The sequence below is a fragment of the Aristolochia californica genome, unplaced genomic scaffold (genome assembly GCF_029961685.1).
Source record: "Aristolochia californica isolate CCGP_79_NKW_82.1479 unplaced genomic scaffold, dmAriCali1.0.hap1 SCAF_3, whole genome shotgun sequence".
NCBI lineage: Eukaryota > Viridiplantae > Streptophyta > Magnoliopsida > Piperales > Aristolochiaceae > Aristolochia > Aristolochia californica.
This window is the reverse complement of record NW_027181992.1, coordinates 43,900,327-43,971,376: the sequence shown is the minus strand read 5'-3', so window position 1 is coordinate 43,971,376 and position 71,050 is coordinate 43,900,327. Positions and strand designations below refer to the sequence as shown.

Genomic DNA, 71,050 nt, shown 5'->3' with positions numbered 1-71,050 from the left:
CTTCCTCACATATCCATTCCCACTAGGCAATGGAAGTAGAGAATCGTTGGAAAAAAACTATGGTCAATGGCTTCTTTGTCCTATCGAAGCAAAAACAAGGGGGAGGAGGGCATTGCCACCCCCTCCACCTCTTCCCTCTCTATTGTTCGTTGAAATAGAGAGTGAAGAGAGGGGATGGAGTAAGGGAGGGGCCTCATCACTTGCAATTTCCACATAGTAGTGGGACGCAAAAGGAAGAAAGAGGGGTGGTGGTTGGAGATGAATTCAGATTGTAAAATTAAAAATTAAGAGTTAAAAAAGCACATACCATAAAGAATTTTTTTTTTTTTTAGTGTTTCCCTAGTGGTAATCACTAGCCAAGAGTCCTTGGTTAGGAAAAATTCACCTGCAATGCTCTATTAGCCAAAAGTTTACAAAAGAAAAATCAGCTTTCTTCAAGCTTTAGTGTAAAACCCAACTACACTTCCTAATCTCTCCCAAAGATATTCACATACAACCAGATTTTTGCTCTAGTGAGCAATTCCCTTTGAAACTTAGGTTCTAGAAAACCTCTTTTGAAAGGTGAATTATACAAAATAAAAAAATTACACTTTCTTTGGAGAGATAGCCACTTCTAAAGTGTCTTCGACCTTCCTACACTTTAGGCATGATTGAAAACATATTGGAGCCTTGGAGGAACTAAGAATGCCAAGAAAATGCAAGAAGATTGAAAAGATTTGGCTGAAATCTAAGTTTTCTCTTGTAAACGGGTGATATTAGAAATTAGCAATTGAAAATATTTCTTGAATGCCTATGGTTGCCAATAAATAGTCAATGAATGCTGAGGAACAAGTTTGGGTCTTTATTTGTAAGCTTCTTAGCAAAACTAGTTGTTTTAGAATGTTGTACAAAAAATTGCTCTAAAGGGTTGATATCAACCATTTTCATTGATCAATCAATAACCTTCCAAAAACCTATGGACTTATGATTGATCACAACATCGATTAAATTTTTTTTATTCTTCTACAATAGATTGGTCGATTATACTACAATGGCTTGATCGATCATGTTGTATAGACTGTTTTGCAAGATTCTGGCTGATCAATTTTGCTTATATAGGTTGATCAATCATGCTTTATAATTACTTTCTGCCTACAATATTTAAATGATTGATCATTGCCAAGGGTTTGATCGATCATGTCTTTTAAATATGCCTATTAGCATACCGTATGATCGATCATGACTACATAGGTTGATTGGTTATGCTTTTATAATAATGGGTTGTTGCCTTTTGTATGATCAATCATGTCTATAGAGGTTGATCGATCATGTCTACAGAGGTTGATTGATTATGCTTTTATAATGATGGGTTGTTACCTTTTGTATGATGAATCATGTCTATAGATTTAACCACGAAGCATGATTAATGTTAAAGCTAAATGATTTATGGGTTCCCAAAATTTTGAATGAACTTTGAAAACATGATATTGAAAAGAATTTGCACGTTGTATGTTTCATTACTTATTCATACTGAAAAATTTATAATCTTGATGGCTATCATCTTTATAAAACTAGAGTTCTTGATATTTTCTATTTGAAATTTAGACTCTATAACAAAGAAACAAACATTCCCAAATTTGAAATCTTTGTACATGTGAACACATGTTTGCATGTCTGTGTCCTCTGTCACGATCCCAACCAAATCAGCTTCAGGGACTTTCATCTACTGATCCATCATCACTTGGCCCTGCATGGCTTCACATGCCTGTTTGTACAAATCCAAAAACCATTACTCCTCCGTGGGGTCCTTGGCTTCTATCTCTACATGTTCCCAAGTCAAACCTTGACATTCTGCCGGCTTAGAATCGGTGGGGGCACCCCTCCACCGCCACCCATTTCCTGATTGCCTTTTCTTTTATTTTGTTTTCCGGATGATCTTTTCCCGTTCCTTTCAATCCATCTTCCCCGTTTTTGGAGCTGTTCATATGTTCAATGCATGCAGCCATATCGTTTTCGTTTAAGCCTTTCCCTCTCAGAAATGAAACTGACGACGCATGATCACCCAGGAAACCACCAAAAGTTGCCGGCTTTCGGCGCGGCACCACCGCTTTTTTTTTCATTTTTTTAAGTTTTATCTCTTCTCTCTCTGTGTGCATCCGTGACGAGAATCGAGAGGGGATCAACTGCAGACCAGGTGATTCGGTTGGTTATCCCCACGAGGGTAATGAAGACATGCCAAGACAAACCAAGGAATAAATCCAAAGAAAGAGAGAGAGAAAGAGAGATGATGTTGTTCGGTAGTTGCAGCCACGAGGGAAAGCTTTCTCATCGAGACAAGCAAATCAAACGAATAGATTTCCAACAAGACGAGACGAAAGACACTGCATGTGATTGCTCCGCAGCCAGCGAGCAGTAAACCATGGGCTACGTTGCCGAAACTAGCCGAAATACTTTCGCTGCTGCTTTTTCCCCAGCTTGACTCTGCCCCTGTCACTTTCTCTCTTACTAGTTTTCTGATGTGTTCGAGGCTTCCAGTGCATTGTATTTGGGTTCTTAACCTATTGCTTACCAACTGTTTGTGAGAATGTCTCTTCGACAATAAAGTATCAAAAAGATGGATTGAAGCAATTAATATTTCCATTGACAACCAGCGCAGCTTACACTAAACAGAGTATGACAATACTGGAAGGCTGGACAGTGTCACTGAGCAGCGTCTTCTAAACTAATACTGATCCATTATCATCTCTAATAATTGGGAAACAGGGATAAGAAGTAGAACCCCTTTGTGCTTTTCAGAAAGCAAAGGAGACATGTAAGAGCAAATCTTCCTCCAAAATACATGTTGGATGTTCTTGTTTTCCGAACAAAAACAAAAACCAGGGATTCTAATGCTGCCGCATAAACCCATCTTTCGGATAAAGAAAACCCCAACATTCGGACCCATCTACAGCTAAACAGAAGGAGCGATTAACTGTTAAGCAATATGGAAAGGGCTTCTTTTCGGAAAAAAAAAATATGGAAAAATGATCGAATCGGAGGAAAACAGCCCCTAGCCGAGCCGTACAATCTGATCCATTTTACTTACGAACTGCGATTGCTTCGCCTCCCTGTCATAGACGCGTAAGTTCCTGTCATCACATGCGCGGCAAGGAAGGGGTATATTTGTCATAAAATACAACAAAATGTGGATACCTTTTCCTGGGTCCAAAGCCCAAACTGTGGAAGGGGCCCCACTTTCCACTCTTCGTCCAATATCGAACAGCACAGACTGTAAAGGTCGTCGTTTCTTAAATTTGTACCAAACTCCTATTCCATTTTCCAGACTGGTGTTGACGCCCTAAAAGCCACGCAGTAATCTGGATCAATCATGGACGGTGGAGATCGGTTGGGAACCCAACCAAGAATCTCCAACAACCCAATCATTGGGGATCGGAATTAAATAACTTTCCGGCCGTCCGAAAAAGATTTCAAGTTACTCGTGCGCAAAAGTTTATGGTTGGTTCAGGTTGGTTAAACCTGTAAAATCATCAGATTACTTGGAGTCATCTTGGCCCTTCGACGAGACATGAGACGTGGCGAGATCCCATTAATTAGTTCATTCGGATTGATGGTCGAACATAGAACCGTCTGTTCCAGTAATGACTGCTTCCACTGTTGAAGTCTGAAAACTGGTTCGTTTTTTGTTAGAAAATTACCCTTTTTCTCGTTTCCGAAATCCTGTTCTGAAATGGGCTCTGATCCCTTTTCTTGTCTGGGTACAAAATGGATAGGGGAGAACTGTTGTTGAAAGGAACAAATGTAGAGCTAAAATCGAAATCTTTGTAGGGAGACAATCCATTCATCCTGTCCAGGTTTGGTGTTTTCTGCTCTGAACTGAATGTTTTTTAGCTTCTCGGAAAAGAGAGAGAGAGAGAGAGAGAGAGATTGAGAGAGGAGCTTATGAGAAATTCATAGAATGAGGCAATCAGCAGAGAGAAGTGAAACATTAAAATGAAAACTAAGTACAATATTCATATTCCCCTTGTTTTTCTAAGATTAGCCGCGTAACAGATTGGATTAAGCCTGGGACGAGACGAATTTCTCTTTTCGCTTCCTACTTGGTAAATTATTTTCCTTTTCCACTACCTCTCAAAAATTTACATCTCAACAATACAATGTACTAGAGTAACATAAATACATTCAATTTTCACGAACAAACGTCGTCCGCCACCCACAAACGCGGCCGGGATCCTTCAACACGCGTAGAACTCAACGAGCTCGTCAAGGGATTCAGCCTGAGGGTCGGTATTCTCGAGCATCCAGAGCAAGTGTTCAAACAGCACCACCTCGCAGCCGACCGTCATCGCCTCGTTGTCACCGGAGGATCTGTCCACAAGGACCTGAAAGAGAGGATGGTCGACGAGCTCGGAGCTGATAAGGTACCTCCGGCGAGACTTTCCGACGTAGACGGCCTGGAGTCCGCCAGTGATCTTTCTGAGGGAGTCTGACTCCGGGTGCCAAGAGTCCTCGCAAGGATTGGCGGCGATTGTGCTGGAATTCGTCCGGCCGAGCTTGCTGGATGAGTGCCATTTCTTTATGAGCTTGCCGAGCTTGCCGCCTTTACCCATGGCCTGGAAGGGATGCGATGGAGAGGGAGCTCCGAGCCGCAAAGATTTTTTGTCTTTTTTTTTTTTTTTTTGTAGATATTGAAAGAGCAAACCAGAGGCTGAAGCAGACACCGCAGCGCTGAGAACCTGAGAACGACGAGGAAACGAGGAGCGAAGCTTCGTTTATAAATCAGCAGCCGATGGTGAAAAGATGGTTACACGTTCAGACCTCTCTCGGGCCCACAGAAATTAACGGCAGTAACTTCCCCTAACCTAAAAGAAAACGACAAAATAGACGCCGCTTGAGGCCTTTGTGCAAACTCCACCCCTGAATGCTTTATTATTAACGAAACTACCCCTCTAAGTCTCTCACACGGTTATCCCTGGCATTCCAAGCTTACCCATTTGAGTTGTTATTTGTAATCACTTCCAACTCCTAAGTCCTAATGATGCTTTTAATTTTTCAATTAAGAGGTAGGATTTGGTTAATTCGTTTCCGAAAATCAAGGGTTACCTACCTTCAAAAAACATGTTTCAAATGATAAAAAATTGAAAACCAAGGGTGTAAATTAAAATTTCAAAAAGTAGTTAGTGGAGATTCCCTCCGCCTCTTAATCTTTTATTGATAAAAGAAGGTTGAGAACCCGTTTGCCAAAATCATCCACTGGTGTTCGTTTTGTCATCTTCTCCAATTTGATTCTTTTACCAGACCATGAACACCAATCACAGCAAACACATCATTTATCACCAACTTACAGGAATCTCCACCTCCCTCTCTCCCTCTCTCTCCTCTCTCTTTTGCTCCACCTCAGTCGTCCTCCTCTGCTCCAATATGATCTTGGTATCCGTCAAATGAGGAAATCTGAATCTAAGATTTTCAGGGTCAGGAGCATGTGCTCGTGATACCTGCTACAGTCTCATGTCAGGTGATTGATGTGATGATTAGCGCCCAATCTCCATCTTTCAAAAGGATAAGTAAATTCAATCTTCTTCTCAATCAGCTGACAGAGGACTCGAGTCGCTGAACCATATTTCCTTCAGCACATGCGCCTGCCCGGAAACTCTTATGCCCCCGGATCTTCTTCCATATTTTCTGATATTCCCCTTTTGAAAACAGGAGATGATTGTGTCGTTAATCACATGTTCTCTCTATCCATAATCGAGGGCACGTTTCATCATTAAAAGCCTGTAATTTTGTAGACTGCGGAGCAGGGTTGCTTCCCTCGTCCGTTTAATGGTAACGTGTGCATACCATGATGGGTTTTTCATCATCTTCCTGGTGGAAGCTTCTGCAAGGGATCCTTTCTCAGGCCCACGTGAGGTACTAAAAGCTCGAAGGATAAATAGATTTATGGGAGTGCGTGTCTCGACTCATTTGCAGGAGACATTGTATAATATCTCTTTCTGCTTAAGGTGATCCAGCCATAGATATAGATTGTTTTGACTGTCTGCTTGTCAAATCTGCTTGAATTCACGCCCAAAGATGGAGATGCTTGAGCCTCCAGTGCTTGTTCAACCTATCAGTTATGGTATTTTGTTGTTTACGAGAAGATCTAAAGTGTAATATCCCTGAGAAAAGGTTAGATTCACGTGAATCACTCCAGCTTCCTCGGGTTTGGGCAGACAACAATGACTGAAACGATGAGTGACTTTCACAAGTACAGATTTCTGCACATCAGTTGTTTGTCAAAATGATCTCCAGTGCAGTAGTAACAGTAATGAACCTCAATCTGGTGGCAAGAAGTTTGATATCCAGGAATAGCTCCAAGGGTGGCATTGCTATGTCAAGGTTGAGCTTGAAGCCTTCAAAAAACTCAGCTCCTGTAAAAACTACTTTGGGGTTCTTAAAGCAAAGAAGACCTGTAATGATCATATTTTGCAATTGAAGTCTTCAGAGGACGAACCTTCTGAAAAGTAGTCACAAGACAGACCAACTACTGGAATGTGGAGATTCTACAGCAAGGAAGAATTAAGTGATGCTAGGCTGTCTAAGTGGGTGACAACTTTTCTTAGGCCTCCCATAATATTTGTCTTGATGCATCATCTTCTGCAACTAATCTTGTCTCTCTGCTTTCTGGTATACCATCCTTTCCTTCTGCTCTTGAGCTGACCTTTTCCAATCCACTTAACAGCTGCACCCTCACCATTACGGGAAAAAAAAAAAAAAAAAAAGGAGAAAAAAAAGATGAAGATAAAGCCAGAATGATTTTGGAGTCTGAGAGTACTGAACCTGATTACATTAACAGACGTGCCTTTCTCTCTAGAGTGGGCGAGGCGGGCACCTCTCGACAGTTTTGGCTTTATTAAGAGATAAAATGGATTCTGAAGCGACCGAGTGGAATGATGAAACGCCTCCACGTTCCATGGTGAAGTGAGACCGAAGGAATTGGCAAATGACTCGCTTTATCTTCTTAATTTGATATTGATCCAACGCAAATGAGGAGTTGTGCCAGAGTTGGGAAGACCAACAGCTCTGAGTCAAGGCCAAACTGAGGGCTAGACCGGCCAATGGGAAACAACTCAGAGGGAAGCCTTCTTCTTTAGGATAGACAAGTGCGAGGCTGAGGAGAGCCCCTCTGGCCATGAGCAAAGGGGAAGCCGAAAGATGCTTGCTTACCTGTTTTTGCAAAGGAAAGCGAGGAAAGTAGAGTAAAATACTACCATTAAAGTCAAATGACTTGCAGACTGGAGACATTTGATATTGATATCTCTCTTTTGTTAAACTGGTACAAATAGTAAAATTAAATGTCTTAGCCTTTATAAGTAGAAGAAAGAAAGTGAAAATTAATTGTCCATACCACAAGGTTTTCAAATTAAGATTTTGTTACGATTTATTATTTATTTTTATATTTAATTACGTTATAGGAATTATTTATAACTTAGAAGATGTCACGACTCATTTATAATTTTTCTATACTTCACCAATAAAGGGATGGATGAAGTATTGGGCTTGCTGTGGCTATAGACTTTGGGTACCATTTGATGGAATTTCTTAGAATCATTCTTTGAATTTGATAAGAAAGGTCAAAATTAAATGGGAGATTGAAGAGCCTTCCATTGAAATTTGAATTAGTTATGCATGTCTCCCATGATAGAGGTAAAGATAAAGACAAAGCAACACATTTATGATAAGGGATTATCTTCTCTTTGTATTTATCCTCATGTAATGTTAATCTTTGTCTTCGTAACCTATAAATTGAGCTCTTCTCCATCAATATAAACACAAAATATTGTATTTTATATATGGTATCAGAGTTATCGATCTTTGAACCATCCTTCTTCTTCGTCGTAGACTTGTGATCGTCACTACAATAGCGCATCTCGCCAATAATGCAACCTCTTCTGGTGCTCTTCTAAATCGCCAAAATTACCGCCATCAAGTGACCCAACTTCAATGGAGACTCCGAAAGCCACCATCGACACAGCCTTTCGATGTCCCGTACCAACACTCCCAGTGAAGATCCGATTTCTACTCTGCCAAAGGTCAAAACTAGATGACATACACAAGGTTGAAGACGACGTACGTGTGAGTCCGATGTGTAAGAAAAAAAAGTCACATTGTCCCCCCTCTATTTCAATGACTCAACAAGTTCCAACTCGATTTTACAAGGTCTAACATATTTCTCTAGTCAGGCTTTCAATTTGTCAACAAAAACTCATTCTTTCCTTGTCATCCTAGTTTGTGCACATGGTTGATGGTCAACCCCAGCCCCGGACCTACCTCGGATGCTACTAGTGGTGTCGTGCACAAGGACACGTTGTTCCATAGTGTCCTGTCTTTCGTCAAATATATCCACAATTATCGCCATCACCAGCTCCTCGCCCAACTCGTCAATGGCGATCGCGCCCTTCAGCACAATGGTAATCGTGATCACATCTTGCAGCTACCACCTCTTCTGCTGATTCTTCTTGGCTCCTGTATAGTGGCATATCGCACCATGTTACATTTAACTTGAGTAATCTCTCTATTCACAGTCCTTATGATAGCACTCATGACATTGTGATTGGTGATGGCACAAGTCTACCTATTACTCATATCAGTTCCAAATCTCTCTCTACACTATCCTGCATTTTTTTTTAAATAATATTCTTTGTGTTCCAATCATGCAAAAGAATCTTATTTCTGTCACTTTGTTCTACCAATCTAATCAAACTTCCATTGAATTTTTACCAACTTCTTTTCTTGTGAAAGATCTTTGTACAGAGGCAACTCCTTTGCAGGGTCGAACTAAGAATGGTGTACGAGTGACTATCAGCCTCAACCCAGCCTTCACCGTTAGTAGCCTTTTCTAGTGTCAAAACCACTTCGTTTGCATGACATCATTACTTAGGTCATTCGTCCTCTCCAATTCTAAGGCACATTGTTTCTACTTTTCAGTTAAAATTATCGCATCCTCTGAATTTTACTTTCAATTGCAATTTTTATCACGTCCCCTCCACATACACCTAAACACAATGGGTATTCTGAATAATGTTATTGTCACATTATCGAAACAACTCTATCTCTTCTTTCCCATGTATCCATACATCTATCTTACTGGTTATATGCTTTCTCCATTGTTGTTTGTTTCTTAACCGTCTACCTACTCTCATGCTTAATCTTTTTTCACCATATGCCAGACTTTTTGGTACTCCTCCTAACTACTCTAAACTTTGAGGTATTGGTTGTCTCTGTTATCCATGGCTCAAGTTATACTCCTCCCACAAACTCATTCCATGTTCCTCTCTTTATGTCTTTCTTGGGTACTCTACAACTCAAAGTGCCTATTTATGTGTTGAAGCCACTACCTCTCATCTTTATGCATCACGTCATGTTAAATTCGTTGAGTCTTCCCCTTCACTACACTTCAGTCTCACCTCGACCGTCCTTCGTCTAACACACTCTCCCACCGGTACTCCTATGCGTCCTTACTTCCGATTACCAGCACATCAACCACAACTTCGATCCATGTGCCCTCTGCAAGCTCCATTGAAGACCTAACACCTAACCCCACTCAAACACCTCCCTCATCCAAAAATTAAACTTCACAGCCAAGCTTCCTACATCTACCGACAGTGAACCAACAACCATGACTCATGCTCTCACTGATCCCAAATGGCACCATGTTATGTATGATAAATATGATGGTCATGTTCGGAATGGAACATGTAAACTTGTTCTCTTGGATCCCTCATAGAATCTGGTTAGTTGCAAATGGATTTTTCATACTAAATATCTATTTGCTGTCTCTATTGACAGGTACAAGGCTGGCTTAGTTGCGAAAGGATTTCACCTACACCTTGGGGTTGATTATCAAGAAAATTTTAGTCCCGTTGTCAAGCCTACCACTGTTCACCTTGTTCTTAGCCTTGCAGTAAGTCATGGTTGGTCACTTCGGCAACTTGATGTCAATAATACATTTCTCCAAGAAACCCTATCTGAGGAAGTTTTTATGGCACAACTACTAGACTTCATTGATCATGATCACCCCCACCATGTTTGCTAACTTCACAAGGCTATCTGCGGTCTCAAGCATGCTCTACATGCTTGGTATCATGAGTTGCGCCAGTTTCTTATCACCTCTGGTTTTACTAACTCTCATGCGGACCCTTCTCTATTTATCTCTCACACAGGTACTATTGTGCTTTATATTCTGGTCTATGTGGATGACATCACTATTACAGGAGACAATGATCTAAGTTATTGCAACATTCATCCACCTTCTAGCTCAACACTTTTCACTCAAGGATCTTGGTTCCTTGACTTACTTTCTCGACATTGAATTTGTTCCTCATTCTCAATGATTACTTCTATCTCAACACTAGCATATTTCTGATCTACTTGCTCGCACACGCATGACAAATGCAAAGCCTATAACTAAGCCTCTAGTTACAAAATCTACACTCGCACTTCATTCTGGCACAACACTCTTTGATCCATTTGAATATCGAACTATTGTTGGTAGTCTCCAATACTTGTCTCTTACGCACCTTGACATTGCGTATGCGGTAAATAAGTTGTCTCAATATATGCATTGCCCTACTACTAACCACTGGGATGCTATTAAGCGATTGTTGCACTATCTTTGTGGGACTCTGGATCATTGCATTGTCCTACATCAAAAATATTTTCTATTTCTCCATGCATTCTCTAATGTTGACTAGGTAGGAAACATGGATGATTTCACCTCCACAGGTTCCTATCTTGTTAACCTAGGTTGCAATCCTATCTCTTGGAGCTCTAAGAAGCAATGGACTGTAGCTCGCTCCTCCACTGAGGCAGAATATCACTCTATTGCAACCACTACAGCTGAGATTCATTGGATCTGCTCTCTTTTCACTAAACTTGGTGTTTTTCTTCCACAACAACAAGTGTTATATTATGACAATGTCGGTGTTATAAATTTGTGCTCCAATCCAATAATTTACTCTCGCATGAAACATGTTGTTTTGGATTTCCACTTCATTTGCGAACAAGTTTAGAGTGGCGTTCTTTGGGTTACTCATGTCTCCTTTAATGATCAATTGGTTGATGCTCTCACCAAACCGCTTCAGCGAACACGATTCCTCTTCTTAAATACCAAGATTGGACTCTCCTCTCGGAGCTCCATCTTGCGGGGACAAGACAAATACAAAGATAGAGATAAAAGAACATGTATCTAATAAGGGATTATCTCCCCTTTGTATTTATCCTCCTGTAATATTTATCTTATCATCTCTGTAACCTATAAATTGAGCTCGTCTCCATCAATGTAAACATGAAATATTGTATTCTCTATATCCCAGAGTCGCACTTGTTTTACAATATTTTCTTGAAGTTTTTTAAGAGCTAGAAGGGTTGCCAATTGAAAGGGAGCAATCCATTGGATACCCATAGTGCTTGTCACCCTCACCAACCAATATGCGTCCTTATCATTATCCCCATATTCTTGAGGTGGAAATTGAGAGGCTAGATTAAGGACAAGGACATCAATAATTTGGTCAAGCACGAGTCCCTATTCCTCAACAATGCTTTTGGTAAAAAAAAAAGGATGAGTTTTAGCATTTTGTATAGATTATCAAGTCCTTACTACTATTACTCTAAAGACAAATTCCCCATACCGATGATTGAGGAACTAGTTGCCAATGCACCATCTACGTTCTAAAGTTTGATGAATTTCATGTTTTGCCCTTATTTACGAAGGTTTGTGCTTGTATTATTTAATGATATTATGGTTTACAATAAGTCTATCAAATTACGTTTTACACACTTGTATTCTACTATGGCAGCACAAATTTATTAAAAGGTCCTAGAGTAGTTTAGGCACAAACTCTGTAGTGTGCTTGGGACATATAATTAATTCTAGGGGTTTGGCGGCTAACCCAAAGAAATTATCGGCCATGGATAATTGGCCTATACCAACCACAATTAAAAAGTTGTGTGGGTTTCTGGTATTGACTAGGTACTATTAACATTTCATGGCAATTATACGGTTTTGGTTCAACCATTGACTGCATATTAAAGAAAGATGTTTTTCTATGTGATGAAGCAGCTACTAACACTTTTCATTTGTTGAAACAGACTCTGTTACATGCCCTAGTGTTGGTTTTATTTGACTTTTCCAAACTATTCGTGTGCTCCAACATCCCATCAATTACCCAACTTCTTCTTTATAACATGATAATTTATTTTAATGGGAGTGCATATATGTGCCACATGATGATGTTTTACAACGTGATATTGTGGCTGTTTTTCATGCTTTGGTTTCTTGGGGTCATGAAGGGGCATTTAAGATGTATAAATGGATACGTGAGGTTGGTTAAATTGGATAAATCTTATGTAGCAGCATGTGACATTTTCCATTGAGTCAAGTATGAGACTCATTGTCTTACATGATTACTTCAGCTTTACCAATTCTAGAGAGGATTTGGATAGATTTTTTTTATTGTTTGCCTCTATCTAGAGGCTATTCAATGATTTTGGGGGTAGTCTATCAACTCTCCAAATATTCACATTTGCTCCCAATTGAAACATTCATATATGGCAAAGTCAAGAGAAGTGGTTCAGTTGGATGGTGTGCCCCACACTATTATTTATGACAACGACCTTGTTTTCCTTCATAATTTATGGTCTAAGATCTTTAAGTTGCAAGGGACATCCCTATTGCGTAGCACACATATCATCCCAAAACAAATGGATCGATTGAGATAGAAAATCACTACCTTGAAAATTATTTGTGGTGCTTTGCTTGTGTCAAGCCGAAGTTGTGGGTGCATTTTATACATTGGGTGGAATGGGCATACAACACTTCTTTTCATTCTATCACAGGTACTACACCCTTCCAAGAAGTTTATGGTTGGCTCCTCTACTAGTGGCGAGTTATATGCCAGGTAAAACTCATCTTCCCGATCTTGAGTCTTAGCTTTTAGACCAAGACAAGGCTCTTCACATTTTGAAGCACAATTTAACCATCGACCAAAATAGAATGAAGCGATAGAGTGACAAACGTAACACTAAGCAGACGTTCTAGGTGGGAGACTTAATATACTTGAAGTTGCAACCATACTACCAATCTTGAGTGCTTTCTCAGTGTAATAAGTGTGGAGTTGGGTCCAAGGCCCATCCCAAAATGACTAGCCAACTTAAGAAACCTCTTTCTCAACTAATAAATTCAAAATCTTTATATTCACTAATCCATATGGGACTATTCTTTAACACTCCCTCGCACATGTAGGCCCTCTTACGTGGCTCTACAAGTGGATAATTTGGGTGGAGGCCCACATATGAGTACATGCTCTGATACCAAGTGAAGTTGGGATGGGTCTTGGACCCAACTTCACATAATATCAGAGTAGTTACTCATATGAGGGCCACCGCCCAAATTATCCACATGTAGAGCCACCGCCACAAAAGAGGGCATAAGAGGCTTCCAAAGTTGGCTAATCATTTTGGGATGAATCTTGGACCCATCTTCACAATAAGAAGTTAGCATTTTATTTTTTTAGACCTATCAAAATTTTGGAATGGGCGGGGCATGTTGCATACATATTGGATTTGCCTCAAGCATCTATCATACACCTGGTGTGCCATGTGTCCCAAATAAAGCTAAAAGAGGGTGATGAGAGTTCAGTCCCCCCTCCACTTTGCCCTAGATAGATTCCACTAGATAGTGGCTGAAGGAACCAACTCGCTTTTTGCATTCCAAATGTGACTTGGGAAGATGTAGATTCATTTTGACTCTAGTTTACATTTTTGAGAACCTTAGAGGACTAGGTTCTTTGAAGCGGGGTAGAATGATATCGTTTATTATTTATTATTTATTTTACTTATATTACAAGAGTAATATATAATTTTGAAAGATGTAAAGACTTATTTATAATTTTTAAAATTAAGGTGGGTAATTCTATCAATTACACGATAAAATAAGCTCTTGCCTAATTTCTCTGCTTCTAGAGCTAAGAGAGAAATCCAGTAGCTCACTAATTACATCCTTCCATCAAAGAATATGTTTGATTCCTTGAAGAGTTCTTTGAAGTATTAATCTAGATCAATTATCTATTATCTACATAAAACTTCAAAATTTAATAGTAACGATACAAACTATTTCAACTTACTACCATCTGAGTTCAAAGAGACAATGGTTTTTTGATGACCATTGCTTCTTTTGGCTCTATGGTTTAATAGTAGAGTTGAGTGTCTTAATCGTTTGTAAAGCTCTTTCAGGCACAAAGTGAATGAATGAAGATTGATGGCCAAGCCTACTTTAACTAGAATTTTGTTGATGGCCAAGCCTAATTTAGGAGAGAATTCGTAGGAGAGAAGAAAAGTCAACCTTAAAGATTATTGTCTCATTCGTATAAAGACGTGTATTATTTAAGAAATTTTCTAACTTTGGAATGGTCCTAGGCATGCATAATATAACTCTACCCATATAAGTTGGATTTGACAAAATTTTGAAACATGAATTAGCTTTTGTCTAATAACACAAATTGATGAATATAATAAGAGTGAAGAATATCTCCATGTTTCATGAAATCCAAATCCATTAATTTTACATCTAATTTAATTTTTTAGCATAGAAAAAGACATTTAGATAACTATCATTTATTGCTTTGAACTATTCAAGTTTCAACCTGATGAAGCATGTTCTTTGTGAGGCATGTTTCAACCTCTTTATTGAAGAACAGATATGGAAGAGTCTTACATAACTCTCACAGTAAGAGGTCTCACATAACCATGATTATTATGTGTTGAATTTATGGAAAAGAGAAAAACATCATTGACTTAATGCAATTAGACTACATGAACCGCTATTTATAATAAAGGAAAATAGTAGAGTCCAATTAAAATTAAACTACCATTGTCCAAATTACACCCAAACTCTATCACTTAAAGATAAGTCCTAGGATAATTAAATAACTCAACATAAATAGAAGACAAACATAATTAAAACACTTTTAAATTGAAACTCTTCTGTGAGTCCTCCTTCCATAATAATTGTGGTTCTGTAAAACTTCTTATTGTTAGAGTCATGTAAGACTCTTCCATATTTGCCCTTCAACATTATGGTTGAGTCTTAATGGAATCTCACAAGAGGAGGTATCACAGAAGAGTCTCAGTTAAAGGTGTTTTAGTTATGTTAGTCTTCTATTTATATTCAATTATTCAATTGCTTTAGGACTTACTTTTATTATTTAACTTTTGAGTGTAATAGGAAAAAAGGTAATTTAATTGTAATTGGATTCTAATTGTTCCCTCTATTATAAATACAGGCTCATTATACTTAAATTATATCAAGTCAATGAAGTTTTTTCTCTTTTCTAGAACATCAAAACTGTTCAACAATCAATAGAAAATTCATTGAAATTTCACATGTTCTTTGTTAGAATATGGGATTTCTAGTTTCTAGATAGAGTTTTAGTAAGAATTAATCGCTCCAAGATGTTGTTTTTGTTACTTGGTTGTGTATCTTACGCATCATCAACTGCAAAAATTGTGGTCACCCCCAAAAAAGTTATACTTGGTTAAATTTAGTAAATTTTACCATTGTAGTCTCCCATAGATTATTTAAAAAAAATCACATTCTAGAATAAGTTTGGAAGTATGAGTGTTGCATAATCGCCTCCTTCGAGTTAAAGTTGTTTTCCTCTAGTATTTCTCCAGTTTATCTTCTTAAGTTTTCGTCACTTCAGAGCAATGCCTAGACCCACTACCTAAAAAGTATAAGAGTATGCCCAACATCTTGCTTGAGTCAAGTCTTTTATTCTTCATCCAAGAGGTGATTTGTGTTTGAACTACCTATAAATAGAAAGGTTGATCTTCAAAGAATGTGACGGCTATTAAAATAAAGGTTTTCTTCATAGATGGGGATAAGACTCATATCCTTTTTTTTTTTTTGGATTAACAAAGAAAAATACACTTTATAGCCTTGGAGCTGAATTTATTTTGAATGTTGGAAAGATGATGCACAAAAAAAATATACCCAAACACACGAGGGGTAACAAAAATGAAGATGAGTCGATGAATAATTTGGAGAATGGTGTTTGGTCTTATAAAACACTTGAAGGCATTCGATTAATAAGAAAGTAAGCAATGAGAACAACATATGGCTAGGACAACATAAGAGTGATTACAATTTTGCACGATGCCTATTCTTCTTTCTAGAGACACCAATCTGTTGGGGTGTGTAAGTATAAAAAGATTGATGAACAATGTCCTTCTTTTGACATAAAGATTGAAATTAAGAAGAGAAATACTCCTTAGCATTATTAGATAAAAAAAATTTGAATTTTCTTTTAAAATTGAGTTTCAACCATAGCATACAAGGAATCAAAGATGGAAAAAAAACTTCCAATATTAAATAAAGTCAAGTTACTCTAGTATGATCATCCCTAAATATCACAAAATACTTAAATTTAGAAATATCTGGTACATTAACTAGTCCCAAACATCATAGTAAACTAAAGAAAAAGAACTTGAGGACACTTTATCTTACCTGGGGTAGAAAAGTAGACATTGTATCCTTCCCATGCTCACAAAACTCACAAGATAACTTAGTAAGAAATTTAAAAAATGAAACCAATGTTTTTAACCTAAATATTGAGAGATGACCAAGTCTATTATGCCACTATATTGCATCTTGGTCTGTTGTTGCTACAACTACCAAAATTGAAGAATCTAGGAAGTAGAGGCCTCCTCTCTCATGGCTGTCGCTAATCACCCGTTTCATTTTGATGTCCTAAAAACACAATGGAAAGGAAAAATAGTTACAAAATTGTTGAGTTTCTTGGTAAATTGGCTAATGGACATGAGACTCAATGGAAATTGTGAAATAAATAAAACATAAGAAAGTGATAGGGAACAAGATATAGTAGAAGCATCGGCACCCTGAACTTTTATTTGGGACCCATTTGTAATAGATACAAATTGGTCCATAACACAAGGAGACAAAGAAGATAAGTTTCAAATTTTACTAATAAGATGTTCAGAGGCTTCGAAATCAATGATTCGAGGTGAAAAACTACAACATGAAAGAAAAGAGATGGAACCAGTAGCAGCATTAGTTGTTGTAGGGGCACTTTGAGGAGCAGCCATTAGGGCTTTGAGTTTTTACACAAGATCATAGTCCTCCTCCATGAGAACTATCTTCCCTTTAGAAGGGTATGAAGTTACCTCTTTGCTGGTTTCTATGGTAGTAGTTGAGGCTTGATTAGCCTTGAAAAAAAATTGGTTTTCCATGTAAATTTCTGCATTTTTCTACGACATGATTGTTGAATCCATAATAGGTACACTTTCTATTGCGTCTACCACCATATCTACCTTCTCTTCCTCTTCCTCTACCATAGCTGATACTCTCTCTTCCTTGAGAAAGAATGTTTGAATTTTTCAACTAATCCAGCTGAGAAGTGGGCCCTTTGTCTGAAATCCTAAGCATAGCAGCAAAACTATCATTAAAAGGTCTAACTAAAAAGCTTAGTACCTGAGATTTGGCAACATCAAGATAGGGCTGCAAGTTGGCAACTCATATGATAGTAACAAGGGTTTCTCCTTGTCGCTCTTGAGTTGCAATATCAATTGAATATAGTTGAGCAGCTCTCCATTCCTGTATAAGACCTATGAATCTTGCAAAGTACTCATAAAGATTGTCACATTGCTTTGCCTTATACATCTCTAAAAAAAATATCATAAATCTTTTAAAAATTATCAGGAGTGGAATATAATTTAAAACAAGTTTCACAAACATCTTTGGTTGTTTCCAAGTGAATAAAGTTCTTAGCAACTGGTTCTTCCGTAATATTTATCAGCCAACGTATAACTAAAGTATCTTCCTTCAACCACGTCAACCACTTTTTATAGGAAGAATCATGTTCATTAACAAGTGGTTTTGTTAAGTATCCAACAAGGTCTCTTGTAATTAGAAATTGTTTGACGGATTGTCACCATGAGGAATAATTACTTAAGCCATGAAGTAGAATAGTAGTGATTTTTGTTGCTCAACATATGAAGAGGAAGAGGAAGAGGAAGAGGAAGACTTGATCTAGTAATATTCAAGAAAATAGTTAGCAATTTCAACAACTTGACTACCCAAAAAAAACTTTTCTAGTGCTGAAGAGAATAAAGACTAACACAACTTGATATTATAGTTGTAAGGGAACCAACAACTTAATGTAGACAAACAACAAAGTACTAAAATCGAACTTTTGAATGAGAAACCAACACTCTTTCATATATGGCAATATGCATGGCATGCATGAACTAAAGAGAAATTATAAAGTGGCTGTAATAGAACTGAAACCAATGGATTAAAAAAAAATCCCATAAAAAAAACTAAAACAATTAGTAAGAGTTCAACCTCTAAGAGAAAGAAATTTGTGCGCAACCATTAACTTCAAACTCTAACTTAGGGTGTCATGATTTAGAACAATAAATTAAACTTCAAACATAAACACTCTTGAACCAGAAGACTGGCGGATTTTTTTAAACTTATGGAAGGAATTTTTGACAAAAAAAAAAAAAAAACTTTTAGAAAGCATGTGAGCTATCCAACAAAAACTAACTTCCAGCCTTCATATATACATCAAAAACGATTTTTTATGAGGTAAATCAATATCTGATTTGAACATTCAACAAGGGAGTTTGGAGTTGAGATAAATGACTAAAAATACAAGGAGAAGGTGACTTAGAAACCTTAGTTGATCAAGAGCCTTGATGGATTTTTTTTCAACAACTTGCTTCCTTCAGTGGTTGATGGTGGATGCCCAATTCCAATACTATTTGCTCAATTACATGCTTAAAAGAGTTGAGGGTTGAAGGGAAGAAAGAGGAAAGAGAATAAGAGTATAAGAGAAGGTGTCAAGAGAAGAGGTAAAACTTAGAGAAGAATGAAGAGAGATTTAGGGTTCAATAGGAACTCGAGTTATGTCAGGAGCCCTCTCCATTCCACTTTATTTATGTTGATAAGTATGGTATATTAAGTGACTAAAATACCCTTATTTGTGATCAAGAATAAAGAACTATGTAACACAGTTTTTAGTAATTACAAGCTATGTCGCATTACCTATGGTGATAGAGGCGATAAACAATAAATCATTTTTATTACAAACAATCTAGTATTTTATGAGAGAATGGAGTTTATAAAAATAGATTGCCACTTGATTCAAGATGAGATCTTAAGGGAGAGAATAACTACTCATGTGTAAAGTGAAACAAGGCACATTCTCTCTAGGTTGAAAGGGGGATTTTTAGAAGTTAGTAGGAAATATTCTATGTTATCCTCCTCATATGATGCAACTTGTGCATTATTTCTTCCTTTATATCTCCTTGAGGGTAATTATGTTATTTTATATCAAATAACTATAAATAATATAAAGGAGAACCACAATAGCTGAGACGTAAACAGTCGGCAAAGGACTTCCCAGAAAGATCTGGCCGCGACTCTTCTGGATCGTTCGGCTTCATCTCTCGAACGTTCTTGTACTGCTCTTAATAGGCGTCGTTGCACTTCCTGTGCGTGATTGACAGCAGCTGCCGCTTCTCATCCCGTGTGGTGGTGCTCTTTCAGAAATTTCTCCAGAAGGTAAGGTAAGGTCGGGAGCTTAGGAGCAGTAGGGTATTTTCTCCCTTTCTTTTCTTTGCTTTGTTGTTTATTTCTTCTGTGCGGTGTGATCGGTGGGTTCATCGTGGATTGCCAGGAGGAAAGACTAACCTCTTTTGGTGTATTGATTTCTGAAATTTTACACTCAAAAACTACCTGCCTGAGTTTCTTATTTTCCTGTGGATTGGTACAATGCTTCCCTTTTGTTTTTTTTTTTTTGCAGGTTTCTTTTGCCCCTGGATTTCCAATTTATCGGGATCGATTCGAGTTCAAAAATGGCTTCTGCAGTGAACCACTTGTTTCATTTGCCAGAGAGCGTAGAGAAAATGTTCTTCTCCACTCGTCACTCTCAAGACAATCGTGAATCCATAGGCTTGTGCTCTATTCCGGTAGACATACTCGACGCCCCCAAGGAGTACATCTTTTACTTCGATGTGCCGGGATTTTCCAAGTCCGACATTCAGGTACGAAGCGCGGGTCCTGGTCCTTCAAAGATATGACGCACTATCTGTTGTTTACATGTGTTGTACCAACGATTTGATCAGGTAACCGTGGAAGATGAGAACACCCTGGTGATCCGGAGTAACGGCAAGAGAAAGCGCGAGGATGGAGAAGACGAAGGTTGCAAGTACAGGCGGTTGGAGAGGAAAGCCTCGCCCAAATTCTTGAGAAAATTCCGGCTTCCGGACAACTCTAATACTTGTGCAATCAACGCGAAATGTGAGGACGGTGTCTTGACGATCACTGTTGAGAAGCTGCCTCCACCTCCAAAGGCTAAGACTGTGGAAGTAACTGTATCTTGAGATGAAAGGGGGGAATTGGGGATTTGGCTCGGCCGGAGCCGTAAACATAAACCAAATGTATCTGCTGTTGGGCTGTGAATCAATTTGCAAATTCCTACAAAGTGGAGTTCGTGAAGAACTTGAGAACCTTCCTCTTCTTAGTGGATAAAACTGTTCACTGGACAAAAATTCCGTTTTGTCGTTTATTTGCATATTATCTGCTTCCCACCATGACAGGAAAGAATATCCGGGTTTTGATGATATATTAGCCTTCATCAAGAATCTGCCCAGTACGTGTGGCATCGAGCCGACCGGGCCCTAACATGCATTTTAAATATTTCAAACTCTTGAGTCTACCCTCGATCTGAAAATTGTTATCAAATTCAAGTTCTAAGCCTAATAATTTTAATCCGAGTTTTAACATTTATTTAAATTTTGTTTTTTTTTTAAATACATGTCTCGACCGAGCTCCAATATATATTTCAAAAAATTTTAAAAATATATATTAAATAAATTATATATATTTTACATAAAATTGGTTATATATTTGTATGTCTTCTATTTAAAATTGGGTATAAGGGTTTTATCGAATTAAATTGAGCCTAAATCTTTTGAGTTCATTTTGATTTAAATATTTTGAATTTGAACTCTGAGCTTACATTAGCCTTGAACTTAAAATTGTAATCTGAATTTGAGTCTAATAATTTTAATCGAGTTCAAGTTTAATAATTTTATTCGAATTCAAGTTCGAACTTAATAATTTTAATCGAGTTCAAACTCGTCGAGTTTGAGCTTTAACTTATATTTAATAATTTATATAAAATATATGTCAAATAAATTATATATAAAATTATGCATACATTTTATAAAAGAATGATAGAGGAGGTTCAGGATTAAATCTCGATAATGGATTAGAATATACTAATATTAATCTTTTTTATCCCAAATATTATCTAGTTTATTTATTTTTTGAATCTGGCAATAAATTTATTATAGTCTCCTTAGTGTCCTTGGTTGAAAATTTATATTCTAGAAAAAATTAGAAATATTTTTCCTAGGATACATATTCCCAAAAAAACCTTTAAATAAAATCATATTACTATTAATGACATACTTGAAAAATTATAAGAAATATTTTAAAATTTTATTAGAAAAGTTAAATGGACCTTTTATTGTTTCTTATGGGAAAATAAATAAAAATTAATAATCAATCTAATATATTACTATACTTATCAATAAATTTTTAATCAAATAAAATGTCAAACAAAAAATTACTATGAAAATTGCCTCATGCTAAAAGTATTACAGCATCAACTGTCAAATACTTATTTAAAAATTTTCTATACGATTTTCTAGCCCAAGAAAGTCTTACTAAGGAAATTAAATGATTTTTAATAAGAATTTTCAATTAGAAAAATATTTCAAAAAAATTATGAGGAACTAATAGTCCCTATAAACATATTTTTACTAAAAAAAATTTTTCTCAATATTTATTTAAAAAACCACTAATAATCCCTAAATTTTTTTTTACTTGTTTATGATCTCGCACGTGTGAAATAGTCTTCTCGGGGGAAAAACAAACAAATCAACAGTACAAGATTATGAATATAGCTACCTTAAAGTTTGTAGGACTAGGTAAAAAAAATGTCAAAGTTACAACACAATCAATGACCTTTCACCCAATTGAACCAACTCACAAGCTTGCAACCGAACCACGACCCACTTGAGTTCAGCTCCGTTACTAAAACATGCACGAACTGTTGTTTGAAATTAGGGATGGCATCGAGCCAAGCTGAGCCTGAACTTGCCTATGTTCGAGCAGAACTTGATTTAAATATTTCGAACTCGAGCTCGAGCCGAACCCAGTCTTGAGCCTAAAATTGTTATCGAGCTTGAGCCCAAAAATTTTAACTGAGTTCGAGCCGAGCTCGAGCTTCAACATACATTTAAAATTTTTTTAAAATATATATAAAATTATGCATATATTTTACATAAATTTGGACATGACCTCTACATAAAATTGGGCTTAACCTATATATATATAATACATTTATAAAATTGGGCATGACCTCTAGTTAAAATTAGTCATAATCTATGTTTATAACACCTATATAAAATTCAGCATGACCTCTACTTAAAATTAGGCATAATCTATATACATAATACCTCCATAAAATTGTTTATACATTCCATAAAAACTCCATGAAATTGTTTATACACGCCATAAAATAGTCTAAATACTCCATAACATTATTAATAAACTTCATACAATAATCAAACACAACAAAATTAAATGAAATATCACTATCAATTTATAATCACCCAAATAAAATCTATAAATCCATTATAAATTTACAAACTATAGTTGTTTCTCTTCATGCTAGAAAATAATGTGTCCCTACATGAGCAAAATCTCCACTTATGACAAAAACAAAAAAAATAAAATTAGTTATTGTCAGATAAAAAAATACTCTTCCACTACTAGTTACTTAATGTTGTTAAAAATATTAAAATTACTTCATCGTCAGGTGACAGAGCAGCGGCATGGGAGACAGCTAGTGTCGACGGAATTTTATCGTCCGGTGGAAGAGCAATTGCATTGGAGGAGGCTAGTGCGGACAGAATTTCATCGGTGCAAGAGCAGCGGCACTGAAAAATGGTTAGTGCGGATGGAATTGCCTCGTCCAGTGGAAGAGCAGCGACACTAGAGGCAACTGAGGCGGACGGAATTGCATCATCCGAAGGAAGAGCAACAGTTGGGGGCGGATGGAATCACATCATCCGGATAGGATGAAGAGTTTTTTTTTTTTTAATAATGTACATGTGAAACTTAGACATGTGAAAGTCCACGTGTGAGTTTGCACGTTGCGCACATACATGCGCGAGACAACGCGTCCAAGGCGAAAAAATAATTTTCCCCCTTGAACTTAGGTTGTCTCGGTGCTGCCGAGATGGGTGGTGCCGGCTGACGGGTGCGGTCAGCACTGTGGGCGGAGGGGCAAACGGTGGCAGGCAACAATGGGGTTGACTGATTTCGGCAATAAATCGGTGACGAGAGAAGAGAGAAAGAATATCGGAGGGTTCTGTGCGGCACCGGTCTGGCTAGGGGCGGTCGGCGCTGTGGGCGGAGGGGTGAACGGGGCGCTCCCCCCCACTCTCTTCCGGTCCCAAGAGGTCCTTGAAAATTTTCCAAATTCCCTCGATTCCCGAATCGCCGCTCGTTAAATTAACGAGCCAAACCTGGCTCTGATCAAGCTCGACTCATTAATTTAAACGATTTCTAATCTCGAACCGAGCCGAACTCGAGCCAGCTCGATTCGAAGCTACCCCTATTTGAAGTCGATTCAAAATGCTTTCAAATCGAGTCGGATCCGACCTGAGATTGAGCTATTCGCGAATCGGTTTAATTCGATGCAACCCGATTTGGAGGCAAAACAAAGAAGTGTGTCTCGCACACGTGCAAGAACATTGGAACTAGGAAGGGGTCTGGATCCGTATTTTGAACCTCATATCTGATCCGTTAATCAAATCCAGGGTCCAGACATTGGATCCTCTTGCTCGTCAAACACCTAGTAGAGGCTAGCTACAAATTGAAGTTAATTAACCAAAGCAGTTACAACACATTGTCACATTAAACAAGGCTTGAATTAAATTTGGACATGGAGACTGAATAAAGGAATAAGATCTGAGCTCACATCACCTAACTAAGAGAATGATAAATATAATTTTGCAAACGAGAATCATTCTAAGCAAGAATCATGGAGCCCTCGTTTCCTGGTCACCTCGCTTAATCGTCTCCCCTATCCTTACAGCTGTGTTCTTCAAGGCAAATGGCAGCTCACTCCAGCAAGCAGCCTCTCCTTTCTTTATCTTTGGCGACTCCACTGTGGATCCCAGAAACAACAACTACATCCATACCGATAATCTGAGATGGAAAATCATCATCAGACATTGTAATGCCAAAGAAGGGAGGCAGTTCGGCTTCTTAAGCTTGTCGCCACTGGATTGCCTGCCTGCGTTGAGAGCATTAAACCCCAATCCCGAAGCTGGTGGGTGCTTCGAAGATTTTTCAGCTCTCGCACTTGCACATAACGATGGTCTCTCGTCCGTGCTCACCTGCCTCTATCATCTCCTTCCACGCTTCAAATTCTGCAACTCCAACTTCTACAAGTGGCTCGGCGACAGAATCAACCATCCCCACGAAATACGGTAAATTCCAGATTCCGTCTTTCGTAGTAGTCACTAATCTACAATTTTCAGCAGAAGCAGAGATGGAGGGAGTGAGGTAGTGAGGGAATGAGGTCGCCATGTCACTGCAGATACAATTATAGAACGAAAGCTTGCTGTGGGTCCGGGACCTATGGAAGCATCTTCACCCGTGGAAGGAACAAAACTCCAACTCTGTACAACTGGTGCTTCTGCTACTGTCTTTCTCTTGTTTACTACTTAGATACTGACTCGTCTTGATCCTTCCTCATATATAGATTATAAGAGACACTTGGAACTCGTAAATGCGAACTTTTATTTAGGTTAGGTTACCAGCTACCGGCTTGCGACTTTGGATGTTGTCTTTGCTCTCCTCTCTCGTTTGCTGTATTCCCTCAATAAATAAGATGTCTGCTCCTCCTTTAGGTACCCTCAACTGTCAATTATTAAATTCAGGAGCAGAATAACTTAATGACACGCTGATTTATTTGTTTGAATTATTTACATGGGTAAATATTCAAAAAATTTGGCTTCATTACATGTTTAGTAAGTTTGTTGTCTATTTTGAAGTTTTTCAAGCTTGATCTTGACTTGGCATTTCGAGTAGATGAACCTCCAAATCCCACGGAATCCAGTACCCAAATTGAGAAAACATCATTTGAACTTTGGGAGCGATCCAATCGATTAAGTTTGATGTTTATTAAGTCTCATATTGGGAAGAGTATTCGTGGATTCATTCCTGAATGTGCAAAAACAAGGGAATATCTTCAAGCTATTCGTAAACAGTTTGAGACTTTCGATAAGGCATTAGTGAGCACCTTGATAACCCAAATGTGTTCCATGAAATTTATTGGCACCATGGGTGTGCATTAGTACATCATGTTGATGTGGGATATGGCGATAAGACTGAAATCGAAGGAGATTGAGATGTCTGAATCATTTTTTGTCCACTTCATCCTTAACTCGCTTTTGTCTAAACATGCACCGTTCAAAATCTTTTATAACATACATAAGGAGAAATGGTCAATTAATGAGCTTTTGACCATGTGTGTATAAGAGGAAGGGAAGCTGAATCAGGAGAGGATTAAAAGTGCACATTTGAAGACTTGAGACAAGAAACCTTTTAATAAAGGGAAGGGAAAAGTGCCTCTTAATAAAGAATATAAGGGGGGTGTCAAATATTTCTTCTGCAAGAAAAAAAGACATGAAGAATATATGTCCCAATTTTAGGCATTGGCTTGAAAAGAAAGGTAATCTCATAACTTTAGTGAGTTTTGAATCTAATATAACCCGTACTTCTTATAATACTTGGTTGATTGATTCTGATACTACAATCCATATTGCCAACAGCATGCAGGGTTTCTTGAACCAATGAAAACTAACGCCAAGTGAATGTTCCATTTATTCAGGAAACAAGATGGGTTCACATGTGGAGGTCGTTAGAACTTATAGACAGACTTGTCCTCAATATTGGCTTTGTATTAGACCTTGAAAGAATATTCTATGTTCCATCTTTTTCTAGAAATCTTATCTTAGTTTCTAGACTTTCACCTTTTGGATTCAATTTTAATTTCCTTGTAAATTCCCTTCAATTATATAAAGACCATGTTCTTGTTGGAAATGGAATTTTAGATGAGGGATTGTTCAAACTTCTTTTAAACCCTACATTTGATTGTAGTCTTACTACTATCCATGATATTAATATTGGCATTAAGCGTAGTGATATAAATGAGAAATCTTTCATTTTTGTGGCATAGGAAATTAGGTTATATCTCCATTGATAAAATTAAAAGATTAATTAATGATGGAGTCCTTGAGGCTCTTGATTTTACTGATTTTAGTACATGTGTGGATTGCATTAAAGGAAAGCAAACCAAGAAAGGTGCAAGAAAGGTGCCAAGAGGACTTCTAATGTCTTAGAAATAATACACAGTGATATTTAAGGTCTTTATGATGCATGTTTCAACTGTCAGAAATATTTCATTACCTTTATTGATAACCATACATGATATATGTATCTCTATCTTCTTTATGATAGAAGTGAAACAATAAATGTTTTTAAGGTCTATAAAGCAGAAATAGAAAATCTATTAGGCAAATAAATCAAAATCATGAGGTCAAATAGAGGTGCTGAATATTATGGAAGGTACACTGAAAGAGATCAATTGCTTGGTCCTTTTTGCAAGGTTTCTTGAGGAACAAGGTATTGTGCCACAATACACAATGTTTGGTTTACAGTCTCACAATGGTGTGGTTGAAAGAAGAAACCGAATATTAATGGACATGGTGAAGAGTATGATTAGTAACTTTGATCTCCCATTGTCTTTGTGGAGTGAAGCTCTCAAAATTTGCAATCTTTGTCCTCAATAGGGTTCGAACCAAGGTGATTCATAAAACGCCATTTGAAATATGAAAAGGTTGGAAACCTTGTTTTAGGCATGTACATATTTGGGGTTGTCCAGTTGAAGTTTGGATTTACAATCCACATGAGACAAAGTTAGACTCTAGAACAGTCAGTGGACATTTGATTGGCTATGCAGAAAATTCTAAGGGATACAGATTTTATTGTCCATCTCATTCGACAAGAATTGTCGAATCTAAGAATACAAGGTTCCTTGAGAATGATGAAATTAGTGGGAGTAGCCAACCTCGAAACTTAGTTTTTGAGGAGCATACAAGTTCTGAACCTGTTCCTCCAACTTCACATAAATTGGTTGTTATTCGTGATAATCATCAGGATTTGATTACTCAAGTACAACCAATAGTTGAAGAACCATCTCATCAGAAGGATACTCCTATAGATTCAATTACTCAACATTCCCAACCTAAAAATATTGAAATACCATTAAGAAGATCTTCAAGAGTTAGGAAACCTGCAATTTCTTTAGAGTATGAAGTGTACCTTCAAGACTCTAACATGGACATTGGTGTTCAAGATGATCCTATTAGTTTTCAAATGCGATGAGTGGACATAAATCCATATTATGGAATGATGCCATGAAGGAAGATTTGGATTCAATGGCTACAAATCAAGTCTGGGATCTTGTTGAATTGCCTAAAGGGGGGAAGGCTATTGGCTGTAAGTGGATTTTTAAAACCCAAAAACACTCTTTAGGCAATATTGAAAGATATAAGGCAAAACTTGTAGCCAAAGAATTTACTCAACAAGAATGAATTGATTATCATGATACCTTCTCTCCTATTTCAAAAAAGAATTCATTTCGGATAATCATGACATTAGTAGCTCATTATGATATGGAGTTACATCAAATGGATATGAAAACGGTTTTCCTCAATGGAAACCTAGAAGAAGAGGTTTACATGAAATAACCTGAAAGTTTCATTTCAGAGGGGAATGATCACTTGGTTTGTAGACTTAAGAAATCTATATATGGACTAAAACAAACCTCTCGTCAATGGTATTTAAAATTCCATGATGTTATTTCTTCATTTTTTTACCAAAAATATCATGGATCAATGTATATACTATAAGGTCAATGGAACCAAAATAATTTTCTTAATCCTATATGTGGATGATATTCTACTTGCTTCAAGTGATTTAGGATTACTTCATGAGGTCCAACGATTTCTCTCGATGAAATCTGATATGAAAGATATAGGCAAAACTTCTTATGTCATATACATAAAGATTGATAGAGACAGATCCCAAGGGACATTAGGATTGTCTCAAAAAACCTATATCAATAAAATTCTAGAGAGATATCGTATGAATAATTATTCATGTGGTGTTGTACCTATTGTCAAAGGTGACAAATTAAGTTTTGAACAAGGTCAACGAAATAATTTAGAGAGGGAACAAATAAAAAATATTCCATATGCTTCCGCAATTGGGAGTTTAATGTATGCTCAGGTTTGCACAATACCTGACATAACATATGCAGTGAGAATGTTGGGTAGATATAAAAGTAATTTCTGTTTGGACCATTAGAAAGCTACGACATTGGGATACATCTTCTTATTAGTTGGAGGGGTCATTTCTTGGAGAATTACAAAGCAATCGTTGATTGCTACTTCAACCACAGAAGCAGAGTTTGTAGCATGTTTTGAAGCGTCATCATAGACTATATGGTTGAAGAGTTTTATTTTTGGGTTTAAAATTGTTGATACAATTTCTAAGCCATTAAGGATTTATTGCGATAATTCCACATCAATGTCTTTGGCCAAGAACAATAAGAGTAGAAGTCGTAGTAAACATATTAACATAAAGTTTTTAGTTATTCGATAACGTATCAAAGCAAACAAAGTGGTTGTGGAACACATCAATATCGGATTAATAATTGTTGATCCGTTGACAAAAGGTCTACCACCCGTTGCTTATAAGGGACGTGTTGAACATATGAGACTCGGTTCTCTTATGTAATTTATGATTGTATCTCAAATTTTCAAGTGAAAAATTCAATTAAGTTCATTTTTGTTTTCTCTTATTATGTTATATACATAAAATTTAGATAATGACAATGTAAGATGATCCTGAATGAGTATTATGGAAATTCATTCATAAATTAATGTGCTACATAAGGTTCGCATTCAAATGATACAGTTGCATTGTAATACGTGGAAGGTAATACTTCTATTTACAGCCATGATTCATATAATTTAATCTTTTTTGTTTGAGTATAAAGATATTATATGTATGAAAAATATTTTTGAAGATATATCAATATTCAATGATATATATTAAGTATGTGAATGAGTCAAATAGGAGAATGTAAGTCAATTTTCATATATTACCGATTCACTAGGTGATTTCCTAGGTGGACAACCTCTCCTCTCTTTGATGGAAATGAAGAGTTTAAGTTTGGATCTGGTCTAGTAGAGGGGTGCGTGGACATTGCCATCGACGAGTTTCTGTTATAGACGAGACATCTCCGATCCCCAGAAATTGATCGCCATGACGGGATGTGCGTTTTCCATTTCAATTTTATGAATTTCATTTCTATTTAAAAGTTCATGATTATGAAGTCTAACATCTTTCTATTGTTTACTACTTGAGATTCTGCCCCGTCTTAATCCTTTCTCCCTTGAGATAGTGCCTCGTCTTAATCCTTTCTCATAGATAGATTATAAGAGACATTGGGAACTCGTAAATGCGAACTTTGATTTGGGTTAGTTTACCGGCTACCAGCTTGCTGACTTTGGATGTTTTCTCTGCTCTCCTCCCTCATTTTTGCTTGCTGTATTCCCGAAACAATAAGATTTCTGCTCCACCTTTCAGTACCTTCACGCCCAGTTTTTCTTTCAAGATCCAACTGTCAATCATTCAGTTCACGAGCAGAGTAATATGAGATGCCATTTCCTGGATCGTCTTGTCGCCCGCTTATATGGATTTGGCTACACTGTACAGATAAGCAGAATCCATCCCGTGACGCCTACTGGGATTCCTTTAATGGGTACGCTGGCGATGTCAGATCCTACAGACATCTTCACACTAGACTTGACTCGACGACGCCAACCCTGGTTCAGGTTTTTATCGATGCCGAGTCACCAGAACCGTTCTCGATGCGATTCCGAATTGACAGCCACGTCCCTTCGTTTCTTTGGCCTTTCCGTGTCAGAATCGTTAAAAACAAGTGATTTCACTCCTCCCGTAATGCAATCGTCTCGTTTTGTCCTTTTCGACGACGACACCGGACACTAAGTAAAATAGATTTTCCGTCAGTTTTAGATACACTCCCAAAAAACGATAAAAGAATAAATTCTATCTCCACAAATTATGCATATTGCCCCGAGGAAAATCCCCGAGTAAATGATAATAAAAAATGACATTTTCTTTTAATTTTTATTATTATTTTATAAATTAAAAATTTAATAAATAAAAGGTAAATAATCAAGAATTACTTTAGTGCTTTTGGTTCATTTTTCTTATAATTCTTTATTGTAATAGGAACTTGTTTTTAGTATCTCTTATAAGGCAGGATAACTTTAATTTTATGTGACATTTTTTGCATACTCTTACTTGTGTCACCACTACATGTCACATATTAAATGACAATTCTTAAAAGTAACTCAACAAGATAGGCATCACATACCCATTATATCATACTTGAATTTAAATGGACAAGCAAGAAACCTAAATAGTGAAATAAATCGCATGGGCATCATAGAGGACAAAATTTGTCATACTTTTAGAGAAGTGAGACCTATTGCTCCATCTGCAAAAAAATAAAGCTATATGATTGGATCATCGGAGATGTTTCAATTGATACACACTTGTCTCTCCCATATAGAGACCATGTACGTCTCTATAGGAAAACAAAATGACAAGAAAAATCATTTTTTTTTTATATTTAATTTTTTTATTAAAAAATTCCCTTTGACGAATTTTTTTGCGTTTGTGTCACCATAGGAAACTAAGGAAGATTTACTATATGAGGTAAAGAGACGTCATCAATAATGGAGTGGACCCCTCAGCTCACTAATTAAATTTCTCTAGTTGAAGACCCATCATAAACACGTGATCTAGCGCTGTGATCCAAGCGTTGAAATTATCGTTGGAGGGTGAAGAGAGTGGTTGGCAATTATGGTTAAAAAAAAAATCCAAACCAAATCCAAAAATCATTTAGAAATATAAGAAAAAACACAGGAAGAAAAATAAATAGAGCGTTTGTTTTTTCCGTCTTTTTACTTTTCATCTCCTCCTAACGAAATCGTCTAATCATTAAAATGATTACGAGTCGCCTTTTACAAACAAAAACGTCGCCAGCACTCAACACTACCGCTCGCATAAAACTAAACGCTAAAGTCGGCTTCGGCATCTCCAAGTAGAATTTGATGCGCCACCTACTCCTTTGCTCGCACGTGCCGAGGAAAGGCCGGACCCCTTTGTGCCATGTAAGCCACGCATGAGAACGGAACCGCATTGCGAGGTGGGCCACGCGGCAGGGAACACCACAAGGTCATACCTACCCAAGTTTAACTGAACCCGGCTCAACTCTCCGGTCTGGTACGAATTTTGTCGAGTTGTGAGACGTGAAAAACACGCGTGGTTTTGATGGTATCTCACACTCGGGGTCAATTTAGGTTCTCAATTATTGTTCCGCCCGTCGGAGCGATGAGCTGGTGGGACGACCCTGTCTCTGTTCTCTTTCTCGTCTCTCAGCCACGGATTATTCCGGAGACACGTGGAGTCGCTGTCGGCGGAAGGGAATGAGATACCGAGCTCGTTTCACGTGCTCCTCACCGAAACCTCCCCATATTCCATTCTCACTCTACCCCGTTTACACACGATCCAAGCGCTACCTTCACACGTGGCATGGTCGGAACTCGAGGATTTATCAAGCCGTCCACCAACTCGACTCAATATTAAAATTTATATTTTAAACCAATAATAAAACCACACACTGGGCCCACATTTCGAAGATCGGGAAGGGCCGGCAGCAGCCGCCGTTGCTGGTATCGTTTTCATACGTAAACGGAGGTGACTTGGCGGGGGTTTGAAGAGGTGTCAACAGCTGGCAAAAATTGACGGAAGATTAATATGAGCCACCGCAGCAGCTATTTAGAATCATTAAAAAAAGGGGGCTCCCAAATGATTATTTTTATTAAGGTAAGGTCTCTATTTTATTTTTTAATTGGACTAAGTTAATATTATTTCTTTTATATATTCAGGAAGGAACCAGCCGGAAGTGTACACGTGGTGAAAGGGGGTATTTAAATATTTAAAATTATTTATTTAAAAAATTAATCCAATACCAAAAATGATTTGGTGTGAAATGGGTAGATCAAAGTCCATGTGTCCTTTATTAAAACTTTTCAGAGTTTTAATTCCCCCCCTTGACTCGTGCATTTAGTATCCACGAACAATTATTGACGAGGATATTTTCGTACTTGTACATTTTAATTAAAATATTAGCGGTTGGAAATGAAAATCCGAATAAGGGATTTTATGTTTACTTTTGTATTCGTGTCGAAAATGCGGAGGCCTTCAATCATATTCGTGAGCTTCTAGAAAATTAGAAGAGAGAAACATCAAAGACGGCGGCAACTCGACTGAGTCACCGAGTATAGCTCGGATGCCAAGTCAGACACGATTTTGTCAGTTTAAAATATTCCCCAGGGAAAATATTTCGTCGGAGCTGATAAGTTCCTTCTGGAGATTATCAGGTTAGTAGTCCAGACTCGGACGATTCTAGTAGTCCGGGACAGGTAGAGTTCGACTCGGTGCCATTTAATATGCATTCTTTGGTTTTTTTTACCAGTCAACCTCTCGAGTCTCCTCCACCTGCCAATAATATCTTATTTAAATATATTATTTTTTGTAAAAAAAAAAAAAAAATTGATTTGCATTTCTCTGCGTTTTTCACGTAGGTTTTTTGGCTGTCGAAATAAAAGAAAAATGATAATCATAAGGAGGGGGGAGGAGTGAGAGAGTTTGGTTTATTTTGGTTTTCGGCTGTGTCAATAAAAAAGCCAGCAATCAAAATCGTTTTACCCCCCTTGGGTTTTTTTTCTGTGGATTTGAGACTCTCCGAAGCTGTGGCTTTCCTTTGTTCGTTCACGATCTGAAAATTTTTGGAAGACGAACTCGGGGAGAGGGAGGAGCAGCAGGGAGGAGGAAGCTCTTCGTCTCATTTTGATTGCAGGCCCCTGATTTTTATCTTCTTTTCCTTTTATCTACCTCGGCTTACTCGCTTTCCGAGATCGTGTTTCGAAGGCCTTTTTGAGGATCGCAGACCCTTATCAGTCCCGAAAAAAAAGCTTCCTTCTGTTTCTTGTCTCTTTTCTTCTCGTGAATGGAAGACAAGGAGTCGCAGGAGGCGTGAGGAGTTGAAACATGTTATATCTGAAGCAACCGAGCGCCGTGTTAGGGTTTTGGAGCACTGAATTGAGATGAGATCTGGTCCTCGGATGCTCATCTGATTGTTCCCGAGCTCAGGCTCGGGATCCTAACCATGGCGACTGAGAACGAGCCACCGGCTCGGATCGAAGAGGAGCCGGACCGGAGCACCGACTACTTGCAGAAATACAGGCTCTACGAGACTCGATCAGTAAGATTTTCTGTTTCCTTAATTCCATCCTTTTATACGTTTCATGTGTTTTCTTCTATAAAAAAATGTTTTTCTTCTGTTTGTGTTGGGTGTATTTTGATCTGACGGTGAGCTGAACTTACCTTTGATCTGAGTTTGTTCTTCAAGACGCCGTCTTTTTACAATTTTCGGGTCTCCGAATATAGGAGCAACGTTTGGCTGCCTGAGCTTTGACATTTAATACCCTTTTAACATTGTGTTGTTTGGTGTTGCGATCATGAATATTTTCTCAATCATGTTGCTTCTCTGAATTAATTTTCTCTTTGTCAAACAGCTCTTTCCCACCTGTTTCCCTTCGCTGATGGACTTCCGTATCTGCTTGATTTGTTTGTTTGATCCAATCCTCCAGTGCTTTCTGCCATGAGTCATTAACCTGTTCATATTCAGTTCTCTTCCTAAAATAATATGTGACCAAACGGATTTTCTTCTTAAATTAGCTGGGGATTTATTTTACTACTATATCTATGTAAAACTTCTTTATTTGGCTTCAATTTCCTAATAGTTTTGGGTTCACACCCAAAGTAAGAAGCACCTTTTCAATTTATGATGATTTTCGGTCATTGTTTACTGCACTGTTCTATAAGGACAATTCTATCCTTAGAGTGCCTTGTAAATGGTATAAAGAGGGCATAATTTCACCGCTGCTGATGATTTTATATTCGTTATTTTCAATTGTAAATCTCCTCTTCTGTGGTTTTCCTGTGTTTTGTCAATCCATTAGTTACAAGTATTTTTTTCAGCATCTCAGTGTCATATTTTCCTCTGCTGTATGTGTAAGAATTCTTTTTAAGAGGGTTTTTTTTTTTTTTTTGGGGGGGGGGGGGGGGGGGGGGCGCACGTGCACTTGGCCTTGCTTTTCCCCTTTTTTTGGCACTTGGCCTTTTGTCCTTCATAAATTGATGTGAATCTTTCCATGTATTATTTTGTCCTTCTTAGGTTTTGCTTTCTACATTTTCCTTGACATAAACATGTGGAGGTGGTAAAGAAAACCACATCTAAGCCATGAGCTTGTTTATTGTGCAACAGAAATTTTATATGATAGGTAGAAACAAGGGTCGAACACTCTGGAGGGTGTTAAAGATCGACAGACTGGAACCTACCGAGTTGAACATTCGTGAAGATTCTACCACTTATTCACAAAGTGAGTGTTATGATCTTTTGAAGCGTATAAACGAGGGAAATCGGTCCACTGGTGGACTGAAATTTGTCACTACTTGTTATGGAATTTTAGGTGCGTGAATTTTAATTGCTTTTTCTCAAATAATTCTTTGAATACAACTCTTCTCTTCCATTGATATATATTGTACATTTGTTACATCTTATATACTTTTTTTTATTCTTCAGGGTTCATAAAGTTTTTGGGGCCTTATTATATGCTGCTTATCACAAAAAGAAGATTGGTAGGAGCTATTTGTGGTCATATGGTTTATGGTGTCACCAAGAGCGAAATGATCCCACTTCCAAATTCTTCTGTGCGGTCAAATATGACTTATTCTAAGAATGAGAACAGGTCTTATGTCCATTCTGTATGTAAATGTATAATGTCCATATTGATACTTCCAGAGGACTCTGTAGGAGTAGTATCAGAACTTTGTATTCATTCACTTGTATCTAGAAAGTATATCCCATGCTTTTTACAGTCCTTCCATTTCAAATTCAAAATTTTTAAATAAATTGTCAGCATTGGAGGACTTCTCTGACTATCCTTGTGTGTATTGTAAGTTTTCTTTGTTTTTTATTTTTTCCATTAAATCAGTGGCATAACTGACTCATCTCAAGATTTCCCCAAGGCACTTTATGTTTCTTAGTAGATTAAATGTTGTTTCTGGTCAGTGGAGACCTATATCTATCTTTTAAGCTCTACAGTTTTCTTTACTCCATTTTGCTTAAAATTTGAAATAATGCTTGTTGAAGTTGCAGGAAATCATAATATTTTGTTTATTCTTTTTAAATTTCTCTCCTTAATTCTTCTCTGACTCTACTTATATTCATGTAATTGTGTTTTGTTTTTCCTTTTTCGGTGACATAGATACAAGAAGCTCCTATGCACTGTGGATCTTACAAAGGACTTCTTTTTCAGCTACTCATATCATGTTATGCGTAGCCTTCAGAAGAATTTATGTAATGATGAGACAGGGCAAGTTCTGTATGAGACAATGTTTGTCTGGAATGAGTTTTTGTCTCGTGGAATTCGGAATCACCTTAAGAATACTCTATGGACTGTTGCTTTGGTATATGGCTTCTTCAAACAGGTGATCTGCTGATGTTCGGTGTACTCAGTACCCAGTTCTGAATCCACAAATATATTTTGTTGTTCTACTATGCATGCTGTATCATACTGATTTATGTTCTTCAGAACTCCACTAGTAACTGTTTTCATATGGGTAATTAGCCATGAAGATACTGTATGCTCTGCTTCTTTTTTTTTTTTTTTCTTTTTTTTCTTAAGTTGCTCGTCGTTCCTCTTCAAATTATGCTTTTATAAGCCTTTGGATTCACTAAGATAGCCCGTCTAGTTAAGGGATGCAGGGGATATTCAAGCTATGTAAGAATGAGAAGAAGTATAATTGCTGACAACAGCTTAATATGGACTCACTCAAAGCTATTAATTTGGTCAGCTAATAGTTTGCTGATAATGATCACTGGTTGCTTCTTTATTTGCACATTGAATCAATTTATTTCATTTTTCATTTTAGCTTTATATTATTCATTTCATCTGTTTAGTTAATGATTCCTTATCATGCTTTTGTTTTTGCTAGTTCAGGCTAAACTTTCAGTAGGAGGAAGGCAATTTAAGTTGACACTCATTGCTAGGCGTTCACGTCATTTTGCTGGGACGAGGTTGATTTAAATCCTGTACTTCTCTCGTGTTTGTCAAAAGTCCTTTAACTTACTAAATAAACAGGTCAAACTGCTTTTTCTTGTTTCTTTTATTTTTTTGGTTTCAGGTATTTGAAGCGTGGTGTAAATGAAAAGGGTAGAGTAGCTAATGATGTTGAAACAGAACAAATTGTGTTTGAAGATGTACCTGAAGGTTGTCCAGCGCAATTGAGTTCTGTTGTGCAGAACAGAGGCTCGATTCCGCTTTTCTGGTCTCAGGAGACTTCACGTCTCAATATAAAGCCTGATATAATCTGTAAGCTCTAGACAAGCTAAATGAACTGTGTTATTGGTTCTCCATGTGCTTGTACCTCTCTTTCCTGAAACAGTTTCCTACTCTCCAGTACAGAAGAAGGACACAGCCTATGAAACTACTCGACTTCATTTTGAAAATCTTGTCAAGAGATATGGAAATCCAATAATAATATTGAACTTGATCAAGGTTGGTTTCTTAGATAATTGTGCAATACTTTTGGAATATTTATGATTATCTTTTTCCCTATCTTTTTGTCTTTGCTTGTTTGCTGAGTGCAGACATGTGAGAAGAAGCCTCGAGAATCTATCCTTCGTGCAGAGTTTGCTAATGCAATTGCTTCTATTAATAAAAATCTTTCAGAGGAGAACCGTCTGAAATTCCTACACTGGGATCTGCACAAACATTCAAGGAGGTTGCTGGCTTGTCGCTCCATCTATGTTTTCAATGGGTTACTCCTATTGTGAAAGTCAAATCTAACTGCAAATTTTGTTATTTTTTCTGCAGTAAAGGCACAAATGTGCTCTTATTACTTGGCAAAGTGGCTGCATATGCTCTGAACCTAACAGGACTTTTTTACTGTCAATTGAATCCACCTTTTAAACTTGATGGAGCCCTTAAATCAAAATATCTTGAGTAAGTACTTTACTGAATTTTCTTAAACTTCTGGTTAATTCATGTCAGCCATTTAATGCTTTCTTTTTTATTAGAATTTACTGCTGTTCGCAAAAATGTGAACTGATTCTTTACCCTTATTATTGTGCAAATTTTAAGTCTGTGTTAGGTCCTTTTCTTTTCTTTCCTGTGACGTTTTGTGGATGATGTTTTAAATTAATCTTTTTTTTATTTGATTTCTAAGTAGTTGTTTGTTTTAAAGAACTGATGTCTTAGTTTTACAGAACTGATGTGTCTGACAACTCTTCTCAAAATACTGGTGGTAATGATACTGAGGATTCAGATATATCAGAAACTGTATTGCAGCAAGATAATGTGGAGAATGATGGAAGCAACTTGGTGAAACAACCCATGTTCCAAAGAGGGGTCCTCCGAACTAACTGCATAGACTGCTTGGATCGTACTAATGTGGCACAGTATGCGTATGGTTTGGCAGCCCTAGGACATCAACTTCATGCTTTGGGACTCATTGATGATCCTAAAATTGATCTTGATGCCCCCTTGGCTGATGATTTGATGAGGTTCTATGAGACAATGGGTGATACACTTGCACTTCAGTATGGTGGCTCTGCTGCACACAACAAGGTACTATATTATTGTCATTTGTTTTCGGAAAAAAAAAAAAGCAACGATACTTTATCCTATGTAAATAATAAAATTCTCTTGCTTGATTCATGAATTGACTTTTCTGATGCTTTGTTATTGGTGCCAGATGAATTTCACTAACTCTTAATTCAAGTGAAAGTTTGCTTTGTTCATTGGTTTGATGGGAGTTAACTTACAAAATAGGACACTTGATTCACATCCTTGTCGTTTGACTTGCATGCCCTTTCCTCTTAGTCATGTGAACCTTGTATGCTTAATCTGCCAGTGGAATAAGCTACAATTACAAGAATGCTGACCTATGGAGAGAATGCTTATTATCTCAAACTCCCTTTAAGCACACTTGTAGTTATGCACTAGTAGGCAGTCCTTTCCATGCACCTGAATAACCGAGGATATTTCAGGAATTTTATCATTTTTTTTTTGCGTTTTAGTAAAGAATTTTAGATCTACTTTTGCAATATGGTCTTCTTAGGACATTGATTCCGTGATGTGGGTCTCTGGTCTCATCATGTATGAAGCTATAAAATGGATGCTGTAATGTGGGCCTCACCGTGGTTCAATGTGCAGTCCTTGGTATTTTTTTTTAAGAGTGGAAAACGTGTATGGGGTTAAATTTCTAATCCTTTGAGAATGATGAACCAGATATTCCAAGATAGTTCGCTCCAAAAGGCTGTAGGTGCACAAACATAGTCTTTATGTTCCTCTTATTGCATATGTGCAGTTGTTCTGTCTTTTCATTATTTTATGCTTCTTTTCCTATTTATGATGTTGGAAAGTTTGGTTAGCTCATTTGTTAATGTTGAAGTGACAAATGCATTCATTTGGTAATCTAATGGCTAGTATTTTTTTGTAATCTTGTTAGATGTCTTTGGACATTTATAAAAGTCTTTTAAATAAATGATAAAAGAAGCTCATGGATGATCAGAACCAGTGTTAGACCGGACTGGACGGGTGGTAGGCCTGACCGTCTAGTTGAACCTAGGTCAATTGGTGTCAGCTCCTTCCTTGGGGTCTGAAATTGCAAGACATAGGGGGTGGAGGAAAACTGGAAACCTGGCTGTTTTACAAGAGAGATCTGCCTTCTCCCGCCCACAGTCAAATGATTTTCCCAAGTGGGTGTAGCCTAAAGCCAGATTTGGTATTTCATAGCCTGTGTTTTTTGGATGATCTTAAAATCTCTGATTTAGATGTGCCATGGATATGTGTACATTTTATTTCTATTTAATAGTTTGGTACCTAAAATTTCACTTATATCCTCTTAGCTACCATAATTTCTTCTCTGATTTTTGGCTCACTTTTATATGATCTTTATAACATAGATATTCTCTGAAAGAAGAGGTCAGTGGAAAGCTGCAACTCAATCCCAGGAGTTCTTTAGGACACTTCAGCGGTATTACAGTAATGCTTACATGGATGCTGAAAAGCAAGACGCAATTAATGTGTAAGCTTCATCTTATCGATTACTAAAGCAGTACTAGCTATAATCACTCCCATGGTTCATGTTTTTGTTGTTTAATATTTGATTTTTTTTCGTTTTGTTTGGCAATGTTTCTTGTTTTATTTGTTATTCTTGAGCATGCAGTTTTCTGGGCCACTTCCAACCCCAACAAGGAAAACCAGCGCTCTGGGATCTGAATTCAGACCAACATTATAATGTTGGGAGGCGTACAAATACCTATGCAGATGAGAATGCAAGGTAGCGTGTCTGCCATTCTTGCTAAATCATGTTCTTTTCTTCTCTTTCCTTCCTCCACTTCCATACTAGGTTAAGCTGACATAATATTTTGGAGTAATGTATGTGAAATGGGAAACTAAGTCATTGTCATCCTTGCTATAGTTTATTCCATTCGTGTTATCTCGTTGTATTCAAATTTCAATTTTTTTTTTATGAAACAGGTCTTTTTTCAAAAGATCCTTATCAGATGGCAACATTTTATGTGAAAGCAACACACCTGTATCTGGTGGAAGTGTTGGCAAAAGTAAATTTTCAAACTCTGCATTGATGGATAAAGGAACTAACAAGACTCTTTCTGAATCCAGTCCAGAAATCTTGACTTGTGAAAGTGATGTATCATATACAAGGTTGGTGGGCTTCTTTTCCCCCTTTTTGGAAACATCGGTGTCAACAATTTCTGTTCTTTTCTTTTTGTTCACTAGATATGCACACCGTGGCCCATTCCCCCGTGGTTCTATCGTGGTCTCAAACATTTTGTATTTGTCCTTGAATGGGAAAAAAAAAAAAAAGTGGCATGATATATTATGCGTACATGACCTGCATTTTGTACTAAATTCTATCTGTTTTTTTGTGCAGGTATACCCCATCAATGACACGCAGGCAACTGTTTTCTGACAGATGCCTTGAAGCTGAAAATATTTATTTTAGTGAGCATGGGCTAGATGAGGATGCTAATTGCTCAAATTTCCTCGACTTGGACTGGCTTTCATCCTCTGGGAATTCATGCGAGGAAGAAGCATATGAGAGGTAAGATATCATGTGGACCTCCTATCTCTCTCTGTTTCTCAATGGAAAGTTTAAGGGACTATTAGATGCATGAAATGGATAAAGAAGGAGAGTTGATGAGAAAAAGGTGATGTTGATGTAGGTCTGGAATCATAAACTCCCCTACTGGTAGTTTGTCATCAGAAAATGTTGTCAATGGTATGAGCATGGAAACAACCCCAACTCCAAGCGAAAATGGATCCAGCATCAAGGTTAGTAATACTAGCAGCAGATGATTAATTATAATTCTATTCTTCAAATGCTGAATTGCAGAAACGGTATTGTTTTGTAGGGAGGAGTTGAGAAGGAGACAGAGCTGTCATACACAAGTCGTGACTCGGACAGGCCTGGCGAGTTTTCTGACAGTTTTGTGCAGTGGGTTAATTACGGTGAGACCCTATGTCATTGATGCGAGTTCAAGATTTTGTTCTATCCCTTTGGACCCTCATCTGAGCCACCTCACTAAGAAATGCTGGGATCACAGACAGCTAAGTGAATCCCAGTAGAGGTAAGAGCAAGGGACGAGGCACCATAAAGCCAAGCATTCTTTTGTATTATATTCCCGCCCGCCGCACCCTTCTTTTCTTGTACGACTGCCTCAGCCACAACCCAAAAAAAAAAAAAAAGTCCAGATACAGGTTATGAGAAAAACAAAATAGCCATAATTCTTTCAGAGCCCTATTCGCTCTCTACGGAACCCCTCAAAATTCTCGTTATGTAAATAGATATCTCAGTTGGAGCTCCACTTCTACAGTACCATTATTTTTCTTATTTACTCAAAATATGTGCCTAGATCATGAATAATCTGTAGGCAAGGATCCAAAAATAACAATCCAAACTGCTGTGCTTTGTACAACCCTGTGCTTCAAGAATCTTTCTTGTCAACAAAACCCATTTGAACGAGACGGGCAAGAAGCGCTAAACAGGAATAGGACATTGGAATTTTGGGTTTTACAAGCATTTGTCACATGAAAATATCTTCTATGAGGATCTCTTCTACTGTATCAGTCAAAATTAGCAGGTATCCAAAAAAGAAAACAATGAAAAAATTGAAACAGCAAAAATATATTCACTTAGTTATCAATGTTCTCTTGGTTTTTGGCATTACTACCCCCAACCAGAAGGTATCTGTCGCGGCACAACTTCAATCCCAGCTGCAACCCACCGGAGGTTCACCAGCAGCAACTGCAAGTCAAATAAATTATAACTGTTACTAATGCTATCGCAACATCAAGGATCGGTACTTGAAATATTTAGCAAGAAAAAGCAACGATAAGCAACTAAATAACAAACTCAGGAGCTGGAGCAACATCCTCCTCTTCTTGTTCCTTAGCTTCCTCAGGATCTCTGTAGAAGAATAGATCGACCTAGAAGTGGGAGCACCATATCAACATTCCCACATGGAAACCACAAGTTGAAAGGTGAATCAGACATGACAACAACCATTACAATTTACAAATAGACCTAAACAGAAATCTTAATTTGTACATACCATCACATCCCATTTCTGACAAGGAAGAATGGTCCCCCGCATCTGCAGAACCATCCTTGCTACCAACCAGAATAAAAAGCCAACGCTGTGTTTCCCTTTATTGTTTGCTGGAGTTCCAATATCAACATAACGCATAGGTGAATCCGTGTCACAGAAAGCAATGGTTGAGATGTTACCAAGGGCGGCTTCTTTAATTGGCTGCATGAAATTTGTTATGAATAAGAGATCGAAGGACTATGTTTAAGTATTACATGACAGATAAGAGCCCCAGAGTTTCCAAATGAAAGGTCTTTACCAAGTGATCAGTTCTAGGATCAGTTAGGATAAGAAGACGAGGCTCAATAAATGATGTCTGGAGCTGGTTAGTGAAGGTACCAGGAGTGTGCCTCCCTGCAATGGGATGGGCACCAGTGTACTGTGCAAAGTTCAGAACCGCCCTCTGATCATAAGGTCTTGCAGATTGAACAATAATGTCCTGAGGGTTTTCAATAGCAACAATAATCCTTGCAGCCAACTGCAGCGTTTCCCAGCTTTTCCCAAGGTTGATAACAAAAAACACAAAATCAATAGCTAGTATAAAAATATTAAAAAAAATGCGGGCACAATGAATAACAGCAACATAGAAAACCAACACTCTGATACTAAACGTATCGCTCCATTTGGAAATCGCAGTTCTTGGTTCAGATATGGACATCAGCTCCGCCTCCTTCTGAGATAGTTCTCTCGTCGCCATGGCGATCACGGTTACAGAACCTTGCAAACCCAGTCACAGTGCTGGAGAAAGGTGACGAGTCTTTTATAGCAAGGCGCTAGGGTTACGTAGTAAATGTACGACACTAATCTTTTGCATGAGATGCGAACAACAAACGAGTAACGAGGGAAAAGCTGCTTCGGCCTGGTCCGTTCCCCAGTAACAGCCACTAGTAACCACCTCTGTCCGGCTCGGTATCGGTTCGGTTCGGTTCGGTTCGGTTCGGTTTAGTCCGATTCGTCATTTAACGAGCTCGAGCCGAGTTCGACCACTGAAATCGGCTCGTTTACCTTAACGAGCCGAGCTCGACCGAAGCTAGGTTCGGTTCGTCGGCTCGCGAGCCGGCTCGAAATGAGTCGGATCGGTATGACTCGGTAACGGATCGCGAGCGAGCGGGGGAGCGGGAGCGAAATCGAGGGGGGGAAATTTTTTCCCCCCTCGTCACCACCGATCCCGCCCATCGGTTGTTGTCGCCGCCTCTACCGCCGTCGTAGCTGTTCGCCGGCGTCTATACCGCCGTCGCAGCTGCTCGTCGGCCACCTTTGTGGCCGTCCGTTCGATTTTTTCCTCTCCTCGCCGTCGCCTCTGTTTCCGTCGCCGCCGCTTCCATCACCGCCGACTCCGTCGTGGCTGTCATCCTCGACGATAGGTCCTCCCCGGCGCCGTAACCCCCTTCCCTCCGCGTCGTCTCGGCGGAAAACCAGAACAGGGGAGAAATAATCTCCCCCTTCCCTCGCGAGAAGATATCTCGCACGTGTGAGATCATAAAATAAAAAAAATAAAAAAAATAAAAAAAACTTTTTCCTATGGATAAAATTAAAAATAAATTTTATAGAAATAATTTTCTATAAACTATTAGTGTCTCATGTTTGTTTTTCTAATTGAATTTTTTTATTAAAAATCATATAATTTTCTAAGTAAGATATTTCGTACCAAGATGGGGTAAAAAACTGTATAGAAAATTTTTGAATAAGTATTTAACAGTTGATGCTGTAATACTTTTAGCATGAAGCAATTTTCATCGCAATTTTGTGTTTGATATTTTATTTAATTAAAAATTTATCGATAAGTATAATAATATATTAGATTGATTATTAATTTTTATTTATTTCCCTAGAAGAGACAATAAAAGGTCCATTTAACTTTCCTAAGAAAATTTTAAAATATTTCTTTTAATTTTCTAATAAGTCACTAATAGTAATAAGATTTTATTTAAAGGTTTTTTTGGGAATATGTATCATAGGAAAAATATTTTTAGTTTTTCCTAGAATATAAATTTTTATCTAAGGGCACTAAGGACGCCATAATAAATTATGGCCAAATTCAAAAATTACAAAACAAGCTAGACAACAATTGGAGTAAAAAATATTAATATTGGTGCATTTTAATCCATTATTGAAATTCAATCCTGAACCGCCCCTATCATTATATTTTTTAAAAATGTATGCATAATTTTATATATAATTTATTCAAAGCCACCCCTACGTGCAAGATCATAAACAAGGAAAAAAAAAACTCTTTGTCCCTTCCTCATGGCTCTTAAATAAATTGAAAAGATATTTTAGTAGAAATACGTTTCTAGAGACTATTAGTGGTTTTTTCAATAAATGTTGAAAAGACATTTTTAATAGAAATATAGGGACCATTAGTGCCTCATATTTTTTCAAAATATTTTTCTAATTATAAATTCTTTTTAAAAAATCATATAATTTTCCAAGTAATATTTTCTTGCCAAGATGGGTTAGAAGACCATATAGAATAATTTTGAATAAGTATTTGATAGTTGATGATATAATACTTTGAGCATGAGGCAATTTTCATAGCAATTTTGTGTTTGACATTTTATGTAATTAAAAATTTATCGATAAGTATAATAATATATTAAATTAATTATTAATTCTTATTTATTTCCTTAGAAAAGGCAATAAGAGGTCCATTTAACTTTCCTAAGAAAAATTTAAAATATTTCTTGTAATTTTCTAGTAAGTCTGTAATAGTAATAAGATTTTATTTAAAGGATTTATAGTTTTTATTTGGGTAATTGTAAATTGATAGTGATATTTTATTTAATTTTGTTGTGTTTGATTAGTGTATAGAGTTTTATTTATAATGTTATGCAGTGTATGGAGTGTTTAGATTATTTTATGGAGTGTATAAACAATTTCATGAAGTATTTATAGAATGTATAGACAATTTTATAAAGTGTTTATGGAGTGTTTATGCAGGTATTATGTATATTGATTATGCCCAATTTTAAGTAAAGGTCATGCCAAATTTTATACAAATATTATATATATATTATGCTCAATTTTAAGTAAAGGTTATGCCCAATTTTATGTAAAGGTCATGCCCAATTTTATGTATGTAAAATGTATGTATAATTTTATATATATTTTATTCGATATATATTTTTTGAAAAGTTTTAAATGTATGTTAAGGCTCAAACTCGACTCGAAATATTTAAATCAAACTCGACTCGAATATAAGCAAGTTCGGGCTCGACTCGGCTCGATGCCACCCCTGGGTAACAAAAACGACAGTTGGTTGGAAATATAAAAAACCGCTTTTTCGTTTATGGATAACAGTTATCTCAACCATTCGATCATCCTGATATCTCAATCATTCGATCATGATCAACAACTATCTTAGTCATCCGATCAAATATCAAATGGCTAAGCTAAAAATAATTTTATAAAAAAATAAGAAACAGTTATCTCAATAATTTGATCATGATCAACGGTTATCTCAACCATCCAATCATGATATCTCAACTGTCCGATCATGATCAATAACTATCTTAACTAAATAATTTTCCCGTTATTTCTCATGGTTGCTGAAAGGCAAAAAACCAATCAAAAATAATTTTTCTAATAAAAGCATTAGTCAAAAGAAAAAAAAATTCCATCATTTTTTTTCCTATCATAGCACAATCGGACCTCAGATGATTAGAATTGGATGAAACTTTTCCTAAACAACAATTTTGCTTGTACTTTAAAAGCAAAATCATGGAAACTTTCACTGGAACCACCTTTTCACAAAGGATCCCAGTTATACCCCTTTTATCTTTCTTTTCCATACAGAGTGGAGTCATCTTCCAGTAGAAATGCTGTCATTCAGCTGGTACCACTGATTTCAGGATCTTCCAGTAGAAACTAGTTTCAATCTCTCAAGAAGAATTAACAAAAACGAAGGGACAGACGACTGTGTTGTGCCATATAGAAAGATGAACTCAGTCAAGGATGATCACAATACCCAACGTCAAAAATCAACCCAGAATGGGGAAAATTTGGGTTATGTGCTCCAACTGGATGCTGTCAACTGCATTTTTCCTGAGATCCAGTTGGTTAAACTTGGTGCGTGGGAGAACAATCAGCTGACCTCTTCCATAACCTTTCTCAGTAACCCAGCCAGAGTTTGCCACTTGATGCTCCAGAAACTTGTCCAAAGAGAGGCCCTCAATGTTAATAGCCTGGTACAGTAAGCAAGTAACAGGTTTGTTAATTTCATGTAAGTCATATAGACATGACGTAATAGCACACAATATTGACATCTAGATCATACATCTTCCAATGAATCATTTCTTTACATGCAGCCACGGCCTAGTAATAGGCGTAATATAACCGAAGTTTCTGGAGTGAGGACATTGGTTCAAGTCCCACCAGAGCAAGTGTTCAACACTTTAAAAAATAGTTATAACGATAATAACAATAACAATAACACCAATACAGCATACCATAACTTACCTCGGCAAGCACAGATCGGGGAACCTTTTGGTAAGTAAGTGAAAGGACATGAATGGCATGGTTTTGAATTGCTTGTTCAAATCCTGTAATGCACAGGATGAGCAACAGTGATCAATAAAGAGATGAACTAGAAACCAAATACACACATATCATTGTCATCATTACACACTTCCTTGCCAGGGGAAGCAGAGACCAGGGAATAATACCAACAAAAGTAGAAGAACACTATCTTGCAAGTAGCAAGTCCTTGAGAAAACTAACTCAATATAACCTATTTATAACCCATAGGTCACTGAACAGCTTGATACTTTCAAAAGAGAACAACCAATAAGGTTATATTTCACATAAAAACAATAAATTTGTCAGCTTATACTCCCTGAAAATCGGAAACACGCTGAATAAATGAGCAAGATAACTTCTAAAGTTTCGAAAGAGCCGTTTCTGTACAACTATTTTTTTCCTGACAAAGGCAACGTGTATCAAATGACTTCTAGTAACAGTGTAGTAACTAAAATTGCCAAACCTAAATGTCATATATCAAGGCCTCTATTGCACCAAATCTTAAATGCATTCCAAGTTTCTCCAATTTACTTAACAATAGGAGCATAAGATTTAATACATCAGAGGAGATTTTTAATTACCTGGCACAACTTCCACTATGCTTCGATTCTTTGCAGCTTCATCCCAGAACTGTCGGAATCTTGCAGTCTACAGTGAGATGTATGAGTAAGAAAAGCTTGAAAAAAACATTTCAATGATACAAATGCATAAATGAATGCCACTTAATCACACCTCCAGATAATGTGAAAGAACAATCAGAGTCTTGAACTGATCTTCCATTTGCTGACAAAAAACCAACAACACTGATCATACAAAAGGTACCGTACATTCTTCACTGTGAGTAATAGGAAAGATGAAACTCTAATACTCTACATCTGGGTAAAGGCAGTTGTTGCAGCTGACCATGCTTGGATATACGAATTTACATGAAGATCAGGTGATTTAAAATGAAGAACATACCACTCTCTCTGGAATTAAAAAGAGACACAAGTTAAAATCTGGAGCTGGCATTGCCATTAGCGCCTGTTGAGAGACAACAAAATGTGATTAAACAACTTTGACACTATGATTACCCTTGAATTTCTGTTTTAAATAGATTCACGAGATCTTCTGAATGGAGAAAAAATTTATCATACCTTAACCAAAATCCTAGCAACAATTTGAGCGCTCATCCTATCTGGCTCAAACTATAAACAGAGACAACTAAGGTAAGTCCCACATTGTTTCTGCTCATTAATGTAGAACATGATCTAATAATACAGGCAAAGAGAAAAAGTTTCCTAGAGGGTGTATCTAGATTTCTTATTTCCTACCTGATACAGCCGAAGAAGGCAAAGATTTGCATCCAAATTGTATGTTTGAGATGTCACCTACATCAGAATATGTAGAAAAATTTGCTGTGTCACAAAAGAGTAAATTGAAAGAGGCAAGATAAGTCTGAATGATGCAGAAAATGAAGACGTCAAACTCTATGCAAATACATGTTAACAAGGTCCCCATACCAGGATCAGTTTTATCAAGTACCTAAGAAATGTTTTTAACAGGATGATACAGCAGATCAAGTATTATATCAGGCTATTGGCTAGTAACAACTGATTAGGCTAATAATAGAAGATTACAAGGGACCATCAAACCCATTAATTCTCTGCTAATATATGATTCATAACACCGATAAAGATACTCTGCATGTGACCACCTTTGCCTCGCACACAAACATAACATATGGACTGAATATTAGTCATAAAGAAGCCTGATTCTGTTTGACAGTGCCTATCGCATACAAAAAGACCCCTACTGTTTTTTCAGGATTGTCCCACAAACACTTATGTTGGAATATGTTGGTGGTCTGTGTTAAGACTTGGCTTTCCGCACCTTAATCGACTAGTATTTTTGGGTTGTATTGGTTAGGTGCTTAGCGAAGGGATTTTGCATTTGGCGGGGTGGGTGAGTGTGGGTCCTTGGTCCCACTTAATCGGTTAACCTGTTGGGTGTGGATGGTTTGGTACTCTGCATTTGGCACGCCATCCCGCGATTGAATCCCCGTGAGTTCGTTTGCATTTGGTTTGGCGCGGGGACTTTGCATTTGGCAGGGTAGGTGTAAGTGTAGGTCCTTGGTCCCACTTAATCGGTTAACCTGTTAGGTGCTTATAACTTAATCCTCTGCTGAGCCTTCTCCAGATTATTTATTTTCCTCAGGGTTTTGACTGAATAGGAACAACTACATACAAGCAGTGTTAAAGGGCGATAACAAGGAATCGATGACACTGCACCCAAATTCGAGGCACCGTCAAATAGTTGAGCTTTTCTCACACAACCAATCAAGGTCAGGTGTTCGTAAAGGAATGCTCCCAGAAAGCCAAACAGTTCTAACAGTATCAATCACATACAGAAGAAGACACAAAAAAAACCCTCAAAGTTATTTGCATAGAAGCTAATACTTTATCTTCGTCTCTTAAAGCAAGAAATAGGCCAAAAAAGGCCAGAGATAATGAATCTCTTTCATTAGCAACACACAAAAAAAAAAAAAAAAAACGTAGATGGCAAACCCTCGAAAACATACTTTCTCAACAAAAAAAAACCCTTGAAAACATGAGACAGAAAGCAATAAGATACCCTGAATTACTAATCAAAATACTTATCAGTTCTGGATGCATTGTGCACTCGATTTCTCCTAATAATAGGTCCATTAGGACATACGAGTCTCGAGTAATGGGAAACACAAAATTCCTCTTACCTGCTCATGCACGTAGTTCTCCAGATCAGGAAGGATATCGGGATTGTAAGGGTTCAGTGAGAGGAGCTGCTCCACAGTGTAGGAGACCTGCGACTTCTGGACCTCCCGTTCCATGCCCATTGCCACCAGCGAAGGAAAAGTGGGAAAACGCAGTACGGAGAGTAGCAATTAGGGTTTTGGTTCTCAGTCGAGCAGAAAGGGACTGCACCCCACAATAGTTAAAAAAAAAAGATAAATCAGGGGGAAGCAGAGGAGAAATTGGACAGATAATCCATTGTCGAGCGACCCGGACTCAGGATCCGAAACGGACACGGCGAAATCCGGGTCGGATAGGCCCGAGTCGGATCCAGTCACCCATTTGAAGAAGTTTGAACAATTGCACTGGACGGGACTCTGAGCAGTTGAGAGGGAATTGGGGAGAACTTGCCAGAAAATGTATATAATTTCCTAAACGATTGATGCCGTCTCAAATCAGGATCAACGCGGCCCTTTTGAAGCTCTAGATAGCACATCAGCCATAGCCGAGAGAATGATATTCCGGAAATTGTCTTTGGTGGATAATCTCCCAAAGTTAAGACTGTTTTATGAAAATTTGGACGATAAAAAAGAAAAAAATGGAGACATTCAAGCGCTCATGAATGAATATCTGAAGTAACAGCCACGCAAACCAATAGCAAAATAGCCAAAGAAATTTCTGGTTCCTACAATGGACTAATCATAGTAATAAAACACATCCATGCCCTGTAGGCTAAGCTTTGGAACCCATCCCCATAGAGTTCCTGTTGAACCCCATCCATATCTATGTATTAGATTGAGTTTAAAATTTTTAAGGTTTGTTGAAGAACAAACATAACATGGAAGTGTTTTACATGATTCTCACGGAAAAAAAACTCATTGTGGAACAATTAATATGGTGGAGTCTTATTGGAATTATATAGGAGGAAAATTTACAAAAGTATTTAATGGGACGTGTAGTTTAATTTTATGAGTTTTTTTTCTATTATAAATAGAGACCCAGTGTACTCTATTTGCACAGAGGTAATGAATTATTGTAACAGAGACAATAGAGCACTTATTCAGGTATAATCCTTCATTGTTTAGTCTTCATTAGTTTAATCTTTATTTATCTCTTTATTCTTGCTATGTTCAAGTTCCAATTTCACTTGCCACTGATAAGTGTACATTTATTTTCCAACATGTAATTCTATTCTTGATTTCTTTAGATTAGATGCCAAAAAAGAAAAGGGAAAACAGGTTCCTTTATTAGTTAAATCTTATCTCTCGAATCTTTCTTTGGCTAGGTCTATGAAAATGTCCTTTCGTAAATGCCTTTGATCTATTGTATTGCCTCGTTGTAATTCTCCCTATCATATTACTTCCTTTGCCCACCAGTAGAGCAATAAAGAAGAAGAAGAAGATCAAAATAAACACAGAGAAAGAGAACAAAAGGAGAAAGAAGAAGAAAAGTGTAGATTCCTACTAGCTTCTAATAAATCTTTTGTTGTTTTCTTACTAAGTTAGGGAGGTCTAGCTATCCTCCATCACTTCATGGAAGACATAAATATGCTATAGTAACAATAGTGTAAGAAGAGTCTCACACTCTTTCAACCTTTCGAACAGAGCGAATCTTTATTTGTCGCTTTAGTTGTAACTGGTTTTTGAATGTTTCTTTATTGACTTTGTATAAGTTGTTTCTATTGTTACCTACAATCTTGGAGTTAGTTTAGTTCATTTACTTTACACATCCAAACACCTTTGTATTCTATTAATACTCAATTACATCAATAAAACATACTATTATTTATCCCAATCTCAACTCCAAATAACAACTATTTCCAATACCATTGATCCACACAACACTCTGATCAACATTAACATTGCTACTCAAACTCACCTCTCATAACTATATTTCCTGGAAATTATAATTTCAGACCCTCTTCGTCGGATATGGATTTGGCAGGATCAGCTCATTCTCAATGTAATACTTGGTTCCCTCTCTCTTACCATTATTCCCTTCATCACTCGAGCCAACACTTCACAGGAAGCCTGGGCTACATTAGCCAACACTTATGCCATGCCTTCTTGAGGACGAATCAAGCAGGTAAAAAGCCAATTCAAAAATCTCACCAAGGGATCATAAACTATTACTGAATTTCTACATATAGTTAAAGCCCGAACTGATGAGCTCGGGATCCTTGGAGCACCATTGGATGATGAAGATCTAACTGAGAAAATACTTGATAACCTTGGTGATGATTACAAAGAACGTGTCCATGCGGTTCAAGCCAGATATAACTTGATTGGATTTGATGAACTACAGGAAAAGCTACTGAATTTCGAATCATCACTACAAGGTACCAAATCAGACCCATCTTATTTTCTTACCTTTGCTAACCCAACAAGTCGAACCAATATTAGTTCACGATCATTAGGGAGCAATGGCTGGAAACCGTCATCAAATAATGGTATAAACAACACGGGTTGGCACCCTTCACCCACCTATGATGCTCGTCCTCTCACTCCAAACACTACTAGAACGAATCCTGGTACTTGGCCTCCTCCACGACCCTACCTTGGCTATTGTCAAATTTGCAGAATCTAGGGACAATGCCAAACGATATCCTTCATTTCACTTAGTCCCAATTGAACAATCCAACAACAAAAATAAAATGGTAGTACCAACTTCGCAATGGCAAGCAAGAGCTCATTTTGCTACCAACAGTTCCAACACTCCAACATGGCTTCTGGACAGTGGTGCTTTTGGACAAGAGTTTATCCCTTCAACCTCCTTATATAGGCTCTGGCAACATAATGATTGGAGATGGCATGGGTCTTCCCATCACTTATATTAGTTTCAACTCTCTCAAAACTCTTACTGCTAAATTTTCCTTAAACAATGTTTGGTATGTACCTGGCATGAAAAAAAACTTGATATCTATCTCACAATTTTGCACTTCCAATAATGTTTCCATTGAATTCTTACCCTTTTGTTTTTTTGTGAAGGAACTTCACAAGGGAACAACACTTTTGAAGGGCCCAACTAAAGATGGTGTGTATGAGTGGCCAATCTCCTCCCCATTATTTGCATTTTTTAGTGTCAAGACCACTTCATCCAAGTGGCAACACAGATTGGGACATCCATCATTTCCTATTTTGAAACAGATAATTTCTAGATATCAATTAGATTTATCATCTTCTATTTCTTCTCACTTTTCATGTAATGCTAGCCACTGCAATAAAAGTCATAATTTTTTTTTCTAATTCAACTCTCGTCTCTACTCAACCTCTTTAAATATTTTTTTCTGATGTTTGGACTTCACCAATTCATTATCATGATGGCTTTAAATATTATGTGATTTTTGTTGATCATTCTACTAAATATATATGGTTTTATCCTCTCAAACAAAAGTCTGAAGTCACAGAAGTATTGATTCGATATAAATCCATTGTGGAAAAACATTTTAATCTCAACCTCAACACACTTTATTCCAATAAAAGTGGTGAATTTATAGCTCTTAATAGTTTCCTTGTTACTTATGATATATCTCATTTAACTACTCCCCCTCACACACTTGAGCACAATGGCCTTTTTGAGAGATGACATCTTCATATAGTTGAGACATGACTTACTTTACTTTCTCATGCTTCATTTCCTTTAACTTATTGGTCTCATGTTTTTGCTACTTCAGTATATCTAATTAATCGCATGCCAACTTCGACATTAAATTTTTTTCTCCTTATGAAAAGATTCTTGGTCCTCTCCAAATTATTTGAAACTCAAAGTATTTGGTTGTCTATGCTATCCTTGGTTTAGACCATATACTTCTCATAAACTTGATTCTCTTTCTAAACCATGCATATTTCTTGGATATTCTCTAACTATTCTCTAACATAAAAAACAAATGTTTCTAGATATTTAGGTTCATTAAGTCTATTTTTCCTTTTACATCTTTATCCACTTTGTCTTCACATCCAGAGTCCAATACCATCTCTACTTGGGTGCCACCAATACTAAAAGTCAACACCACCACCCATGCAACCATGACATGGATATTCAAAGGCATTCCCATTGTGAGGCTCCTACACAAATTGTCCCCATTGAAACCCTAACACTTGACTCTACACCCTCTACAAATAACCCTTCAAACCAACCAAAATCATCAAATCAACCAACACATAATCAGCCACCCATAAGACGAACATCCCATATCACTCAATGATTACTCGGGCAAAAGACAACATCACAAACCTATCAAGAAGCTTAACCTTCATACCCAATTATTCAAATCCACAGACATTGAACCCACAACAATGATCCAAGCTCTCGATGATCCAAAAATGACATTGGGCCATGTCAGAAGAATATAATGCTCTCGTTCGGAATGGGGCATGGAAATTAGTACCTTATGATCCTAGTCATAATATTATCTGTTGTAAATGGATTTTTAGAATCAAACATAACTCTAATGGCTCGCTTGATTGCAAAAGTTTTTCATCAATGCCTGGGAGTAGATTATCATGATACTTTCAGTCATGTGGTTAAACCCACTACTATTCGCCTTGTTCAAGCCTAGATGTGAGTCGAGATTGGTCTTTTTGTCAACTTGATATCAATAATGCATTATTGCAAGGTCACCTCTCTGAGACTATTTACATGGCTCAACCTCAAGGTTTTATTGATCAAGATTATCCATCTCATGTTTGTAAACTCTAAAAAGTCATTTATGGTCTCAAGCAAGCTCCCCGAGCTCGGTATAAAAAACTTCGTACTTTTCTCCTTAACTCTAGTTTTAAGAACTCTCATGTTGATACTTCAATCTTTGTTCTTAACTCGAATGGGCATATACTCTATCTACTTGTTTATATTGGTGACTTGATTATTACGGGGGATAATAATTCTTTGGTGGATGGGTTTGTTACTCTCTTAGCCGATCTTTTCTCTTGAAATGATCTTGGTGTGGAGGTTGTCCCAAACAAACATGGAATTTAACGCTCTCAGTATCGTTATCTAATGGATATCCTTGCAAGAACTCATATGATTGATGCTAAACTAGTGGCAACTCTTCTTCCAATGAGTTCCTCTTCTCTTACATTGCATTATGGTTCTACTCTTTCTAATCCTACAAACTTTCGGATAGTACTAGGGAGTCTTCAATATCTCCTTCTTACTTGCCATGATATTGCTTTTGCAATTAATAAGCTTTCACAATTTATGCATAGGCCTACAACTAAGCATTGGACTCTTGTTAAACGATTACTTTGTAATCTTTGTGGCACTATAAATGATGGTCTTCAGCTGTTTAAGGAACCTTCCTTGTCCTTGCATGCCTTCTCTGATGTTGGCAATCCGAATGACATTTCCTCCACCAGTGCTGATATTGTTTATCTTGGTCGAAATGCTATCTCTTGAAGTTCAAAGAACAATAGACGATAACTTGTTCCTCCACCAAAGTTGAATACCATTCAGTTGTTGCGACAACAATCTAGCTCAAATGGGTTTCTTTTTGTTAGATGATATGGATGTTCCTCCCTCTACAAGTCATGTTGTTTATTGCGATAATGTTGGGGCTACTCAACTTTGCTCTATTCCCATTTTCCATTCACGAATGAAACATGTAGCTATTGATTTTCATTTAATTCATGATCAAGTTCAAGGTGGTTATGTTTCCTCAATTGATCAACTAGCTGATGCGTTAACCAAACCACTTCCCCAAGCCAAATTTCTTCTTCTCAAAGACAAAATTGGACTCTCCTCCCAAGCTCCATCTTGAGGGGGCATAACAAAGAAAATCGTTATTTGTCGATTCGGTTGTAATTGATATTTGAATGTTTCTTTATTGCTTTGTATAAATTGTTTCTGTAGTTACCTACAATATAAGAGTTATTATTTTTTATTTAGTTTACACGTTCAAACACCTTTGTATTCTAAAAATACTCAGTTACATCAGTAAAACATACTATTATTTCTCCCAATCTCCTTTTTGTATTACTTTCAAGGCTCGTTCCCTACTCAAAAATATGTTGTGTCCTTTCTCTCTTCCACGGTGACTTGTGCAGCTTCCTAATCACCCCACGATCCTCGAAGAGTTCAATTGGTTTGTTAGTTATCAATTCCTTTGATATGTGAATTGTTTTCCCAGCAACAATCCTTTAGAAGACGAGCACAATCCTTACAGTAGTCGACTCCTATTTGGAGTTGAATTCTGGTTGGCATCGAGTCTGGTTCCAAGTCGAAGGCTAGGAGATAAAAAAATTGAAGTTTCCTAGTTCTGCAAGGACTTTTGTTCTTCATATGACTTTTCTAATCATCAAAATCAGTCTGAAGTAGATTTTGACTTAGAAAGAGGGCACACTATTTGTCTAAAAAAATAGAAGCCTCTCAACTTTCTCTTCTAGAGACACTATCATGTTGATGCTTCCTCTTACAATTTTTTACGAGACCAATTACATATCCATTGCTATTGTTATGTAACTCTGTGTTTTCTATGGAGGGCCCTTTCTATGTTTTCTGGCTAAAGCCAATTTGGTTTTGTCGAAGCTGGTTTTGTTAATGAGAAAAGAAGAAGCGAAAGTCGTATCATAGATTACAACTTTGGCCCCAATAATAGAGCTTCTTGTGCTTTTTGGAATCATTTTTCCTCTATGACATCAAAATTGATCTGATAACTATCTTTATCTGGGGTGCACGACGTAAGAGAGGTAAAGCGCCTAAGAATCTCGGTGACTTCCTAATACTATAGAATCTCAAAAGAATCCTAATGGCACTCGATGCCCTGTTTTGATACGGAAAGGAGTCTATCGTTAAGGTTAGAAACATTTCACATTGCATATTTGGATGTTGTTGGTGGACCATCTACCTCGAGGACTAGAGATGACCAAAGGTTTTCTCGTGTTGGACTAGATACCTAGGATGAAGTGGGGCATGGTTGCCGGAGTCGGTTGTTCAATACCTTTGTTCAATGATGTTGTTCCAATGAGATCACTTGGAAATCCTTAGTGGCCTCACTTCCTCATTGATCACATAATAAAATTCTATTTCAGCCACCTATATTCTCAATGATGGAGATGCGAGTAAAGCAAGGAGGATAGCTGCAAAGGCGAAGTCTGGGTTCCGATCAAATTCATATAGTCTGGTTAGGTCTAGTTTGATTTAGTCAATGAGTTATCATGTATCACTCATTTTTACTAAAATTATTTTATTTTGAGGGGAGATTGAATAAGTTGATTTGGCTCGGTGACAGAGGTAGTGCTCCGATGGTACGCCAGAGGTGACAATATGCCGGAGGCCCTGCAACTGCCGCTAATCCAACTAGATGCTCTGTGACTGAGCGATCGAGAGGCTCGACTCTGTAACGGAGGCAATTGCGACGGAGGCTCGGCTCTACGATGGAGGCCAAGAGGGAGAAAGGACGGAGGCCGAGACGGAGAAGAGAGAGGGAGGCGAGAGAGGGAGAAGGGAGAGGGAGTGCGAAGACGAGAGGAAGAAGAGAGCGGGAGAAAAAAAAATTTGGGGGAGGAAGGCCGAGAGGGAGAAGAGAGTGCGACGCATCCTGAATGATTCATGTGAATGATTTGCAAAATTGGGCTGAAACATGATTCCCCGATTTTTGCTTGTAAAAATTACCTGGCATGATTCAAATGAAGAGACGCTCATTCACCACTAACACCCTAATCGAATGAACGGAATAATGTGCATGTAATTTATATCTGCTTCATTTTGGACTAACCCCCCCTTAAATGTGATTTTGATTCTATGACCCAATCTACGTAATTTACAACACCCAATGAATTACTAGTTAATATAGGATGATTTTTTTAAGAGAGTAGGTAATCCACTTCATAACGTCAGACTATTATAAAAGTTTGGTTTAACTATTTTAAGATAAGATTAATTTATTATGGGGACTTGTCTAATTAAAAAATTACTGAAAGAGATGTGCAGAATTGATATTTACTAAATTAAATAATCTGTTTATAATAATTATTCACTTTATGGCCCCTAAAATGAACAAAAAGACACATAAAAGATGGATCTCTCCCTTTGGACTTTTCTAGTGGTAGAGAGGAGGGTGGTGAAAGGGTTGGAGAGGAAGAGGCAAGAGTCGAGATAAGAGGAGAGGAGCGACTGACTTGTAGCTTTCCACTTTTCATGTTACAAAGAGCCAACCAAGGATTGGCGTAGGTCACTTAAAAAAGCTCTCTTTATTCTCCAGATTTCTTTGCAAGTTTAAAAAGCAAGAATCGATTGATTCCTAATCTCATTAAAGAAAAGAAGATGTCGTAAACAACACGTCTCAACCCTTCACCCCGGACACAAATAGAAATCTGCCACCCCACGTGTTACTTTTTCCACTTGTGCGGGGGGCATAGCGCACATCAAAAAGTCAGACTCGCTGGGCCCACTGTACTTTACCCTACAGAACCATAAATAACTTCGAGATTAGCGTCACGACACGTGCCCCCCCCAAACCACAAGGTGCCAAGCCGCCGGCTGACGACGAGAGCCGTATTTCCCCGATACACGCGCCAATGGCGTGTCGGATGCTGATCTGATCCGCTCGTGCCCGTCCTATCAGTACACAGAAACGAAAAAGCATTTTTGTGGGCCCCACTATATCTTCTCGGCAGGCGTAGATCGGATCCGAAATTAACGTATAATCCTTTTGGATAAAGCGGAGAATTCCGCGCACATTAAGTCTTCCGGTCAATGATGGCGCTAACTAATGAAAAGGTATTGAAAGATCGCTGCGGTTTTATCCACTCCGGTGTCTTGTCTCGGTGACGAGTCATACCGAGTCGTCCCCTGGGTCAAGATATTAATTAATTAATTAAATATTTTTTATTATAAAAAACCATTATTTATTACGTGAAATTTGACGTAAAAAACAAGAAGAAATCATGGAGGAAGATTGGAAGGTAGCGTAGGGTCGATAATTATGGTTTGATGTGAGATTTGAACTTCTAATAATGACACGTATTCTTCCAATTTAAGTGACCGCTGCAATACTGATGATATTAATTAATTATTTTTTAAATAGGCCCTTAAAATTATAAATGATGGATAAATAAATTAACCAGGTGTCAAGTGTCGCTCTGAAATCGTGCCACGTCGTCATTGGATTACTGATTCGTCTTTCCTTAATCGCATTTTTTAATCTTATCTTAAATCTAAAACCATTGTTTAAGACGGCTGAGTTAATTCGACCGAGTTTCACTCAGGAGGTAAAGCCAACTAATCCTATAATTCTTGTAATAAAAAAATGTAGCAGTCGGTGGGCAACAGTAAATCCGCTTACGGAAAAAATGTAGCAGTCGGTGGGCAACAGTAAATCCGCTTACGGAGACAAGTGGTTTTGGAGAAGAGAAACAGAGAGCGCGGAAAGGTCGCAGACAGAGATGGTTCCTCCTACTCCGATCGAACAACAGTAAAGATCATTACCTATTTAAACCCCTTCCGCTTCCGCTTCTGCCATATCCACTGCGTTCTTGCCTTCTCTGTATCGTTTTGTTTCGTTTTGTTGATTTTGGTCTTGTTTGAAGGTAAATGAAGCTGCTGGCTTCAGGCATTTTAGTTTCTTTTGTATTGGTTAGTGAACTTGTGGCACTTTACTTCACGTTTTCGGTGAAAGTTGTGTTTGTCGATATCTGTTTTCTGTGGAGTGCCTGGTCGTGCAATCGTTATATTTTGTACTCTTACCGGGTTGCGTTCGAGAAGTGTCTTGCATTTGCTTTCGGAATTGATTCTTTCAGATTTTTTGTTTCTGTTGAGCTAACTGGTAGATTGGAAGACAAGAACATCCATAATCGTTGTTCTGCTTCTATTGCAGGAGAAACATTCGCTTGGCGTAAGACTTGTCTTTTTTTTTTTTCTGAGTAATTTGGTTTCGGTTCAGGAAAGGAAATTAAATTGTCTGTTGGAACGTTTCAGAACTACGCGTGCTTTAGCTACTTATCGTCCATAATTCTCTTTAATGAAGTGCTTCTCGTTGCGCAGGAAGAAGTTTCTAAAAGCTTTTTTTCTTTTTTTCTTTTTCAAGATATGTTTTACATCTTCAATTTCCCCTGTTAGTCTTCCATGATTTTTTTTCCCTTCTGTTGAGTTTGAGTTTGAGTTGCCAATCTTGACCTATTCCATTTTGTGGTGAACAAGAAATCAAACTAAAAATCTAGTCTTCGTGTTTTTTTATTTTAATTTATTTTTTGTTTTAAGTTAACAGTCCAAATTTCTGTTCCTCTTAATGATGAGGAGTTTCTTTCGAGCGTCAGTAAAACATTTTCTGTTCTTGACAGAGGAATTCATGTTAACAGGTTTCACTTCGAGGAAGGACTTTCGCAATCAGATATCGGTAAATCGACAATTCCCCATCCGGAAAAGTACTGTGAGTCTTCAACATTTGTCTTTCCGTCCGGCTGGTGTTCGGTTTTTCCACATTTAGTTGCGTGTCTTTCTCGTAATGTTTCTTCTTCTAGATGGTTTTGAACGTCTGAGTTGACTCCCTATTCATTATCCCTGCCGCCTTTAGTTGTGGGTATTTAAAAACTTAGGCATCGCCAAATTCTTCAATCTATTTCTTTACTCATTTCTTTCAGACCGTGGAGGCTTTGTTGAGGCTTGAAGCAGAGAGGAGGCGAATCCATGGCTGAACGCAGGTTGACACGTGTCCATAGCCTTCGAGAGCGTCTCGGTGACACTCTCTCAGCTCATAGGAATGAACTGTTTTGCATCCTATCAAGGTTTTCTTCTTAACGATCTCCATATGTTATTTCTGCATTATCTATGCATTTGTGTCAGAAACCATGGTTAGATTGAAAATTTAAGTTGGAAGATCTGCAGTACTACAATGCTATACGTGTCAAAATCCCTTGTTTCTGCTTAGTGATGGAGTCATTTCTTCTTCACAGGTATGTAAACCAAGGCAAAGGAATCTTACAGCCACACCAGCTGTTGGCAGAGCTCGAAGCTCTATCTGCTGAAGGGGACATGAAAAAACTAAAAGATGGACCATTTGGAGAAGTCCTGAGAGCGACACAGGTGTAATAGATGAAACCTTTTTTTCTTTGTTTTTTTTTCAAATCTTGCTCCTATTTTTTTCTTTTCCTTAAATTTTCATCAATGTCTTCAATTTTCTGATCTGATGCAGGAAGCAATAGTTGTACCACCATGGGTTGCTCTTGCTGTTCGTCCAAGGCCAGGGGTCTGGGAGTATGTTCGAGTGAACTTGAATGAACTACTTGTGGAGGAATTAAGCATCCCTGAATACTTGCAATTCAAAGAAGAACTAGTGGAAGATGGGTATGTAGTCGTACATTTCATGGACGAGTCCTTTTGCTGGCACTTACCATTACTTTTTCCTTTTTTATTTTGTTTTTATTTTGCTGTTTCTTGGTTGCAGTTTCAACGGTAATATGGTACTTGAGTTGGATTTTGAGCCCTTCAATGCTTCTTTTCCTCGTCAAACTTTATCAAAATCCATTGGAAATGGAGTTCAGTTCCTCAATCGACATCTTTCTTCGAAGATGTTTCATGACAAAGAAAGCATGTACCCCTTACTTGATTTCCTTCGAGCTCATAGCTACAAGGGGAAGGTAAGCTCTGTTTCTGCTTTGCATCTTATCCTTCCATTTGTCATATGTAATAGATTAATAGTACGTAATGTCCGCATAGACTAAGAGATATAAAGAAGTCAGTGACCTCTATACGTTATCTCCTTTGCTAATGAAATATCTTGTGCAGACAATGATGCTAAATGACAGAATCCATAGCCTTAATTCTCTTCAATCTGTTATGAGGAAAGCTGAGGAATACCTGTCAAATCTTTCTCCTGATACACCTTATTCAGAGTTTGATCACAGGTAGTTTTTTTGGTGCATGCTTGCCAGCCTGCATATATCTGGACTCTGGAATTCTTTTGATTTTTTGAATCAACTGACTAATCCAGATCCTGGTTCAAGTATAACAAAAAAATAAAAGCTAGTTTGATGATTGTAAGTTTTCTTTTTGCTTTTTGTGGTATCCAGATTTCAAGAGATGGGCCTTGAAAAAGGCTGGGGTGACACTGCTGGAAGGGTACTGGAGATGGTTCATCTACTTTTGGAACTCCTTGAAGCACCTGAACCATGCACCTTGGAGACGTTTCTTGGAAGGATCCCTATGGTGTTTAATGTCGTAATACTTTCTCCCCATGGGTACTTCGCTCAAGCTAACGTTCTAGGGCTACCTGACACAGGGGGACAGGTGTGTTTCGTACATTTCAATGTTGTCTTACACCATCCTTATTGTTCCAAGTTGTTGCTTTCTACAGTTTATCTCATTGTCACTGATTGTCTGATGTAGGTAGTTTATATCTTAGACCAAGTTCGTGCTTTGGAGAATGAGTTGCTTCTCAGAATAAAACAGCAGGGCCTTGACATCATACCTCGTATTCTTATTGTAAGTGCCAGTCGATTCTTCTTCAGTTTGTTGTGGTCGCATCATAAGATGACATGTTGGAAAAATCTTTTTTGGTTGGAATGTATGTTTAACTTACTTTTCTAAATGTTGAATGCAGGTGACTAGGCTGCTCCCTGATGCAGTAGGCACTACTTGCAACCAGCGTCTTGAGAAGGTACTTGGAACAGATCATTCCAGCATTCTTCGTGTTCCTTTCAGAACAGAGAAAGGCGTTCTCCGGAAATGGATCTCACGATTTGATGTATGGCCTTACTTGGAGACATTTGCAGAGGTACACTTGAACTTGAAACTGTCAATGAAGGATTTGGACGAACTTCAGATGTTATAACATTGTCTAACCTTTCTAATTTAAGGTTTTACATGAGGATTCTCGGTTTTCTAAATGGATAGGTCATTTGATATAAACAGTCATATGGCGTCCTATTAGGATGCACTTCAGATTTTATTACATTTTCTAACCTTTCTACATTTAAGGTTTTACATGATGATTCTCAGTTTTCTAGATAATGTGTTACCCATGTTAGTCTGTACATTCTCTGATATTGAACCAGTTAGCCACTACATGTCTTCGAAAGTCATATCATAGTTTGGTGTGGCTGTAGATCAGATAGGTCTTAACAAGAGGTATTTTGCTTTGCCACTCAACTCTACATTGCAGCTCAAACATTCAGGAAAATTGAGAACTTCTCTTCCTAGACCTGTGACATGACAGAAAATGCCCCAGAATTATTGCTTGTTGTTGTCAGTTACTCCATGAAGCAACACTTCCAAAGCTCTATTTAGTTTTTGTTATATTAATAGAATTCAGAGGTTTCATCCCTGATTTTAGAATTCTCAGGTTTGAACCTAATTGTTTTGAGTTTATCAGGATGTTGCACATGAAATTGCTGGAGAGTTGCAGGCCACCCCAGACCTAATCATTGGCAACTACAGTGATGGAAACCTTGTTGCATCATTGCTTGCACATCGTTTAGGAGTTACACAGGTTGGTATTACTTGATATTTGGCACTGTGTAAGAAGATCATGTATTCCTTAGTGATTGTTCATAACCCTGCTTTTCTGTCATCCTCAGTGCACCATTGCTCATGCCCTCGAAAAAACAAAATATCCAGATTCAGATATATATTGGAGAAACTTCGAAGACAAATACCACTTCTCTTGCCAATTTACTGCGGACTTGATTGCCATGAACCATACTGACTTTATTATTACGAGTACCTATCAAGAGATTGCTGGCAGGTACACCTTCTGTCTTACTTGTTAAAATGGCTCTTTGGGGTATTTACCAGCAAAAAGCTCATTCACCTATCTCCAATATCATTTTTTTGGTGTTTTCTCCTATATCAGTAGAATGTTGACCCAAGGCACACTTCGTAGTAAATGTTTTCTAGTGTTATGCATTTGTACTCTTCTTACATATTATTAAGAACAAAATTTCCTTGTTTTGATTTTTATATGGTTTCAGCAAGGACACTGTTGGACAATACGAGAGCCACACAGCTTTCACACTACCTGGACTCTATCGAGTGGTCCACGGTATTGATGTCTTTGATCCCAAGTTCAACATTGTCTCACCAGGAGCAGATATGGCTATTTATTTTTCGTATTCAGAGGAGCAGAGGAGACTTACTTCACTCCATCCAGAAATCGAGGAGCTGCTTTACAGCCCTGTGCAGAACACAGAACACATGTGGGGGCCTCTTGACATTTTTTTTATTCAGAGAAATGTAGCTGAGAAAAGCATTTGTCAAGGAATTGAAATAATGGTTATCATGATTTTTTTGTGTTATTGCAGTTGTATGTTGAATGATAGGACAAAGCCAATCATCTTTTCCATGGCAAGACTTGACCGTGTGAAAAACATCACTGGCCTTGTTGAGTGGTTTGGAAAGAATGCACGTCTGAGAGAACTTGTTAATCTTGTTGTTGTGGCTGGTGACCATGGCAAGGAATCAAAGGACCGTGAAGAGCAGGATGAGATGAAGAAAATGAAGTGGGTGATTGATACATACAAATTGAATGGTCAATTCCGATGGATATCTGCCCAAATGAACAGGGTCCGAAATGGTGAGCTCTACCGTTATATTGCGGACACAAAAGGTGCTTTTATACAGGTAATTGGTGTTTTATTGCTACTTAGAATTTTGGTTACCTATGGCAACATCTTACCGGCAATCCTTATGATGTCTGTCTCTTGTTCCAGCCTGCCCTTTATGAAGCTTTTGGACTTACAGTTGTCGAGTCCATGACATGTGGCCTTCCTACATTTGCTACTGATCATGGTGGACCGGCTGAGATTATAGTACATGGGGTTTCAGGTTTCCACATTGATCCCTACCAAGGTGATAAAGCAGCTGAGCTCATTGTTGATTTCTTTGAAAAGTGCACGAAAGATCCATCTTATTGGTGTAAAATCTCTGAAGGTGGCTTGAAGCGTATTCAAGAGAAGTGAGTGCCTGTATATTTCTTCTTGTTATTTTTTAGAAAAAGTAATCATTCTTTCACACACTATCCAATCTACGTTGCAGGTATACATGGCAAATATATTCTGAAAGGTTGCTCACTTTATCGGCCGTTTATGGTTTTTGGAAATATGTATCAAAACTAGACAGGCGTGAGACTCGGCGTTATCTGGAGATGTTTTATACCCTCAAGCACCGCAAACTGGTAAGCTCTAGGCTATTTGTAAATTGTAATTATTATTGAAAAACTGCACTGATGTAAGTTGACTTCTTAACCCAGAGTTGTTCTTACTGCATGTTCTCTGTGTGTTGCAGGCAAGCTCTGTTCCTCTGGCTTACGATGATTAAAAGAGTAACACCAGGCCCGTGTTCCTCTCACAATGATGGGGAGGTTGCTGGATGGAGTTGTTACCGAGGTTGGCGTGTGTTTTTTATTTCCTGGCTTTTTTGTTGGTGTTCTCATCTCAAATACCTGGCATCAGTGTCACTGGAGAGGAGTTGGATAACGTGTAAGTGGAGGCATTTTTCCCTTTGGATGGTGGGGAGCTTGTTTTATGTTGTTGAACTAAAAGCCGGATGGCGACTTTATCTTTAATAAATGTTTGTAAAGAACTCTTTGCTTTGTCTGGTTGTGTTGGCAAAAGGAGAAAAGATGACCATTTTATTGAGCAACACCAGTCACACCATGTTTTTGGCAGCAAGTAACTTAATATCTGGAAAGAAGTACTCATGAGTTGGAGCTCTGATCCATTATTATTTGAATGTTGAGAGGCCAGATTTGTACGAGCTCTCTCGTGTTGTCTCCTACTTTTTTCTGATTTGATTGCTTACAATCTGATCGGTAGCTATGCAAAGCATGATACAGCTTATTTTACCCAATGCTAAGATGACTTAATTTCATGGTCAATATGAGTGGGTGATTTCCTAATTAATGCTCTTGGTTGTTTTTTGGACTGAATTATTGGTGTAAATTTTGTGTCACTTATTAAAGTAATGAGTCATGTTTTTAAAAGTGTAAATAGTGACACCTCTACTTTAGATTAAAAGCATCAGATTAGACCCACTACCTATAAAAAAAAAAACCTAGGAGTGCCTTCCATCCAATTTTGGTCAGGGTTTTTTATTTTATACCCAAGTGGTGTAAACTACCATTAAAATAATGAATATGTTCTTTTCAATGTTATAAAATTGGGTTTGTTTACTTTATAAATTGAGTGTTTTTTTTAGATTTAAATTATTATTTACTGTCATATGAAGTTTTGTCTTTTGGCAAGTAAAAATATTGAACATCATATTTCCACTAAGTTGCAATTGATATAGATCAAAATTTCGAAAACCTCTCAAAATAACTTTATCATCTTGTAACATAAGAAACTTTCCACTTCCAAAGTAAAATGTAAATCCAAGTTTCTCAAAACAAGATACAGATAATAGACTTCTTCTCATAGAAGGAGCATAAAACCAATCTTCTAAATAAAAATAAAAATTATCAACAAGCTTTAGCCAGTAAGTTCCTATGCCTTCCACAATGGCCTTTTCATCATTTCCCATGTAAATAAAGCTTGTTCTTTCCTCAATCTTTCTTAGCTCCTTGAAGCCTTGTAACTCATTCGATGCGTGAACAGTTGCACTAGAATCAACCCACCAACTAAAAGGCTTGATATAAATAGTACAAGTATCAAGAGATAATGACTCACTAGTTTTCTCTTGTTGCCCCTCTTGCATGGTTTTCAAAGCCCTACAATACTTCTTTATATGTCATGGCTTATTACAGAAGAAGCAAACACGTTGATTAGCATGTACTTCAACCCTTCGTTGATTGACCTTTTTGTCCTTGAAGTTTTGAAATCGAAAGTTCTTTCCCTTCTTCTTAAAATTCTTCTTATTCGGCTTCAAAACTATGTTAGCGCTAGGTGAAGGTATATCTAACTCAATACTTGGATTGAGTTTTTCCAACTGGTGGTCGATCATATTAACCAAATCAAATACAGTCCACTTCATCTTGGACAAAGAATAAAAATCTTGAATATATTTGAAAGATTTGGGTAAAAAGTTGATAATGGTGACCACTTTAGTTTCTTCATCCATTGGTCTACCATGGTATTGTAACTCATCTGCCATGGCAAACATGTCATTTACATGTTTTCTCATATTAGCATTTTCTTTGTATTTGACACGAGTGAACTTTTGCTATAAGTTATTGATGCGAGTAGAAGACTTTTTACCATATTTAGCCTCAAGCTGGTCGAGAATCTCTTTTGTAGTGGGGACATGAAAATAAGTCATCAAGAGAGTCTCACTTAGAGCCCCAAGAATATGTGACCTAGAAATTTCATTAGCATCATCCCATTCCTTGAATTTTCTAAGGTCCTCCTTATACTGTTTCAGATTATCGGGGTAGTTTACTTGGGAAGGTCTTTGAGGAGGAGTATCCACTTTGATAATCTTATCAAACCTATAGCGTTGTAGCATTAAGTCAACCCGTTGTGACCAGGTCACATAATTAGTCCCATCAAGTACATTTTTCTTTAGGGACTCGGCAAAATTATGTCCACTACTGGATGTTCCTGTCATCCAGAAAATATTTCAATATTTGGGAGAACATATATAATTATACAATCATCTCAGCCATCTAGTATTCCCACTTACCCATTGGAGATTCATGAGAGTTACTAGCCAAATCATTCTACACATAATAAACAAACAACAATATCACAAAAAAAAAAAATTAATTCATACTTACCCTTTAGGGATTCAAATGAATTAATTTAAAATATACTAATCTAATTATACAACTTGCATTACCCTTTGGGGATTTTGAAAATTATATAATTAAATTAATTTTCACATACAAATACATAAATATATAACAAGGCATGCAATAAGACAAATTATAAATACTTCAAGAAATTATAGCAAAGAAATAATTAAAAACAAACAACAAACTAAACCAATTAGATATGAACTATTTATAAAATATCAACATATATATCTTCAAATAGCCAAATAAATTCCAAATAACATGAAAATTCCATTAAAAATAAAATTATGGGACAAAAACCCTTAAAACACATTCTAGCTCATTATATAAGTAAAACCCGGTTTGGTTCATGGTCTTGGGTCATTACAGACTCGGACCGCATAAGCCCGCGAATAAACAGGCATGCCCAAATAGCAACCCGCGTGCATAAAGGCCCACGTGCATGAAGGCCCTCGCTTGCGGCGCCAGAACACAATAAGCCTAAACTAGGCTTATATCCATTCACCAATAAATAGCCAAAAAAATCCAAAAAACTATAAAAAAATAGAAAAATAGAATCTATCTCTATGATACAAGAAGAGGCATAAATCACTTGTAATTGTTAGACTTGATGTCTAATAATAATAAAATAAATATCATAGAAATAGATATTAAATCCTCCATAATTCTCTTTATCATGAGAGTCATACATATATCATAGAATTGAAATAAGAAGAATAAAGAGAGTGTACCTTTCATCTTGAAGAATATAAATAAAACTTGAAGTGTACAAGATAACCTTTTATAATTCGTTTACAAGTGATAAGTTTGCTGGCCATTATTCCTTGTACTGAACATCCAATGACAAAGCATTTAGAAGTGGGTCCCACACCTATAAAATCATGGTAATTTTATTTCATAAATAATATGTTTGAAATCATATTTCCAACAAATAAAGTAAGAGATATAGATTGACATATCAAATTTTCCATCGCCGAAACAAAAAGTGAAGAAAAGGTCACAAAGGTTGCGTAGGCTACTGTAGATGTTTTTGAAAAAGGAATACAGAGTCTCCAAAAAGGTTGCATTCACTGCAGCCAAGTCTGAAAATGAGGCAACGAATATTAGACCTTCCTGGCAGAATACCTTGAGAAAGAGAAGCTCACATTCCTTGCATCAATATTTATCACAAGAGTGAGTATCAAGTCCTAAAAGGACAGAGTAACAATAAGTTTTACAGACTAATGTTTGTCTCATCACCCTCAGCCACATTGTCTCGCAGCACATTTCTCTCAACAAATGCTTATCAAGTCCAAAAGTTCTGGTTTGGTTTCATCAAAGTATAATAACAAAAAAATTGGGTATTTTCTTTTTATTCTTTGACAACATTGTTGACTTGTATTTGTTCATGGTGAAAGATAGGCTTCTCTGTAGTCTACACAAGCACATTGAGATTCTTTCTCCCATTCAGTCTTTGTAGCACCAGGAAAAGGAGCTTGTCATAAAAGTGAAATAGGTCTCTTTAGTCAAGTGCATGCTTGGCTTATTATCTTCTCTGGGTTAAGACCAATCAGTAAACAACTGATGGTTGGTTGATTGTGCAAATATGAACTTCTTTTCCTTTCACTTTACACATTTTTTCAGTATGAATAGAAGTTCAATCTTAAGATACATGAACATACATAAAAACAGAAGTCCAACTTAGAGTGCAAGAATATTTATAAATAAATAGAAGTAAAATGGAGGCTGAAGCAAATTTTGGGAAGAGCACTTTGTGGTCTAGGTGATACAGGAAAGCACTTAATGATAGAAGAGGAAAGCAGGTTTATAACTACAAAATTGTATCTGAAAAAAATGTAAATTACGACTTAGTTGGAAGAATTGGACAAGACCATCAACATATTAACAGATTTAAAAATTGATACAATGATGCAATATATTATAATATGGAAAATCTAGCTGAGAAATATCTAAAACAAGAGATCAACCCAAAGCTGATTTTCATGGAAGAAGAAGGAATAAAAAATTCAATTAAAAAGGCCTGAATTTCCTAATCTAAGACAAATTCCAAGAATAAAAGGTCCTAAAAATTAGATAGTTTCTCTAAATTGCATTTGGACAAGCAGCTTAGTGATTTTATGGGAAGCATCACCTAAATAACAATTAGAAAGTCTTGTCAATTAATAATTTCTTATTTTTAGTTTGGGTCTTTGTTTCTAAATAGAGAAGTCTATTTCTTAGAATGGACAGAATATAGGAGTTTCCTATTTTGTTTATTTGTATACTTATAAGTGGCCTTCATATGTAGCACAAAAATTGCTCCTTTACTACTGAATAAATTCTAGTTTTTGTTCTCTTTTGAATATCTGAAATTGCTCCCATATAGTCAGTATCTAATTTCTCTGAACAATACATGGTAAATATTTTCCATTTGCATAGTATCTAATTTCTCTGGATAGTACTTACTATCTATTCCTTAATCAAACTCTTCATTTAATTTAATTTTGACTTTCAAAATTTGGGGGTGGACATGTTTAACAGAAGTTGGAGTGGAGGGTGGGGCATTTTAACTGCTTCCATGCTTGTTTCTTGAACTTATATTTCTATTTACTTTACAAAATATCAGTTTCAATTGCTTGAATGGTTATAATACTAAAGCCCTTGGAAAGATAACTTTTTGAATAACTGCAACTTACCATCCATCCAAACTCAAAATGTGTTCAATATGTCATAAAGGATCCCTGCCAGTCCAAAGTGGCAAGGCTAAATTAGGTTACTTTCAACAGTCAACATTATTTCACAATCATTTAGAATGTCTTTTTTCCAGTCTGAGTGACAAGGAACTCTCCTATTCACTCTTGAATGGTAAACTTTTTGGAAAAAAAAAGAACAACTCTTAATAATGGAGATTTTATCCAAAACAAAGAGGAAAACTCAATAAGCCAACTCATTAAGTTAGGCCAGTCAAACTGGGACCAAAGTTTTGCAACTCAAGAGGACAATTTTATTCTAATGAAAATGTCATTGTCAACTAATCTTGATTATCATTTTATTTGCAAACTAGTTGTTGTGCCACAATAACAAACTTTCTCCAACGAAGAGTGGTGCAGGAGAGAGATGTGGAGTAAATGGGCAAGGACATGGGAGTTGCAGGACAATCTTCCTTTTTTAAGTAATAAACATCTGTAAAAACGAAGGATTTCAATGTAAAATCAAAGGATTTCAAAGAATTTTTTCGATGTATTCTTCTTCGTTGAGGAGGCTATTTATAAGACTTTACATCCTTATTTTAGGTCCAATTTAGATCCTATAATCAAGGCACAAAATCACATATTAATGGAAACAATTAGTTTCCTAAAATTATGCTAATCTAATTTCCATACATTCCATTATAGTCTGCACACACTCCCCCTCAAGTTGGTGCATAGATATCGGTCATGCCAACTTGTCAATTATACCATGAAATGTCTTCCCTGATACTGCCTTTGTGAGCATATCAGTCACATGACTCTCAGATTAAATAAAAGGGAATTGGATAATTTTTGCATCGAGGTTCTCCTTGATGAAATGACGATCAATTTCAACATGTTTAGTGCGATCATGTTGAATTGGATTTTGTGCAATTGTGATGGTTGCCTTGTTATCACAATGGAAATTCATAGGTTTGGCGTACTCAATCCCTAAGTCCCTCAATATATTCCTTATCCATAACAACTTGCACACACCATGAGCTATGCCTCAAAATTCAGCTTCAACACTTGATTTTGATACTACCTTTTTTTTTTTGCTTTTCCAAGTGACAAGATTCCCTTCCACAAAAGTAAAGTAACCCGATGTGGATCTTCTGGTTGTCTGATCACCTGCCCAATCAGAATCTGTATATCCTTCAATATTGGAGATACCATTTTTTGAAAATAACAAACCTTTTCCTGGAACACTCTTTAAGTATCTCAAGATCCGATATACTGCTTCCATATGTTCTTCTCTTGGTGCATGCATGAACTGACTCACCACACTCACTGCATATGCTACATTGGGCCTTGTGTGTG

At 37.3% G+C, this 71,050-nt stretch overlaps 5 protein-coding genes and 1 pseudogene across 7 annotated transcripts; 3 read left to right on the top strand and 3 right to left on the bottom strand.

The window, feature by feature from the left end:
* Positions 1-3,922: 3,922 nt before the first annotated feature.
* Positions 3,923-4,709, bottom strand: LOC137960380 (auxin-responsive protein SAUR76-like). The gene has a single exon (XM_068807988.1). It carries the CDS (start codon positions 4,584-4,586, stop codon positions 4,212-4,214), a length of 375 nt encoding a protein of 124 aa, XP_068664089.1. The 5' UTR covers positions 4,587-4,709; the 3' UTR covers positions 3,923-4,211.
* A 14,725-nt stretch (positions 4,710-19,434) lies between these two features.
* Positions 19,435-20,606, top strand: LOC137960164 (17.4 kDa class III heat shock protein). 3 transcript variants are annotated; one of them, XM_068807675.1, is made up of 3 exons: positions 19,435-19,600; positions 19,842-20,082; positions 20,164-20,606. In XM_068807675.1, exons 2-3 carry the CDS (start codon positions 19,894-19,896, stop codon positions 20,419-20,421), a joined length of 447 nt encoding a protein of 148 aa, XP_068663776.1. In that variant the 5' UTR covers positions 19,435-19,600; positions 19,842-19,893; the 3' UTR covers positions 20,422-20,606. The 3 variants fall into 3 exon arrangements, with proteins under 3 accessions (XP_068663776.1, XP_068663775.1, XP_068663777.1); XM_068807674.1 differs by having other exon boundaries at positions 19,435-19,605; XM_068807676.1 differs by lacking the exon at positions 19,435-19,600 and adding an exon at positions 19,606-19,633.
* Positions 20,607-33,003: 12,397 nt separating this feature from the next.
* LOC137959891 (phosphoinositide phosphatase SAC2-like) lies at positions 33,004-41,349 on the top strand. Its single transcript, XM_068807299.1, has 16 exons — positions 33,004-33,614; positions 34,680-34,884; positions 34,998-35,163; positions 35,683-35,905; positions 36,418-36,494; positions 36,602-36,789; positions 36,878-36,975; positions 37,068-37,201; positions 37,294-37,422; positions 37,686-38,046; positions 39,387-39,508; positions 39,650-39,763; positions 39,964-40,149; positions 40,379-40,549; positions 40,671-40,779; positions 40,860-41,349. Exons 1-16 carry the CDS (start codon positions 33,519-33,521, stop codon positions 40,974-40,976), a joined length of 2,496 nt encoding a protein of 831 aa, XP_068663400.1. The 5' UTR covers positions 33,004-33,518; the 3' UTR covers positions 40,977-41,349.
* Positions 41,350-41,674: 325 nt separating this feature from the next.
* LOC137959594 (small ribosomal subunit protein uS2-like) lies at positions 41,675-42,792 on the bottom strand (annotated as a pseudogene).
* A 2,870-nt stretch (positions 42,793-45,662) lies between these two features.
* On the bottom strand, positions 45,663-49,830 carry LOC137959892 (eukaryotic translation initiation factor 3 subunit K-like). Its single transcript, XM_068807300.1, has 8 exons — positions 49,348-49,830; positions 47,927-47,983; positions 47,750-47,800; positions 47,574-47,636; positions 47,346-47,396; positions 47,195-47,261; positions 46,554-46,636; positions 45,663-46,279 (listed from the first exon to the last, which is right to left on the bottom strand). The coding sequence occupies exons 1-8, from the start codon at positions 49,465-49,467 to the stop codon at positions 46,076-46,078; spliced, it is 696 nt and encodes a 231-aa protein (XP_068663401.1). The 5' UTR covers positions 49,468-49,830; the 3' UTR covers positions 45,663-46,075.
* Positions 49,831-58,779: 8,949 nt separating this feature from the next.
* LOC137960538 (sucrose synthase 1-like) lies at positions 58,780-65,047 on the top strand. Its single transcript, XM_068808185.1, has 17 exons — positions 58,780-58,887; positions 59,656-59,726; positions 59,938-60,081; positions 60,250-60,379; positions 60,489-60,640; positions 60,741-60,933; positions 61,082-61,200; positions 61,366-61,582; positions 61,682-61,777; positions 61,896-62,069; positions 62,667-62,783; positions 62,872-63,038; positions 63,265-63,489; positions 63,595-63,913; positions 64,003-64,247; positions 64,328-64,466; positions 64,577-65,047. The coding sequence occupies exons 3-17, from the start codon at positions 59,984-59,986 to the stop codon at positions 64,607-64,609; spliced, it is 2,424 nt and encodes an 807-aa protein (XP_068664286.1). The 5' UTR covers positions 58,780-58,887; positions 59,656-59,726; positions 59,938-59,983; the 3' UTR covers positions 64,610-65,047.
* Positions 65,048-71,050: the final 6,003 nt, after the last annotated feature.

What these genes read in the sequence shown, in the direction of transcription:
- LOC137959891 (XM_068807299.1), top strand. Translation starts at nt 33,519, where the DNA reads ATGGCGACTGAGAACGAGCCACCGGCTCGGATCGAAGAGGAGCCGGAC. An exon ending in TATATGGCTTCTTCAAACAG is followed by an intron (nt 35,906 to 36,417) that starts GTGATCTGCTGA and finishes TTGCTAGTTCAG; the next exon opens with GCTAAACTTTCAGTAGGAGG. An exon ending in TATAAAGCCTGATATAATCT is followed by an intron (nt 36,790 to 36,877) that starts GTAAGCTCTAGA and finishes CCTACTCTCCAG; the next exon opens with TACAGAAGAAGGACACAGCC.
- LOC137960380 (XM_068807988.1), bottom strand. Translation starts at nt 4,586, where the DNA reads ATGGGTAAAGGCGGCAAGCTCGGCAAGCTCATAAAGAAATGGCACTCA.
- LOC137960164 (XM_068807675.1), top strand. Translation starts at nt 19,894, where the DNA reads ATGGCTTCTGCAGTGAACCACTTGTTTCATTTGCCAGAGAGCGTAGAG. An exon ending in TTTCCAAGTCCGACATTCAG is followed by an intron (nt 20,083 to 20,163) that starts GTACGAAGCGCG and finishes CGATTTGATCAG; the next exon opens with GTAACCGTGGAAGATGAGAA.
- LOC137960538 (XM_068808185.1), top strand. Translation starts at nt 59,984, where the DNA reads ATGGCTGAACGCAGGTTGACACGTGTCCATAGCCTTCGAGAGCGTCTC. An exon ending in TATCAAGAGATTGCTGGCAG is followed by an intron (nt 63,039 to 63,264) that starts GTACACCTTCTG and finishes ATATGGTTTCAG; the next exon opens with CAAGGACACTGTTGGACAAT. An exon ending in CAAAAGGTGCTTTTATACAG is followed by an intron (nt 63,914 to 64,002) that starts GTAATTGGTGTT and finishes CTCTTGTTCCAG; the next exon opens with CCTGCCCTTTATGAAGCTTT.
- LOC137959892 (XM_068807300.1), bottom strand. Translation starts at nt 49,467, where the DNA reads ATGGGCATGGAACGGGAGGTCCAGAAGTCGCAGGTCTCCTACACTGTG. An exon ending in TTCTTTCACATTATCTGGAG is followed by an intron (nt 47,262 to 47,345) that starts GTGTGATTAAGT and finishes ATCTCACTGTAG; the next exon opens with ACTGCAAGATTCCGACAGTT. An exon ending in CCCGATCTGTGCTTGCCGAG is followed by an intron (nt 46,280 to 46,553) that starts GTAAGTTATGGT and finishes TTACTGTACCAG; the next exon opens with GCTATTAACATTGAGGGCCT.